The sequence below is a fragment of the Dendrobates tinctorius genome, unplaced genomic scaffold (assembly GCF_039654945.1).
Source record: "Dendrobates tinctorius isolate UK_male_01 unplaced genomic scaffold, ASM3965494v1 ptg000003l, whole genome shotgun sequence".
Classification (NCBI taxonomy): Eukaryota; Metazoa; Chordata; class Amphibia; order Anura; family Dendrobatidae; genus Dendrobates; species Dendrobates tinctorius.
Genome location: NW_027361671.1, coordinates 55,684,429 through 55,756,517, shown reverse-complemented (window position 1 = coordinate 55,756,517; position 72,089 = coordinate 55,684,429). Strand labels below are relative to the sequence as shown.

Sequence of the window (72,089 nt, the reverse complement as noted above, 5' to 3'; positions counted from 1 at the left end):
TGCCATACTATCACACACTGAACAGCCATATTACCACACCCTGAGCAGCCACAAGACCACACCCTGAGCTGCCATACTACCACACCCTGAGCCACCATATGACAACAAGGTGTACGGAGCACAGCTGCATGTGTACGAGGTGTACGGAGCAGAGATGTGTACAGAGTGGAGCTGTGTGTACACGGAGCGGATGCGTGTGTGTACGAGGTGTACGGAGCGGAGCCGTGTGTGTACGAGGTGTAAGGAGCGGAGCCGCGTGTGTACGAGGTGTACGGAGCAGAGATGTGTACGGAGCGGAGCCGTATGTGTGTAGGGAGCGGAGCCGTGTGTGTACGTGGAGCGGAGCCGTGTGTGTACGTGGAGCGGAACAGTGCATGTGCGAGGTGTACGGAGCGGAGCAGTGCGTCTGTGAGGTGTACAGAGCAGCGCATGTGCAAGGTGTACGGAGCAGAGCCGCACGTGTACGAGGTGTATGGAGCAGAGTCACACGTGTGTGTATGGAGCGGAGCCACGTGTGTGTGAGGTGTATGGAGCGGAACCGCGTGTGTACGGAGCAAAGCTGCATGTGTACAAGGTTTATGGAGTGGAGCCATTTGTGTACAAGGTTTACAGAGCGTGGCCACATGTGTACAAGGTGTACGGAGCAGAGCCGCATGTGTACGAGGTTTACGGAGTGGAGCCATGTGTTTACTGAGTGGAGCCGTGTGTGTGCGAGGTGTACAGAACGGAGCCGTGTGTGTACGAGACATGAAAAGCAGAACCGTGTGTGTATGATGTATGCGGAGCCATACGTGTACAAGGTGTATGGTGGGGAGCATTCATACCTCCCAGCGGGACAGTCCCGATTTTGAGAGAGATTCTGCACCACTGCCCCGGCTGGGAGCTTACTTTTCCCGCGGACACAGGAGTACACGGCGTAGCCCCAAGGAGCACTTTAAAATTCGCACGTGACATTCAACCGGAAGTGACGTGCTAGAAGCTGACTGGAAATGAGGTAATTTCGGGAGGAGATTGTGACGGAACCATTGAGGCACTTCAGGGAATGCTTCAGATCCATCACCGTGTCCTCCCCCAACAGCACGGACAGCAGGATCGCCTTGGACTCGGGCATGCCGGCCATGTGAGCGGATCATGATATGTCCTGCATCGGGAGGCTCAGGTGGGCACTACAGTGGGAGCTGGGCTGCTATAGTAACTTTATAGAATCGTTCTCTCTGTTTCTTTTCTTCTTCTTTCTTTCTCTGTTATTTTTTTCTTTCCCCTATTTCTTTCTCTCTCTGTTCTTTATTTCTTTTCCTCAGTACCAGTCAGTGTGCCCACAGTACCAGTCGAATAAGAGGGATAGGAAACTAGGTGGCACTGGTCACATTGAGCCTCTCATACTTTTTACTGGTGTATAATCATATGCCCTGAGCACCCCCATAAAGTGGGCCAGCGCCAGACAACAGGGTGCAAACAAATCACTATTACTATCAGTCCAAGTGGACAAATATATAGGTAAAGTTAACGATGTCCCTGTGCCAAGCACTGCGGAGGATCAGACTACACTGAGGAAACCAGAACAGCGGGGTTTGGGTAGAAGAATTATATGGGGCCCATTACACTGTATGAAGTAATATATGGTGCCCATTATGCTGTATGAAGTAATATATGGTGCCCATTATACTGTATGCAGTAATACATGGTGCCCATTATGCTGTATGAAGTAATATATGTTGCCCATTATACTGTATGCAGTAATATATGGTGCTCATAATACTGTATAAAGTAATATATGGGGTCCATTATCCTGTATGAAGTAATATATGGGGCCCATTATACTGTATGAAGAAATATATGGGGCCCATTATACTGTAAGAAGTAATATATGGGGCCCATTATGCTGCATAAAATAATATTTGGGGCCCATTATACTGTATACAGTAATATATGGGGCTCATTATACTGTATGAAGTAATATATGGTGCCCAGTATGCTGTATGAACTAATATATGGTGCCCATTATACTGTATACAGTAATATATGGTGCCCATTATACTGTACAAAGTAATATATAGGGGCCCGCTATGCTGTATGAAGTCATAGATGGGGCCCATTATGCTGTCTGCAGTAATATATGGGGCCCATTATACTGTATGCAGTAATATATGGTGCCCATTATGCTGTATGAAGTAATATGTAACATATGGTGCCCATTATACTGTATGAAGTAATATATGGGGCCCATTATACTGTATGAAGTAATATATGGGGCCCATTATACTTTAAGAAGTAATATATGGGACCCATTATGCCATATGAAATAATACTTGGGGCCCATTATACTGTATACAGTAATATATGGGGCTCATTATACTGTATGAAGTAATATATGGTGCCTATTATTCTGTATAAAGTAATATATGGTGCCTAATATGCTGTATGAAGTAATATATGGTGCCCATTATACTGTATGAAGTAATATATGGGGCCCATTATGCTGTATGAAGTAATATATGGGGCCCATTATACTGTATGAAGTAATATATGGGGCCCATTATACTGTATGAAGTAATATATGGGGCCCATTATGCTGTATGAAGTAATATATGGTGCCCTTTATGCTGTATTCAGTAATATATGGGGCCCATTATGCTGTATGCAGTAATATATGGTGCCTATTATTCTGTATGAAGTAATATATGGGGCCCATTATACTGTATGAAGTCATATATGGGGCCCATTATACTGTATGAAGTAATATATGGGGCCCATTATGCTGTAGGAAGTCATATATGGGGCCCATTATGCTGTATGCAGTAATATATGGTGCCCATTATACTGTATGAAGTAATATATGGTGCCTATTATGCTGTATGAAGTAAAATATGGGGCCCATTATACTGTATGAAGTAATATACTGGGCCCATTATACTGTATGAAGTCATATATGGGCCCCATTATACTGTATGAAGTAATATATTGGACCCATTGTACTGTATGAAATCATATATAGGACCCATTATACTGTATGAAGTAATATATTAAGCCCATTATACTGTATGAAGTCATATATGGGGCCCATTATACTGTATTAAGTAATATATGGTACCTATTATGCTGTATTAAGTAATATATGGTGCCTATTATGCTGTATGACGTAATATATGGGGCCCATTATACTGTATGAAGTAATATATTGGGCCCATTATACTGTATGAAGTAATATATTGGGCCCATTATACTGTATAAAGTCATATATGGGGCCCATTATACAGTATTAAGTAATATATGGTGCCTATTATGTTGTTATGAAGTAATATATGGGGCCCATTATACTGTACGAAGTAATATATGGGGCCCATTATACTGTATGAATATATTGGGCCCATTATACTGTATAAAGTCATATATGGGGCCCATTATACTGTAATAAGTAATATATGGTGCCTACTATGTTGTATGAAGTAATATATGGGGCCCATTATACTGTATGAAGTCATATATGGGGCCTATTATACTGTATCAAGTAATATATGGTGCCTATTATGCTGTATGAAGTAATATATGGGGCCCATTATACTGTATGAAGTCATATATGGGACCCATTATACTGTATGAAGTCATATATGGGACCCATTATACTGTATGAAGTAATATATTGGGACCATTATACTGTATGAAGTCATATATGGGGCCCATTATACTGTATGAAGTAATATATGGTGCCTATTATGTTGTATGAAGTAATATATGGTGCCTATTATGCTGTGTGAAGTAATATATGGGGCCCATTATATTGTATGAAGTAATTTATGGTGCCTATTATGCTGCATGAAGTAATATATGGGGCCCATTATACTGTATGAAGTAATATATTGGGCCCATTATACTGTATGAAGTCATATATGGGGCCCATTATACTGTATGAAGTAATATATTGGGCCCATTATACTGTATGAAGTCATATATGGGGCCCATTATACTGTACGAAGTAATATATGGGGCCCATTATACTGTATGAAGTAATATATTGGGCTCATTATACTGTATGAAGTCATATATGAGGCCCATTATACTGTATGAAGTAATATATGGTGCCTATTATGTTGTATGAAGTAATATATGGGGCCCATTATACTGTACGAAGTAATATATGGGGCCCATTATACTGTATGAAGTAATATATGGGGCCCATTATACTGTATGAAGTAATATATTGGGCCCATTATACTGTATGAAGTCATATATGGGGCCCATTACACTGTATTAAGCAATATATGGTGCCTATTATGCTGTATGAAGTAATATATGGGGCCCATTATACTGTATGAAGTAATATATTGGGCCCATTATACTGTATGAAGTCATATATGGGCCCCATTATACTGTATGAAGTAATATATTTGGTCCATTGTACTGTATGGTCATATATGGGACCCATTATACTGTATGAAGTAATATATTGGGCCCATTACACTGTATGAAGTCATATATGGGGCCCATTATACTGTATGAAGTAATATATGGTGCCTATTATGTTGTATGAAGTAATATATGGTGCCTATTATGCTGTGTGAAGTAATATATGGGGCTCATTATATTGTATGAAGTAATATATTGGGCCCATTTTATTGTATGAAGTAATATATTGGGCACATTATACTGTATGAAGTAATTTATGGTGTCTATTATGCTGCATAAAGTAATATATGGGGCCCATTATTCTTTATGAAGTAATATATTGGGCCCATTATACTGTATGAAGTCATATATGGGGCCCATTATACTGTATGAAGTAATATATTGGGCCCATTATATTGTATGAAGTCATATATGGGGCCCATTATACTGTACGAAGTAATATATGGGGCCCATTATACTGTATGAAGTAATATATGGGGCCCATTATACTGTATGAAGTAATATATTGGGCCCATTATACTGTATGAAGTCATATATGGGGCCCATTACATTGTATTAAGCAATATATGGTGCCTATTATGCTGTATGAAGTAATATATGGGGCCCATTATACTGTATGAAGTAATATATTGGGCCCATTATACTGTATGAAGTCATATATGGGCCCCATTATACTGTATGAAGTAATATATTGGGTCCATTGTACTGTATGGTCATATATGGGACCCATTATACTGTATGAAGTAATATATTGGGCCCATTACACTGTATGAAGTCATATATGGGGCCCATTATACTGTATGAAGTAATATATGGTGCCTATTATGTTGTATGAAGTAATATATGGTGCCTATTATGCTGTGTGAAGTAATATATGGGGCCCATTATATTGTATGAAGTAATATATTGGGCCCATTATACTGTATGAAGTAATATATGGGGCCCATTATACTGTATTAAGTAATTTATGGTGCCTATTATGCTGTATGAAGTCATATATGGGGCCCATTATACTGTATGAAGTAATATATTGGGCCCATTATACTGTATGAAGTAATATATGGGGCCCATTATACTGTATGAAGTAATATATTGGGCCCATTATACTGTATGAAGTCTTATATGGGGCCCATTATACTGTATGAAGTAATATATTGGGCCCATTATACTGTATGAAGTCATACATGGGGCCCATTATACTGTATTAAGTAATATATGGTGCCTATTATGTTGCATGAATATATGGGACCCATTATACTGTACGAAGTAATATATGGCACCCATTATACTGTATGAAGTAATATATGTGGCCCATTATACTGTATGAAGTTATATATGGGACCCATTATACTGTATGAAGTCATATATGGGACCCATTATACAGTATGAAGTCATATATGGGGCCCATTATACTGTATGAAGTAATATATGGTGCCTATTATGTTGTATGAAGTAATATATGGTGCCTATTATGCTGTGTGAAGTAATATATGGGGCCCATTATATGAAGTAATATATTGGGCCCATTATATTGTATGAAGTAATATATTGGGCCCATTATACAGTATGAAGTAATTTATGGTGTCTATTATGCTGCATGAAGTAATATATGGGGCCCATTATACTTTATGAAGTAATATATTGGGCCCATTATACTGTATGAAGTCATATATGGGGCCCATTGTACTGTATGAAGTAATATATTGGGCCCATTATACTGTATGAAGTCATATATGGGGCCCATTATACTGTACGAAGTAATATATGGGGCCCATTATACTGTATGAAGTAATATATTGGGCCCATTATACTGTATGAAGTCATATATGGGGCCCATTATACTGTATGAAGTAATATATGGTGCCTATTATGTTGTATGAAGTAATATATGGGGCCCATTATACTGTACGAAGTAATATATGGGGCCCATTATACTGTATGAGGTAATATATGTTGCCCATTATACTGTATGCAGTAATATATGGTGCTCATAATACTGTATAAAGTAATATATGGGGACCATTATACTGTATGAAGTAATATATGGGGCCCATTATACTGTATGAAGTAATATATGGGGCCCATTATACTGTAAGAAGTAATATATGGTGCCCATTATGCTGTATGAACTAATATATGGTGCCCATTATACTGTATACAGTAATATATGGTGCCCATTATACTGTACAAAGTAATATATAGGGGCCCGTTATGCTGTATGAAGTCATAGATGGGGCCCATTATGCTGTATGCAGTAATATATGGGGCCCATTATACTGTATGCAGTAATATATGGTGCCCATTATGCTGTATGAAGTAATATGTAACATATGGTGCCCATTATACTGTATGAAGTAATATATGGGGCCCATTATACTGTATGAAGTAATATATGGGGCCCATTATACTTTAAGAAGTAATATATGGGACCCATTATGCCGTATGAAATAATATTTGGGGCCCATTATACTGTATACAGTAATATATGGGGCTCATACTGTATGAAGTAATATATGGTGCCTATTATTCTGTATTAAGTAATATATGGTGCCTATTATGCTGTATGAAGTAATATATGGGGCCCATTATACTGTATGAAGTAATATATGGGGCCCATTATGCTGTATGAAGTAATATATGGGGCCCATTATACTGTATGAAGTAATATATGGGGCCCATTATACTGTATGCGGTAATATATGGGGCCCATTATACTGTATGAAGTAATATATGGGGCCCATTATGCTGTATGAAGTAATATATGGTGCCCTTTATGCTGTATGCAGTAATATATGGGGCCCATTATGCTGTATGAAGTAATATATGGTGCCTATTATTCTGTATGAAGTAATATATGGGGCCCATTATACTGTATGAAGTCATATATGGGGCCCATTATACTGTATGAAGTAATATATGGGGCCCATTATGCTGTAGGAAGTCATATATGGGGCCCATTGTGCTGTATGCAGTAATATATGGGGCCCATTATACTGTATGAAGTAATATATGGTGCCTATTATGCTGTATGAAGTAAAATATGGGGCCCATTATACTGTATGAAGTCATATATGGGGCCCATTATACTGTATGAAGTCATATATGGGGCCCATTATACTGTATTAAGCAATATATGGTGCCTATTATGCTGTATGAAGTAATATATTGGGCCCATTATACTGTATGAAGTAATATATTGGGCCCATTATACTGTATGAAGTCATATATGGGCCCCATTATACTGTATGAAGTAATATATTGGGCCCATTGTACTGTATGAAATCATATATGGGACCCATTATACTGTATGAAGTCATATTAAGCCCATTATACTGTATGAAGTCGTATATGGGGCCCATTATACTGTATTAAGTAATATATGGTACCTATTATGCTGTATTAAGTAATATATGGTGCCTATTATGCTGTATGAAGTAATATATGGGGCCCATTATACTGTATTAAGTAATATATTGGGCCTATTATACTGTATGAAGTAATATATTGGGCCCATTACACTGTATAAAGTCATATATGGGGCCCATTATACAGTATTAAGTAATATATGGTGCCTATTATGTTGTATGAAGTAATATATGTGGCCCATTATACTGTACGAAGTAATATATGGGGCCCATTATACTGTATGAAGTAAAATATTGGGCCCATTATACTGTATGAAGTCATATATGGGGCCCATTATACTGTATTAAGTAATATATGGTGCCTACTATGTTGTATGAAGTAATATATGGGGCCCATTATACTGTATGAAGTCATATATGGGGCCCATTATACTGTATGAAGTAATATATTGGGCCCATTATACTGTATGAAGTAATATATGGGGCCCATTATACAGTACGAAGTAATATATGGGGCCCATTATACTGTATGAAGTAATATATTGGGCCCATTATACTGTATGAAGTCATATATGGGGCCCATTATACTGTATGAAGTAATATATGGTGCCTATTATGCTGTATGAAGTAATATATGGGGCCCATTATACTGTATGAAGTAATATATTGGGTCCATTATACTGTATGAAGTCATATATGGGCCACATTATACTGTATGAAGTAATATATTGGGCCCATTGTACTGTATGGTCATATATGGGACCCAGTATACTGTATGAAGTCATATATGGGGCCCATTATACTGTATGAAGTCATATATGGTGCCTATTATGTTGCATGAAGTAATATATGGGACCCATTATACTGTACGAAGTAATATATTGGACCCATTATACTGTATGAAGTAATATATTGGGCCCATTATACTGTATGAAGTCATATATGGGGCCCATTATACTGTATGAAGTAATATATGGTGCCTATTATGTTGTATGAAGTAATATATGGGGCCCATTATACTGGACGAAGTCATATATGGGGCCCGTTATACTGTATTAATATATGGTGCCTATTATGTTGTATGAAGTAATATGTGGGGCCCATTATACTGTATGAAGTCATATATGGGGCCCATTATACTGTATAAAGTAATATATTGGGCCCATTATACTGTATGAAGTCATATATGGGGCCCATTATACTGTACAAAGTCATATATGGGGCCCATTATACTGTACGAAGTAATATATGGGGCCCATTATACTGTGCGAAGTAATATATGGGGCCCATTATACTGTACGAAGTCATATATGGGGCCCATTATACTGTATTAAGTAATATATGGTGCCTATTATGCTGTATGAAGTAATATATGGGGCCCATTATACTGTATGAAGTAATATATTAAGCCCATTATACTCTATGAAGTCATATATGGTACCCATTATACTGTATTAAGTAATATATGGTGCCTATTATGTTGTATAAAGTAATATATGGGGCCCATTATACTGTATGAAGCAATATATGGGGCCCATTATACTGTATGAAGTAATATTTGCGGCCCAATATACTGTATGCAGTAATATATGGGGCCCATAATACTGTATGGAGCATTATATGGGGCCCATTATACTGTATGAAGTAATATATGGGGCCCATTATACTGTATGAAATAATATTTGGAGCCCAATATACTGTATGCAGTAATATATGGGGCCCATAATACTGTATGGACATTATGTGGGGATAGGGGATGACTTTTTGTTTGTTGTGGATCAGACCGCTGGGACCTCTATGATCCTAGGAACTGTAGCTTTGAAGAGAACCATGTAAATGGAGCTGTGGTCAGTCATACGCACTGTGGTGCCATTCAAATCTGGCTCTTCAAATAACTCCTTCAAGAGAGAGTGATGAGGGCAGGGGTGGATTAAGGGTAGCCAGGGCCCCAGGCTGTTCAGACTCTGTGGGCCTCCCGGTCATGTGACGGGGTCGAGAAGTCACTAGTTTTCATGACGCATGCGGTGCATCAAGGGGCTGGAAGGGGTTAAATACTGAGGTAAAATAACCTCTGCAAATACGCAACGTGTGCACGAGGCCTCACAAATACTGAGGTAAAAAACACCAAATGCTCAGCGTGTCCACGAGGCCTTACAGATACTGAGTGAAAAACTCACCAAATACTCAGCGTGTGCATGAGGCCTTACAAATACTGAGGTAAAAACTCACCAAATACTCAGCGTGTGCACGAGGCCTTACAAATACTGGAAGGCTTCCACCCAACATCTAGTCCTGACTTACCTGCACCTAACATCGAAACCAGCTAATAGTCTGCAATCACCTGCTGACCTGGACCCATGACCTGTCAGACAAGTTACTTCACATGAGTCACACAGAGGCTTCTGCTTCATGAACTTCCCCAGATAGAAGTAGCAGCCTCCGATGTGCAGCCTGTGGCCGGATACACAGGAAGAGACGCTCCTCATCACAGGCTGTGCCCAACATGTCAGCAGAGGTGTTAACGCCACAGACAAGTCGCCGTCTCCTCACACACTGGACACGACGCTGCATCTGGCGACGAACAAGCGCACATTGCGCAATGTTAGTCATATCCCAGATATTCAGCATCTGGAGGACCAAGGGGGACCAAAAAAGACCCCAGGATTGGAACAGGAGCATGGAAAAGTGGACGGCGGTCGGAGGGGCAGGGTTTATATAGGGGACGGAGTAAGTAAATATATATATATGCGGGCAGCGCACACATGCACAATCCTCAGGTTGTATAACTTTCAACTGGTCAAAACATTTCTCTCAGTAGGCCAAGAAAGAAATGTGGCAGGAATAAAGTACACCTCATAGTAACTTATGTGTGAGGCAGAGGTGACAAGACCCGCCATCTCGTGCCCACCTTACTAGAGGTGCACACTGCAAACATATAAGTTGATGGAAACAGATGACTTCCACTATGATGATTGGTTACCGGCCGCCCGACCACACCCATTTCACAACTAGTCACACCCATGTCCATGCCCCAACCACACCCATTTAGCACTGCTGATCACACTGGTACTGAGGGCACAGTGGCTGGTACTGTGGGCTCACTGACTGGTACTGAGGAAAAGAAAGAACAGAGAGAGAGAAGAAAGAAAGGAGAGAGAAAGAAAGAACAGAGAGAAAGAAAGAATAAAGAAAGAGAGAAACAGAGAGAAAGGGAGAAAGAACAGAGAGAAAGAAAGAGGGGACAGAAAAAAGAACAGAGAGAGAAAAAAGAAAGGGGAAAGAAAGAACAGACAGTGAGAGAGAAAGAAAGAACAGAGAGGGAGAGAGAAAGAAAGAGGGGAAAGAATGAGCAAAGAGAGAAAGAAAGAAAGAAAGAGAAAGAAAGAGTTGAAAGAAAGAACAAAGAGGGAAAAAAGAAAGAAAGCGGAAATAAAGAACAGAGAGGGAGAGAGAAAGAAAGAGGGGAAAGAAAGAACAGAAAGTGAAAGAAAGAACAGAGAGAAAAAGAAAGACAAGGAAAGAGGGGAAAGAAAGAAAGATTCTTTAAAGATACTATACCAGCCCGGCTCACATTGTAGTGCCCACCTGAGCCTCCTGGAGCAGGACATATCGTGATCCACTCACATGGCCGACATCCCAGAGTCCAAGGTGATCCCGCTGTCCGCACTGTCGGAAGAGGACATAGGACATGGTGATGATCTGAAGCATTGCCTGAAGTGCCTCCATGGTTCCGTCACAATCTCCTCCGGTCAGCTTCCAGCACGTCACTTCCGATGGAATGTCACGTGTGAGTTTTCAAGTGCTCCTCGGGGCTCTGCCGTATACTCCTGTGTCCGAAGGAAAAGCTCCCGGTCGGGGCAGTCTCTCAAAATCTGGGACGGTTGGGAGGTATGAAAGCGCCACATCATACACCTTATACACGCATGGCTCCACACACCTCATACACACCACGGTTCCACTTTGTATGCCTCGTACACACGGCTTTGCTCCGTACACCTCACACACACACGGCTCCACTCAGTACACACATGACTCCACCCCGTAAACCTAGTACACATGCTGCTCTGCTCCGTACACCATATACACACGCGGCCATGCTCTGTACACATTGTACACACATGGCTCTGCTCCGTAAATCTTGTACACATGCGGCTTTGCTCCATACACCTCATACACACGCGGCTCAGCTCCGCAAAGACATGGCTCAGCTCTGTACACTTTGTACACACAGGGCTCCGTTCCGTACACCTCGTACACACGCGGCTCCGCTCCGTACACCACGTACACACACGCGGCTTCGCTCCATACACCTCGTACACACACGCGGCTTCGCTCCGTACACCTCGTACACACATGTGGCTTCGCTCTGTACACCTCGTACACACACGAAGCTTCGCTCCGTACTCCTCGCACGCACGCGGTTCCGCTCCGTACCTCTTACACGCGTAGCTCCGCTCCGTACACCTCGTACACATGCGGTTCCGCTCCCTAAACACATGGCTCAGCTCTGTACACACAGGGCTCCATTCCGTACACCTCGTACACACGTGGCTCCACTCCGTACACCTCATACACACACGCGGCTTCGCCTAGTACACACATGCGGTTTCGCTCCATACACCTCGTACACACATGCGGTTTCGCTCCGTACACCTCGTACACACATGCAGCTTCGCTCCGTACACCCACGCGGCTCCGCACTCTTCGCAGGCGTGCGGCTCCGTTTCGTACACATCTTACACACGTAGCTCCCCTCTGTACTCCTCGCACGCGCGCGGCTCCGTTCCGTACACATCTTACACACGTAGCTCCCCTCTGTACTCCTCGCACACACGCGGCTCAGCTCTGTGCACACAGGGCTCCATTCCGTACATCTCATACACACGCGGCTCTGCTCCGTACACCTCATACACACACGCGGCTTCGCTCCGTACACCTCGTACACACAGGCGGCTTCGCTCTGTACACACATGCGGCTTTGCTCCATACACCTCGTACACACACATGGCTCCGCTCCGTACACGCGTGGTTCTGCGCCGTACACCTCGCACGCGTGCAGCTCCGCACACCTCTCACACGCGCAGCTCCGCTCTGTACACCTCGTACATACGCGGCTCTGCTCCGTACACCCCGTACACACACGCGGCTTTGCTCCGTACACCTTCTACACACACGCGGCTTTGCTCCGTACACCTCGCACACGCGCGGCTCTGCTCCGTACACCTCGTACACACGCGGCTTCACTCAGTACACCTTGTACACACAGGAGACTTCGCTCCGCACACCTCGTACACACACGCAGCTTCGCTCCGTACACCTCGTACACTCACGCAGCTCCGCTCCGTACACCTTGTACACACATGCGGCTTCGCTCCGTACACCTCGTACACTCACGCAGCTCCGCTCCGTACACCTCGTACACACATGCGGCTTCGCTCCGTACACCTCGTACCCACACGCAGCTTTGCTCCGTACACCTCACACACACACACGCAGCTTTGCTCCGTACACCTCACACACGCGCTGCTCCACTCCGTACACCTCACACACACACACGCAGCTTTGCTCCGTACACCTCACACATGCGCTGCTCCACTCCGTACACCTCACACATTCGCGGCTCTGCTCCGTACACGTCGCACATGCTCAGCTCCGCTCCATACACCTTGCACATTCGTGGCTCTGTTACGTACACCTCGCACACATGCAGCTCTGCTCTGTACAGCTCGCACACACACGCAGCTACATTCACCCTGTAAACCCCTCCTGACCCGACACATAATTCCCTCATCCAGCACCATGAGGGTAGATGAGTCAGGTGTTACATGATCCACTGAAGGGCCCCTGATCATGTAACCCCCTGACTCCTTCCCTCCTGTGACCTCATCACAGGTCCTGTGCGCACAGAGCAGGGATTTATTAGTCAGGGGCTGGCGCTGCGGTGACTGGTGGGTCTGGGAGGGGGAGCGTGGCGCTATGGTGGCAGATTGTAATGGGGCAATTTTCCTTGGGCCGGTTGGGCCCCCCCACACCACTGGGCCCTGGGCTACCGCCCAGATTGACCTCATTATAATACGCCACTGGATGAGGGGGCGACAAAGTATAGCAAAAATTCACTGATCGGGGTGATGAGTGCTATAGTTTGTGGGCTGGTGGGATTTGCGTGGCTTTTTTTGCCCCAGTCCGGCCCTGTGGCAGGCCTACTATTGCCATTATTGACCCTTGTTCTGGATACTTACGTCTTGTTCTTGTATGTGCTTGTGGTGGCGCTGACATCCTTGTGTTTGGACACCTTTTTTTCTATTTATCTAAATCAAAATGTCCACTATTGTACTCAGTTTTACAGGATAGATATGAAAATTTACTTTGTGTGGGGGGGGGGGCGTCATTTTGCAGTTCGCCTCAGGCAGCAGAGAGGCTAGGTTCACCCCTGACTAGAAGTTTCTTACATTCCAGCATAATTGTGTCACTCAGTCTCCGTTACGTCACTCGCCATGGACCACGCCCACTCTGCCTCCGTCCCCCACACCATTGTCCTCTCCCTCCACCCAGACGCTCGACGACGTTGTTAGCTCAACCTAACTTACACACCAGAACGTCACGATGCATGTTACGCCCCGCCCCTTACTTGTGATTGGCTGAGCTTTGTCCTGTTGATGACTAACGAGCTCTAGCAGGTTAGGCGGAGTTCCTATCAGACGGAGGAGTAGTTCCCCGCCTGCCCCGTCACACCGGCAGCGGCGGCTTCTACAGGGCGGATAACGTCCCGGGAGGAGACCAGGGACAGACAGCTGTAACCATGGCCGCGGTAAACACTCCCTGTCCTCAGTCCATGTGGTGAAAGATGCGGAGCGGCGGCTGCGCTGCCCACTTCCGTTCGTTTACATAGTGACTATTTACGTGTGTGTCACCGCGAGTGAGTGCGGCTGCCTGATGCGACACTCGTGGACGTGACCTTCCGCATTGTGAGTGGCTTCCGGGGCCCCTGTGTCCTGTGCGCGCGTTGTACTGTGAGGGCAATGTCCGGCGCCGCCATTACCCCTGTAGGTGTGTGTGTATATAATATATATATATTAGTCCCCCATGCACTGGTGATTGTGGCTTCTTTAATTTCGCTCCCGCCTTGATTACTGTACAGGAGACACATAACCCATTGTGATATATGGGAGTTTCCGCCCTGCAGCATTTTGGGGGGACAGGTCCCTACTGTGGGTTGTTGCCTGTGTCCCCCCCAGTCTGTCCTTGATATTTTGGCAGGAGAGGGGTTTTCTGCCTTCTCCCACTTACATGCGGTCTGACCGCTGGGAGCGAGGTTTCACAGAAACTTTTCCATGTTTCCAAATGTGGTGCTTGCTTTCGGCTCCTTTCGTTGTCTATAATTCTGCTGGAAATATCCAGCGCAGGCGGTCTCTGCCGTCAGCAGTGGATAGGGGACTACTGACCACCTTGGGAATAACCCTTTAAATGACAGTATACAGTGACTTTATTGTTGGAATTATTGATCAAGACGTTCTCCTGCCATAGTCATATCCTGAACCATGAGCAGAAACTGATGATGGAAATCGCCCTCGCAGCCCGCGCCCCTCCGCTCTTGGTTACTTGTGCACTGCTATGACTTCACTTCTCAACACCCCAAACGGCTGCAGTAGTGACCCCCCTGTACTGACTGGCATCGGTATTGGATGTTGAAGTCCTGTGATTAAACGGGATTTCCTGATGATGGGGGGAGGGGGGCTGTGAGTTGGCTGCATGGTCACTTTAAAATGTAAATATGTTATACTTCTATTAGTAAATCCTTATAAGTATTCTGCTGGGGTTCCCTGAGTATTAGGCAAGTAATGTTCAGACTATCGCACTTAATAGCGCTGTTTTAGCCTCATTGTCATGTTTTTCATGTACATGTTCTGTGAATTTCACGAACAATTACCCCTTATAATTTATGGAGCCGTTCACATACACTTTTTTTTTTTTTTTTTTTTCCTTGGACTGTGTGTACATATAAATATCAGAGACTTGTCGTTTTTGGTCAGTCACCCATACAGGTCTGTGAAAATCACGGACAGCACGCAGATGCCATCCATGTTCTGTCTGTTCTTAATATTGTAATGGGCAGGAGGAGCTTTGCAAATAATGGTTTCTTTCTTGGCATGTGAGAATGTCACTGATGGTAAAACTGTAAGGAGATCTTAGCCAAAGTTTTTTTTTTTTTTTTTTTTTTCCCCCTACATATGCAAGAAAAAAAACAAGCAGTGAATGTGGCCTTAGGGTGGGTTCACATGTTATGTACTTGTCAAGGAATCTGCACTGACATTCCAGAACAAGTACAGGGCAGTATACCAAGCAGAACATCGACGTGTAGGGAAGTCCTGTCTGTATCATCTGAGGAACTGACATGTGGAATTGGGAAATGGTTCACGACTCTTTGGTAATGTTACCGACATGACATGTTTGTTCTAGCCTCTTTCTCGTATTGTCCATTTACACAAAGGTAGGAAAGTTCTTGTGCTTAGATCTTTAGGTCCAGTGTGTCCTCAGAATAGTCCACGTATTTTCCACCCATGCAATCTCGTGAAAGACAAAAGTTTCTGTAGAGCTGGAGACAATCTGTCAGGCTAACGTGAAATACTGAATACAGGAGCTGTAGAATCCAGTCTTTGGGTTTAAGGGGATTGTTATCCCAAAGCTCTGTCCAGCAGCTCTCTACTATGGGTGAAAGGTGTTGTGAGCTGAAATCCAATGAGATTTATATACCCAACCCTTATTGGTTGCTCTTGGCAGCCCCATGTATCTTGTTGCATTTATACCTTGGTCCAGTGGAACTGATACATCCGTGCATGTAATGGGACATGATCCTAGTCTCATGATACAACATTTCTTCCACTATAAATACTTACTGTATATACCTATCTCAAAGATCCAATTCTGTGGTGGATATAATATTAGCAGATACCTCCAATCAGAAATGTAGTATAATTTTCTCATTCGCTATCCTCATGTGCAGGCATTGCAGGACCTTAGATATCCATGGTTATGACTAGAGATGAGCGAATTGATTCGGATCCGAATATGATCAGACTTGAATATTGTCTTTGCAATATTCGTCGAACACAGCTGAACATCACTAGTCAATGGGAGTAAAACTTACAGAATATGTTTGGAACCGATCATAAGACAAACATTCGACGTGAATAGTGTCCAAATATGGCCCAAATATATGTCAAAACTGGATTCGGGGCCAAAATCCGAACAAATTCGCTCATCTCTAGTTATGACCACTGATAAGTGACAGTTAGTTGCTAGTGGTCGTAACCATGGCTACTTATTGAGGAAAGAGACCTAGCGTATGAGAAACTATACATTTCTAATTGGACGTATCTGCTAATATTATTATTACACCTACTACATATTGGCATAGGGTCTTGGAGCTGGGAATCCCCTTTAAACAGGAATATCTTTTTTTTTTTTTCTCATGCTATTGTTCGTTTTCTCATTATTGAGGGTTGATCTTTGACAATGGTATATTGAGAAGACTACACTCGTGGTCTCTATACTTTGAGGAACATGATGGTTGGCTGTTATACAACTACCTATAATGAATGTTGATGGCATTCCAATAAGCACACTAATTCATTATTGTTTTTTTCTTTTCAGCTTTATGCGACTGTGAGTCCCTATTTATGCTTCTCCTGAGACAGCAGGCAGGATCTTGTAAATTTTTCTTGTGTGCCTTATTCTGGAAAATTCTGGCTGTCATTGAGACAGAAGTTGGTCTCTTCTAACACAAACACGTCTTTTACATCAGAGCGACAATGGATCTCAAGACGGCGGTTTTTAATGCTGCTCGTGATGGCAAGCTTCGCCTTCTTTCCAAGCTGCTGGAAAGCAAGGCCAAAGACGAAGTCGTTTTGTTAATGTCAGAGAAAACTAATGGAGCTACACCCCTATTAATGGCAGCTCGATACGGCCACCTGGATATGGTGGATTACCTGCTGGATCAGTGCAGTGCCTCTGTGGAAATCGGGGGATCTGTCAATTTTGATGGCGAAACCATAGAAGGTGCACCACCTCTCTGGGCAGCCTCTGCAGCGGGTCACCTGAAAGTTGTCCAGTCACTTTTGGATCACGGCGCCTCTGTGAACAACACAACCCTTACTAATTCTACTCCTTTAAGAGCAGCCTGCTTTGACGGGCATCTGGAGATTGTGAAGTATTTGGTAGAGCACAAAGCTGACTTGGAAGTAGCCAACCGGCATGGTCACACTTGTCTGATGATCTCCTGCTACAAAGGTCATAAAGAGATAGCTCAATTCCTTCTTGAAAAAGGAGCGGATGTTAATAGGAAGAGTGTGAAAGGTAATTATTTCATTACACAGCTGTGTATGTAATCTATGCATTGCATAGGAGAATGTGTCTTATGTAAGTTCTTACATTTTGTTAGTTGGGTGAATGAATTGTTTGATTTATTCACAGCCGTATAGAATGTCTTTGCTCTCTTCTTACCAAGTTCCTATAATCTGCATGTCTCCTGCTGTCACATGTATGGCATCTGTTTATTTCCTCATATGTAGACTAAATGGTGGGTTTTTTTTTGGTTTTTTTTATTTTGATACCTATATTACTTTTCTTGTATTAGGAAAAGATACAACCTTACACATTCTCATGGCCTATAACTGATGAATTTATGAACAAGAAAATCACTTTGTACATATTAGAATAAAAACTTAGCCTAATATATGTACATATATTTAAGTTTTTTTTTTTTTTTTTTTTTTTTTGCATTTCAACCTTGTGTTCGCACCTTGATCCCAGGCTCCTACATAAGGGCCTTCCCTGGTGTATTATCCTGCAGGCACAGTCATCCATTGATTAGTTTCCATAATTACTGGGTTGGTGGAAGTGGTACTATGCTGGCACTTCTGAATCTAGAAGCTTGTCTGCTTATGTGCCGAGAATACTATTTTTCTGCTTGACATTTTAGTTAAATGAGAAAATTCAATATGGTTATATAATGCAAAACAATCACATCAGATTTATAACTGTCCTGTAAAGCTTACTAAGGGTATGTGCACACACTGCAGATTCACCTGCGGGTTTTTTTCTGCAGAACCGCAGGTAAAACCGCAAATAAAGTGACCTGCGGTTTTGCCCTGCGGTTTGACACCTGGACAATGGAATAGGTGGCAAACCGCAGCAGAATCCGCAGAAACAATTGACATGCTGCGGAAAAAAAACCCGCAGCTTTTCCGCAGGTAAAAAACCGCAGCGTGAGCACTGCGGTTTTGAAAACCCATAGGCTAACATGGTGAAGTACCATGTCTGCGGAACTGCTGCAGTTCTGCAGGGCCAAAACCGCAGCGTGTGCACATACCCTTACGATTTGTAGACAAAGGTGTAATTCCAGTATGAGGCCTCATCAGTCAGTATGGCAGAACAGGTCGCATAGCTGTGGTGTTTCAGATCGGCTTCTTCTCCGCCTGACAGATGGGAACTTGCAGACTCTTGTAGAACTAAAAGATTGGAGGCAATAGCTTTTTGTAGGCTGTGATAGTGTCTTTCTCTCCACAAACATTTTAAAGTTTTGGCCTTATGCTTGATGATAATCCCTGGATCAATTGAACTCTTTAATCGTTGAATATGTAAAGGCTTGTTCAGGTAAAAAAAACAATGGCATCTTTTATCTCGTCCACAGGTTGTGTGTGGGATTACAGCTTTAACCTACAGTATTTACTTCAATAGAGAAATTGCACTACCAGATACAACCTATAGACAGACATGGAGTTGTTTTTCAGAAGCAGCCATATTTTTTTTTCCAGTCGGATACAAATAAGTAATACAACCCTCAAAAAATTGTCTTAGGGTATGTGCACACTTTGCGGTTTCTGCTGCGTTTCCGCAGCGTTTTTGGCTCTGCAGAAACGCAGCAGATTCTGCTGCGTTGTACAGTACCTTTATTTCCTATGGAAATAAAAAAAAGCTGTGCACATGCTGCGTTTTTTTCCGCGCGGTTTTGCTGCGGTTTTCAAAAAGCAGCATGTCAATTGTTTGGTGCAGAAACGCTGCAGTTATACACCTCATCCATTATGAGGTGTAAAACCGCAGATAAACCGCAGCACTTTGTCCTGCTGATTTCCTGCGGTTTTCTCTACAAAATCCGCAGAGACAAAAAACTATGTGTGCACATACCCTTAGAGAATTTTCACACTTCTTATCCATTATCCATTATCTTTTTTTTTTTCTGTAAAAATTTCCATGTCAAATATTTTATTATAGTCAGTCAGCAGAGGAACGTTTGTGTAAATGTAGGCAGATCATCTCTTTCCACAATATCCCCATTGTACTGACAGCTGTGATTCACTGCTACAGTAACATCTTATGCAGAGAAAAATAATTGTGTATAACCATTTAAAAAAACTGATAAAGTCTGATTCTATTTAAAAAAAAAAAAAAAAGCAAATTAGTATTTGGTTATTGAAGGGGTTTTCCCACTAAATGTAACATTCATTTTAATCAATGGATCTTGGCATAATTTATACAACTGGATGTGTTTAAATGGTCCTTTCCTGAAATAATCTTATAAATGTGTACTGTGTAAAGGCCGTGTCTGATCATGCCATAACTCCTGAGCAGGGGAGGATGCAAAAGAGAGTATAGAGTCATTACAGCACAGGATCGCAGCTGATGCTTTTCATACCTGTTTTTAAAAAAATTATTGTGCCTTCAAAGATGGATATTTGCGATCCCCTGCTGTCCTCTCTGTATACGCTCTTTTGCTTCCTCCCCTGCTTAAGAGCTGTGGTCTCGTCAGACTATGTTCCTGTATGCTGAGATACACCCATTACACAGCACATGGTAAGGGCACATTTATATGATTCTCAGGACAGGAACAAATTTTTTTTTTTTTTTTTTGTATTTATTTTAAACATCCAATTGTGGAAATTATTATTCCAAGATCTAGTGATTAAAATGAATGAGCAAATCTCTATAAATATCAAATATTATGTAGTTTTTATTTTTTAGCCTTTGCCACAACAGCACCCACTGGAGGTATTGGATCCGCCCCATCTGGAACAGGAAACCCTACAGAAAAATAAAAGGGGGCGGTCTGCCTCTCCTCAGTTTTTGGTTTCCTGTTCCCAGGGGACCTCAGGATAATCCTAAAGAAAGAACATACCTGGGCCAGATACATGCCGCCTGCGCAGTGTCCTTGAGAACGGTAGGGGCTGCGGTCCGGAAACAGCGTCGGGGGAGACTCCGTTAGACGGCTCCTCCCTCGTCTGACAGCTGGAGGTGATGACCGGGTCCAGGAGGGGCCGCCCGGGCTCACCTAGGAGTGCGCCAGGGGGCACCAAGCGGGAGCCACCGCTGCGGACGGTGAGTGCGCCAGTGGCGCGAAGAAAAGGAGAAAAAAAAAAAAATGAAGTGGCGGCAGCGTGGGGAGAAGCGCGGACCGCATACAAAAGCGGCGGCGCGGTAGCCGGCCGGCGCAGAGGCTCCTATGCCCTGGAAGTAATGAGTGAACTTCCGGGGCAGGATGGCTGAGCAGCACGACGGCGCATGCGTGGGAACCCGGGGAGGAGAAACAAAAGAGAGGAGATCTATTTAAACAGGCGCCGCAGTTCAGCGGCAGGAAGCCATGTCGTCCCCAGCGGAAGTGCACGCTCCAGCAGGAGACTCTGCGGGGGGCAGCTCCTCCAGGGACCGCACTACCAGGACAGACACCGCCCGCGAGAGCGAGGTGGGAGAGTCAAGGCCTAGGACAGGATCTCAGCCATCCGATCCGGTAAAAAATGCTTCACTGGGTGAGTGTGCAAAATATATACTCTGCCTATTAAGCTGACCTCTCCTCTTCCAGGCGAAGAAAAAACAAAAATCCAAACAAGGAATGCGCTTTATGCGCGGAGCCTCTCCCTGACTCCTACCCCAAAAAGCTCTGTAAACAATGCACCCGAGAGATCAGACAAGGGTCGGCAGTATCGTCAAAGGACATCCGGGCCATAATTAGGGAGGAAATACAGGCTATTACCCGTGCTAGTACTCAATCAGAAACTAGGAGCAAAAGACAAGTGACCCTCAGCTCAGAATCAGAGCAAGAGCAGGGGGAGATCTGATTCCTCATTCAGGTCATCATCAGACATTGAGGGACGTTCATGTTTTCCCCTAGATAGTGTGGATAACTTAGTCAAGTCTGTGAGGAACACACTGGGGTGTGAGGAGACAAAGGGTGTCCAAAGGGTGTCCAAACCGCACAAGAAATAATGTTTGCGGGGTTGGCGGAAAAGAAAAGGAGAGCGTTTCCGGTAATACCGGCAGTTAAGGCCCTAATAAAAAGAGTGTGAAAAACACGATCAAAGAAGTTTTCTCCCATCGGCTTCAAAAAGGAAGTATCCATTTAGCGATGACGAGCTATTAAAATGGACCAAGGTGCCAAAGGTTGATGCTGTTGTAGCCTCCACCTCAAAGCAGTCTACTATTCCGGTAGAGGACGCAGGCTTATTGGCGGACCCGCTAGACCATAAAGCGGAGTCATCATTAAAAAGGTCTTGGGAGTCTACCACAGACATTTTTAAGCCAGCAGTAGCCAGCACATGCACCGCCAGATCTATGCATGTATGGTTGGATCAACAAATCGAGCAGAAGGTGTCTAGGGCTGCTATTCCATTAATTAGAGGGGCGGCAGCCTTCATGGCCCATGCATCGGCAGACACTCAGCGGCTGGCAGCGAGATCGGCTGGTCTTGTAAACAACGCCAGGAGGGCACTATGGATGAAGAGCTGGAAGGGAGACGCGCAATCGAAATCTAAGATTTGTGCAACCCCGTGCGCGGGGGAGTTCCTCTTTGGGAAAGCCCTAGATGATATACTCGCCAAAGCGAAAGAAAGGAAGAAGGCCTTCCCTGATTCTTCTATCCCTTTCTACAGGAGAACCTTTAAAAGGAGACAAGCGGATAGATCAAATAGATGGCCCGCAAAGTAAGAAAAGCAGTAGGGTAGCATGTTTAAGGGTTCAGCATTCCAAAAGGAAAATAAATACTGAACAATCAGTCCCCCCAGTAGGGGGTAGATTAAAATTTTTTTCTTCAAAATGGGAACAAATAACTTTGAGTCCATGGATTCTCAGTATCATTAAAGAGGGAATGAAAATAGAATTACTTCAAGTCCCTTATGATTTCTTTATCATAACCCGCCTTAACTCTATAGTTCAACAGGAGGCCCTCGAAGTAGAAATTCAGAGCCTACTATCCAAGGGGCTTTTAGTAGAGGTCCCAGAGGGACAGGAAGGTAGAGGGTTCTACTCTCCTTTTTTTTAATTTCCAAACCAGATGGTACTTTTAGGACAATTATAAATTTAAAGAAGCTTAATACGTTTATAAAAAATAAGTTTAAAATGGAATCAATCAGGTCTACCATAAAGCTTCTATTTCCGGATTGTATAATGGCGGGGATTGACTTGAAGGATGCTTACTATCATCTTCCTATTCATGATAGATACCAAAGGTACCTAAGAGTCACCGCGGTATTCGAAGGCAAGATCCGTCATTTCCAGTATACGGCCATGCCTTTTGGCCTATCTACGGCACCGAGAATCTTCACCAAAATGATGGCAGAGGTGATGGCCTATCTCCGTCAGAAAGACACTAATCGTACCTTACCTAGATGACTTCCTAATCATCGGGAACTCGGTCACCCAATGTGCTAGACGTGTGGCTGACGCGATCTCATCTTTGCAGGATCTAGGCTGGATCATCATCCAGAAGTCCAGACTCGTCCCGCATTCCATTCAGATGTTCTTAGGGTTCCAGTTAGACTCCACAACCCAGAGATGTCTACTCCCTCAGGTAAAGATTACATTCACAAAAGAGAAAGTGAAGGCAGCCATAAGAAGACCACGCATGTCTCTGAGAGGGGCAATGTCGCTATTGGGGTCGCTCAATTCTTGCACCCTGGCAGTCCGGTGGGCCCAGTATCATACCCGCACACTGCAGCATCAAATCCTCCAAGAGGATAGGCGACATGGCGGTCACCTCGAGAGCAAGATAACCTTGTCACAGGAAGTCTTGGCTTCTCTAGAATGGTGGCGAAATGACCATCTGTCCTCAGAAGTTCCATGGGTTATAGTACCATCCCGCATCCTAACCACCGACGCTAGCCCCCACGGCTGGGGAGCCCATTTGGGGAATAGCTTTTGTCAAGGAATGAGGAATAGAGAGGAAAGGGGCTACTTGTCTAATTTACAGGAATTAATGACGGTATATTATGCTCTACACCATTTTCTTCCACAGCTTCAACAGAAGCATGTCAGGATCTTGTCGGACAACACCACTACAGTGGCCTACATAAACAGACAGGGAGGTACTCGATCAGAGACTGTCTTCTGCGGCAAAAACCTTAAACTTAGCCGAAAATTATTTGTTGTCCATCTCGGCCCTTCATATCAGGGGGGAGAACAACCAAGAAGCAGATCTCTTAAGCCGACACACACTTCGGCAAGGGGAGTGGTGCCTCAATCGCCGAGTCTTCAAGGACATAGTAGCTCTATGGGGGCGACCTCAGGTGGACCTTTTTGCCACGAAAGAGAACAGACAGATAAAGGTGTTTGCTTCCCTGTCTGTCAGATCATCCAGACATACTGGATGCCCTCCAGGCTTCATGGAAATTCAACCTGGCATATGCCTTTTCTCCGATAATTCTCCTACCACAGGTCATTCGGAAAATCAGAGAGGACAGGGCGAGAGTAAATTTGATAGCACCATTCTGGCCCATGAGACCGTGGTTCTCATGGCTACGAATCATGTCGGTAACAGATCCTTCGGTCCTCCCTCCCTTCAATTCCCAACCTACTCTCCCAAGGCCCTTTTTTCCACCCCCAAGTGCACAGCTTACACTTGACGGGGTGGAATTTGAAAGGCAGCTACTAAGATCAAGAGGGTTTTCAGAAACACTAATTGCTACGCTACTACAAAGCAGGAAGCGGTCCACTACCCAGATTTGTACAAGGATATGGAAAAAATTCCTGCAGTTCCATACAGCGCCCCATACTACAGAAGTTCCGATAGTTCCTATCTTGGAATTCCTACAGAAAGGGAAGGACTTGGGCCTGGCAGTAAACACACTGAAAGTCCAAGTGTCCGCATTAGGGACACTGTACGGCCATAATATAGCATGAAATAAGTGGATCTCACGATTTATTACAGCTTGCGAATGGATAGCTCTGGTTCACATACCTGCAATCCCTGCATGGGACTTAAATCTGGTCTTAGACACCCTGATGGAATAACCCTTTGAGCCGATAGACACGATATTCCTGAAATACTTGTCACTCAAGACGGCCCTCTTAGTAGCACTAACGTCTGCTAGGAGAGTGAGTGATATCAAAGCGCTATCCATAGACCCACCCTTTTTTTCAGATATACCAGGATAGGTTAATATTAAAACCAGACCCCTCATACCTGCCCAAGGTATCAACATAGTTCCATAGATCCCAAGAGATACTTCTCCCGACCTTCTTTGGGAACCCCTCCACTCCGGAGGAGCAAAAATTCCACACCTTGGATGTTAGAAGAACTGTCCTAAAATAGAGATGTCCAGGAGCTGGAGGCAGTGTAGGGCTCTGTTCATTTCTTTTCAGGGCTGTAAAAAAGGGTACGGAGTCACGAAGAGCACCATTTCCCGATGGACAGGGATGCCACTCGCTTAGCCTACTCCGCGAAAAATGAAGATCCTCCGGAGAGCATCAGCGCACATTCCACCAGAGCAGTGGCAACTTCCTGGGCCGAGAGGGGAGACGTTTCAATTGAAACCATATGTAAGGCAGCAATTTGGTCAACCCCTACTACCTTCTATTATCACTATAGACTCGACCTTTCATCAACTTCTGACCTAAGCTTTGGCAGGACTGTCCTTGGCACGGTGGTCCCACCCGGGTGATGGTCTCTGGAATCTCTCCAGTGGGTGTTGTCGTGGCGAAGGGTAAAAAGCCGGATTACTTACCGGTAATGCTCTTTTAGTGAGTCCACGACAGCACCCGCTCACTTCCCTCCCTGCTAACATATCAATAGTAAAGGTGTATCTACTAAAGATGAAAAAGTAAAGGTTAAGAGATGCAAATACATTGCCTAACCCTTGGCGGTCCTCCTGGTACTCTGAAATACAAAACTGAGGAGGAGAGGCGGACCGTCCCCTTTTATCTTTCTGTAGGGTTTCCTGTTCCGGATGGGGCGGATCCGATACCTCCAGTGGGTGCTGTCGTGGACTCATTAAAAGAGCATTACCGGTAAGTAATCCTGCTTTTTTTACTGTAAACAATCTAAGAAAGGGGGGATGGCAAGAATTTAACCCCTTAATGTCCAATGACTGACACAGTCCGTCATTAGACATCCCCTGCTTTGATGAGGGCTCCGGCGCTGAGCCCGCATCAAAGCCGGGACATGTCAGCTGTTATGAACAGCTGACATGTGCCCGCAATAGGCGCAAGCGGAATCGCCGTCCTCCTGCGCCTATTAACTAGTTAAATCCCGCTGTCAAAGCTGACAGCGGGCATTTAAATAGCATTTCCGGCCGCCGGGCAGGTAATGACCTCATCGCCGACCCCCGTCATGTGATCGGGGGTCGGCGTCATGTTGCCTGGACAACCAGAGGTCTCTGAGACCTCTATGGTTGTTCCAGGCATATGGCTTTCAGCGCCACCCGGTGGTCGACGCTGAAAGCACAGGAGTAAATTTGCTACATATGGGCGATCTGCTCATCGCCCATATGTAGCAGAGCCGATCGGGTTGCGCATGCTTCTATTGAAGCATGCCAAAAGTGTAAAAAAAAAAAAAAAAAAAAAAAAAAAAAAATTTAAAAAGCCTAAAAGTTCAAATCACCCCCCTTTTTGCCCCAATCAAAGTAAAGCAGTAAAAAAAAAAAAAAAACTCACATACACATATTAGGTATCGCCGCATTCAGAATCGCCCGATCTATCAATAAAAAAAAAAGCATTAACCCGATCGCTAAACGGCGTAGCGAGAAAAAAATTCAAAACGCCAGAATTACGTTTTTTTGGTTGCCAAGACATTGCATTAAAATTCAATAATGGAGCGAAAAACGAATACGAAAAATCGAAAAAAGCTCTGGTCATTAAGGGGTTAAACCATAATAGAGAATTTCAATGAATAAAACCAAAGGCTGTATCTGCTCATGGGCGACTTTCTGGCGGTTTCCAGGCGCTGCAAGAGCTCCCCAGGACCTGAACATAATTCCCGGCATTGTAAAGATTACTGTGCACACGTTTTGTCTTATGTCACTTCTGAAACCCTAACATGGTTAATAGAATTTGCGGCAAAGGAGCAGCCTGCACTCTGTACTTGCAGTATAGCAAAAAAGACTATGGCTGCAGCACCACTGCAAGAATAGTGGCAAAACCGCTGGTGAAGCAGGTTTTACTTGGAAAGCTTGGAGGTGCCCCGGCGTCTAAAATGTCGTGCCAATAGCCAGATGGTGTGAAAGAAAACTTCATCTTGTAAGGTCAAAACAGGATCTTGTACACACAATGGGGATGTAAAAAATAAGGTATTTGTCTGCATTGCATGAGCAGTGCAAACATGTAAATAAAATCCTATGTTTTTCTACAGGAAAGATGTATATCTTTGTACCGTGTTAGCCAGTGGATAGAAAAATATTCAGGATTGAGAGTCCTCAGTAGTTGATACCTTTTAATGGCTAACTGAAAAGATGGTAACACATTGCAAGCTTTCAAGACTACTCGGGTCTCTTCATCAGGCTAGACTAATACAAAATCTGAAGTCACATATTTATGCACAATACAGCCTAGAAAAAATGCAATAGATAAGACAAGTGACGTGAAGCAGAACTATCAATATATTTGTTTTTCCCTCTCCCATATTGATAGTTCTGCTTCACGTCACTTGTCTTATCTATTGCATTTTTTCTAGGCTGTATTGTGCATAAATATGTGACTTCAGATTTTGTATTAGTCTAGCCTGATGAAGAGACCTGAGTAGTCTCGAAAGCTTGCAATGTGTTACCATCTTTTCAGTTAGCCATTAAAAGGTATCAACTACTGAGGACTCTCAATCCTGAATATTTTTCTATGTTTTTCTAGGCTTCCTTTATACTTTTTACATTTTATTTGTGCACCATGAAGCCAAGACAGCAGCAGACTACCATTAATTAAAATGCATCGGTGAAGGGCCATCCGTATTGTCATACAACACACACATTTCAGATTTGTGTATAATGATGCAAGACCTGATGCATATTAGACACCTTTCCGTACGGGTGTGCTGTGTATATCTTGTTTGCCAAAAGATCTCTAAACATTGTGTGGATTCAGCCTTAGAGAATACATAGAACCCGTCTGGGCAGGACTAGAAGTTTCTGTTTATTGCTACAAGCAGTTAGAGAACATAGACCTTAACACAATGACATCACTCGGATTAACGAGCATTTACACAGTGCCAGGACTGGTCCTGTGACAGTATTGAGAAATCTGCCCAGTGTGATCAGTCCTGCATTCCTATCCTGCATTGTTGGCTGTGGGATGTTTGCCCAACTCCACCCATAGTCCAGGGTGAAATAGTTAGAGCCTGTGAGAAGTGTCAGAACTCATCTGCTCCCTTAAACTATTACAAAGCAACCCCACTCTCTAATGCCCAAAGGTCAACTGAATAATGCATATGCACGTATTTGCAAAAACTGCTGCAAGAGTGGTTTCACGCACAGATTGTTTTAATCTTTGCAATATAAACCATCACCTTATCGCCTCTTCCCCCAAACTCCACTCTGAAAATGTTGGTTCAATTGCCTTTTTCATGCAAGAAGTGTAGATGGTTTGAAGAGCACGTCTAGCAAATGTTTGCGCTTCTCTGCTCCCCTCCCCCAGACAAGGACACCACTAATCATAAACTCTTCTTGTCTGATCATGGGGAAGGGGAGCAGAGAAGCTCACGATGGGGGTTTTCTGGGGGGGTTGGATTGAAAACTGATCTGCCTGTCCCTGTAATTGGTCCCCAGCTACTTGATCTTGATACCTTTTTTATTGTTTGCCTCCTGCAGCCATTTTGTTTTCATCTGTTTATATCCTGAACTTCCTGTCAGCTATTCCTCTGTGCCCCTAGACTACATTTCCCATGAAGCAGTGCAGTCTGACTTCTTTGGTAAAGCCATCTCTGTTCATGGCTCACGTTCTTCTGCTGTCATTGCCCACTCACTCACTCCACCTGCAAAGTCCTGGCCAGCTTCACCAAAATGAGCGGAGCATGGATCTGGAGTGGAGACCAGGGCTGTGCTGTTGGTAAGCCAAACCTCCGACTCCTCAATTTCCATGATGCCGACTCCACAGCCTTGATGGAGACACCTGCTCAGATAATGAAAATTTACGCCACTTTTCTGGTGAAATTTACACCACTAACGTAATCCAGTTTCTAACTGTAGTAATATTTCTGGAGGTGGCGCATTGCAATTCTGAAATGAAATAAAAAAAGAAAAAAATCCCTTTTAAAAGGAATCTGTCAGCAGGTTTTTTTTCTACCTCATCTGAGCGCAGCCTGATGTAGGAAAAGAAACCCTTCATTCAACAGTGTATAAAGCTGTATCACTAAGATAACTTGGTGCAGCCGTTTTGACACAATCGGAGCTTTTAGATTTAAAATGAAGCAGAGCGGAGAAAGAGAACCCCGCCCACACCAGGCTCTGTATAGACAGTGAGCTGCTTATCACAGTAGGGGGGTGTTCACCAGGGCTCAGGCCAGCTAGTCACAGCAATAAGCTACTGGTGCTAAAATGATCATTTTAAGCAAACAAAACCTGGAGGCATCATTGAAATCTGTAATTTAACCCCTACAGCATGAGGTCTTCAGATTACATAGCAAAAACCTGCAGACAAGATTCCCTTTAACATCTCAGCTAATCCACATCTGAATTGCAAACCTGAAACGTAATTTCTGCTACTGACTGAGCACCCATAGATGACACCTCCCATTGTAACTCACTGGAGTGAATCCATGGCAATAATGAATGCTGTGGGTTTTGTAAGCTGCATCGTGTTTATCATCACAGATTTTTTTCTGAGATGTTTGACTTGAGTTGTAAAATTTGCTGCAGAGTCATGAAAATGGCTTTAGGCAGGCAGATGACTCCAGAGATTTTTGCTCTTTTCGTTTTTCCACCCACTTTTGCCAAAAGCCAAAACTTTACTTTTTCTTTCACATATATTTGAGGGCTTGTTTATTTTTTTTTTTTTTGTGCCAGTAGACTTGTATTTTTGAATTTACAATGTAAATTCCATTTTGAAATGGTGAAAAATATGGAATTCCACTTCCATGGGTTTTTGTATTTTGTTTTTACAGTGTTCATTGTATTTTAAAAGTGACTTGGTAGCATGGCTCTCCAGGTCAGTGTGATTATGGCAATAGCAAACTTTGCAGCTTTTATTTTAAGTTGTGAAAAAATTTCATAAGTCTGGAACTAACATTTTGATTTGTGCCGCCATTTTCAACACCATAAATTTTTGTACCTTTTGGTCAGTGGAGCTGGTTTCTGCCTGGTGAGGTGACTTTTTTATTGATTCCCCTTTTTATTGTATTTTAGGGAGGTGTTGTGACTGAAGCAATTCTGGTGGGTTTTTTTTTTTTTTTTTTTGTAACACGCAGTTTCCCAATCCTCTTGGGTTTATATTTTGATGGATCTGAAAAAGTGATTAGAACTAAGATCTATATATCTTTTAGTCATTTCATAATTCATTGTTTTTTTTCTTATCCTGATCAGGTCACATACTGCGATACTACAGTATTGCAGTATATAATGTAAATTGCAGTCTGATTTTGAAGCTCTGTTACAAAGCAGTACCAAGGGAGTTTTAGCAGGCCCCCAACTGTTATAGTAACCCATCGATGCCTTGCAATTGTATCACAGGGAGGCAATGTGAGCAGATGTACGCACACCAGCTCTGTCATTTACAGTTAGGTCCATATATATTTGGACAGAGACAACATTTTTCTAATTTTGGTTCTAGACATTACTACAATGAATTTTAAACAAAATAATTCAGATGCAGTTGAAGTTCAGATTTTCAGCTTTCATTTGAGGGTATCCACATTAAAATTGGATGAAGGGTTTAGGAGTTTCAGCTCCTTAACATGTGCCACCCTGTTTTTAAAGGGACCAAAAGTAATTGGACAGATTAAATAATTGTAAATAAAATGTTCATTTCTAGTACTTGGTTGAAAACCCTTTGTTGGCAATGACTGCCTGAAGTCTTGAACTCATGGACATCACCAGATGCTGTGTTTCCTCCTTTTTGATGCTCTGCCAGGCCTTCACTGCGGTGGTTTTCAGTTGCTGTTTGTTTGTGGGCCTTTCTGTCTGAAGTTTAGTCTTTAACAAGTGAAATGCATGCTCAATTGGGTAGAGATCAGGTAACTGACTTGGCCTTTCAAGAATATTCCACTTCTTTGCTTTAACAAACTCCTGGGTTGCTTTGGCTTTGTTTTGGGTCATTGTCCATCTGTAGTATGAAACGACGACCAATCAGTTTGGCTGCATTTGGCTGGATCTGAGCACAGTATGGCTCTGAATACCTCAGAATTCATTCGGCTGCTTCTGTCCTGTGTCACATCATCAATAAACACTAGTGACCCAGTGCCACTGGCAGCCATGCATGCCCAAGCCATCACACTGCCTCCGCCGTGTTTTACATATGATGTGGTGTGCTTTGGATCATGAGCTGTACCACGCTGTCGCCATTCTTTTCTCTTTCCATCATTCTGGTAGAGGTTGATCTTGGTTTCATCTGTCCAAAGAATGTTCTTCCAGAACTGTGCTGGCTTTTTTAGATGTTTTTTTAGCACAGTCCAGTCTGAGTGGCTTGCACCGTGCAGTGAACCCTCTGTATTAACTTTCATGCTGTCTTCTCTTTATGGTAGATTTGGATATTGATACGCCTAACCTCCTGGAGTGTTGTTCACTTGGTTGGCTGTTGTGAAGGGGTTTCTCTTCAACATGGAGATTATTCTGCGATTATCCACCACTGTTGTCTTCCGTGGGCCAGGTTGCATTGATGAGTTCACCAGTGCTTTCTTTTTCTCAGGATGTACCAAACTGTAGATTTTGCCACTCCTAATGATGTAGCAATTTCTCGGATGGGTTTTTTCTGTTTTTGCAGCTTAAGGATGGCTTGTTTCACCTGCATGGAGAGCTCCTTTGACAGCATGTTTCCTTCACAGCAAAACCTTCCAAATGCAAGCACCACACCTCAAATCATCTCCAGGCCTTTTATCTGCTTAATTGAGTGACAGAATGAAGGGATTGCCCACACCTGTCCATGAAATAGCCTTGGAGTCAATTGTCCAATTACTTTTGGTCCCTTTAAAAACACGGTGGCACATGTTAAGGAGCTGAAACTCCTAAACCCTTCATCCAATTTTAATGTGGATACCCTCAAATGAAAGATGAAAGTCTGAACTTCAACTGCATCTGAATTGTTTTGTTTAAAATTCATTGTGGTAATGTCTAGAACCAAAATTAGAAAAATGTCTGTCCAAATATATATGGACCTAACTAAATGCTGCTGTTGGAGATTTACAGCAGCATTTAAATTGGAGAGATGAGGACCAATGTAGCTGGCAGCAGATGATTGTGGAGGGAGCTCAGCACCTGAGCCCCCTCCAGACAATGCTCCCCCTATTGCAGGACATACAGTACTGTTGCACCCAGATGTGTGAAGTATATTACAGGCGCACTCTACTCGCAAAATTTTGCCCGATGTTAAATTAACAGATCACCTCGACATCACAATTTGCTATGTTTTTCACAAAATGACACTTGGCAAAAAACTGTAATATCTCAATGTGCGAGTTCACCCTCAGGCCACTTGGCAGTATTTGTCTTCAGTATTTATAAGCCAAAACCATGAGAGGTCTGGAAACATGGAGGAGCTGTAAGTTCTTCCATTTTATGTTCCACTCCTCGTTTCCATTTAGAATCACTGACCAATGTCTGTGACCTTACTGGGCTTTTATTAGTCTTTCAGTAGCTGAGATACATCATGTATTCGGGCAGTGAAGTCATGAAACACAATTTTGAATTCTCAGTTGGGGCTTTTTGGGCTGTGTACTGCTGTGTTGCAGAGCTTTCCATGGCACAGAGGCACAGATTGGGAGACTCTGCAAGTGTGAAGGCAATCCAGCTGTGATCAGCCTTTTCTTTTTCTGAGTTTTGTTACCCGACATGGATGTCGTCTTTGCATGGTAATAGCTATCCTAAAATAACTACTGAAACGGCATCTACTGATTCTACAAGTTACTGATTTATGTCCGTGTGGAATATGGTGGCATCTGTAATGTATATAACTCCATCTTGACTATTTCTAAGCCGTGCAGTAGAATATACAGTATGTATATTTTTATTAGTACAGAGTTAGCCTCCACTGAGTTACACTGTACTACATAAGGGGTGTGTGTTAGTGAATGACACCGTCAATGGGGCTTTAGTTTCCCAAGAGTAGTCAGCACTTTTCCCATTTTATTATGCCCCTGTGGGTGTGATAACGTAATTCGTAGGAGCCGTCATCATCGCCATCTCCTGCACTGCACATGACCAGAAACATCTTCTGACCTTCCGGTCATGCGCAGTGCGCCTCTGAAGCCAGGAAGCATACACGTCACTTCATAGACGCAGTGATGCTGCCGAAATGAGCATTTGCAGGGGCTGGCAATGACAACAGCTCTTGCAAGCTTGTGATGACATGGAAAGAGGGCTGACTATTCTGGGGAAACTAACGCCCCATCGCATAATTAGCATATAAAACGGGGACAATATAAATGCTTTTTTAAACCTAACTTTTATTACAAACTTTATACATGGATGGTTAGGGAATGTACTGAGACATAAGTAAATGATGCTAGGTTGGAGGGGATGGGGGACCTGGCAGGTTCCCTTTTTAAGACTGATTTTGCGTATCTGAAATGAAAGGTTACTTCATCCAATATTTTGGAGTGTATATTTGTTCATAATTCATTTTTATTCTTAGAAATATGAATTAAAAGGGACATTGTACTTGAACTAGAAGTTGGACACCAATCTTTTAAAAATCTGAATTTTAGTATGAATACAAATGTCAATACCTTAAATTCATCTGTTTTTAGCTTTGTTGAATAGTGGGTTGGTAAGCGACTCTTAATCGGCCATCTTTCTATAGCTTAAAAAGGTGTTGCACGGTTATTTACATTTGTCTCTAAATCTCTTGGTATTATAGAGGTCTGTGTATTCCTGCTTTAACCGTATATACTTTTCAGCTTTAGAACTGATTTTAGCAGTATCACAAATTTTGTATCGGGGCTAGAAATAGGTATACTGTAGATTGACATTTTATATCAATCATACAGAAGTGGATGTCAGTAATGCCCAGAGTACTGTGTGTGTGTGTTTTTGAATTGGGGACTAGTGGATTTTCACTTAAGAATGTCAATTAGTGGGCAACTATTTTTCATAGACACTCATGTAAGCGGCAGGGGTTATGGACTGTAAAATTCTTGGCGAGATTATGATGTCCGTAGAGCGGGTGCTGTACATCGGGTTCTGGCTCTAGTGCAGCACATTCCTTCTCTGGGCGTGCCTGTGTGCTAGGAACACTGAAAGCTTGTACTGTGGTAAAAAAAAAATAAAAAGCAGACTAATCTACAGCATGAGGTGGTCAGGGATGGACACATTAATGTAGATGATTAGTATATACCGTGAGCCTTTTTAGACTATTTGTTTTGAAAGTAAATATTTAACTCAGTCTGAAAAGGCTTTCTTTATTTTTTTACATGCATTAACGTTGGGTTTGTTTTTCACTGATTGCCAGTATCGGTCATAGTATAAGAAGCGGCAGCTGCCTTAACTGCAGAGCCCTGTGATCCCCATTTATTAACTGGACCCTGGCAGTCACACAGGAGACCCAGCAAGACTGTATTATGTCACTAACCCCCCCCCCCCCCTTGAGGCTTCAGCCTCTAGGTAGCCTGACAGTGTGAGGGGACACTTTGTCACCAAATCGACAACCGTTGAACTACTTGCAGCCAGGAAAATAAAGGCCCTCTAGTCCTGCCTGAACGTGCACGCACACACGTTTCAGTTCCGATGATCTTGTCCCTGTCTGTGGCGGCTCTTAATAAATCGTCCACTTCTGACTCCAACTCGCCCCTTCGCCAAGACTGCGGCCTTTGTGTTGTCTCCGCTCCTACAGTGTGTGTGTACATGCAAGTCGTGAATTTGATTAAGGCACTCCTCGATTTGTGCAACCATTGTATGGGGAGGGGGTCAGAACTGTCGACTGACTCCTTGGCCATGCTATGGCTGTGAACCCTTTACTTTACATATGAAATAAGTTTTTATGTCCAACTAAAGAAGTAAAATCTATACTGCAGGTAAACGTTAAAACCCAAAAAAATAAAGGGAAGACTAAAACACCACATGCTAGATATCACTGAATGAAATATTTCAGTTGCAAGTCTTTATTACATGGTGTAATGCGTTGATAACAATAAAACACAAAATGATCAATGTAAATAAAAATTTCTAACCCATGGAGGTCTGGATTTGGAATTATATTCGAAATCAAATTGGGGAAAAAAAAATCAAATTACAGGTTGATCCAACTCCAGTAGAAATGCAGCAAGACAAGGAAATGATGCTCAAAGTAGTGTGCGGCCTTCATATACCTGTATGACCTGTCCCCAACACCTGGGTATGGTCCTGATAATGTGGAGGATGATCTTCTCCCAGACCTGGACTAAAGCATCATTCAACTCCTGGACAGGCTGTGGTGCAACGTGGTATTTATGGAATGAGACGTGATGTGCTCGATTTGGATTCAGGTCTGGTGAACGGGCAGGCCATTCCATAGCATCAATGTCTTCATCATGTGGGAACTGCTGACACACTTGAGCCACATGAGGCTTAGCATTGTCATGCATCAGAAGGAACCTGGGGCCCACTGCATATGGTCTGACAATGGGTCTGGTGATCTCATCCTGGTACCTAATGGCAGTCAGGGTACCTTTTGGTTACAACATGGAGGGCTGTGCGGCCCCCCAAAGAAATACCTCACCACACCATTACTGACCCACTGCCGAATCTGTCATGCTGGAGGATGTTTCAGGCAGCAGAGTGTTCTCCACAGTGTCTCCAGACTGCCAGGTCTGTCACAGGTGCTCATTGTGAACCTGGTCTCATCCGTGAAGAGCACAGGGTGCCAATGTTGAATCTGCCAATTGCCCTGCATGGTGATGTGCTGTAAGCTCAACACCCACTTGTTGATGTCTGGGCCTCATACCATCATGGAGTCTGTTTCTGACCATTTTAAAATACAAAAGCAGCTGTGGCCTGCTGGAGGTAATTTTGCACTTCTCCTGTTTCTCCTTGCACAAAGGAAGAAATGGCAGTCCTGCTGCTGGGTTGTTGCTCTCCTAAGTCCCCCTTGATGTCTCCTGGTGTTCTGGCCTGTCTCCTGATATCTTCTCTATGCTCTGTACACTGTGCTGAGAGACACAGCTTACCCTTCTTGCCACAGCTCTCATTGATCTATCCTGGATGAGCTACACTACCTGACAACTTCTTCTATGGGTTGTAGACACCACCTCATGCTACTGTACAGTAGCTCTTGGGGTGAGAGCAATGACAAAATGCAAAAGTGACCAAAATGGCCAAAAAAGGATGAACAGAGAAATGGTCTGTGGTTACCCCCTGCAGAACCACTACTTTTATAGAGGTTGTCTTGCTAATCTCTCATTTCTACCTGTTGTCTCTTCCATTTGCACAACAGCAGGAGAACTTGATTCGCAGTCTGTGTTGCTTTATAACTGGACAGGTTGATTTCACAGAAGTGTGATTTGTTTTGGCGTTACATTGTGTTCCCTTTATTTTTTTTGAGCAGTGTAGTTTTCGTTGTGTTTTGGTGTGATGGACTCCTTTTAAAGTCAGCACATCTTTACATTGATTTAACAAAAAACCAAAACGGGTACTGGTGCTCACTGCATCATTACTGTGGCCAAACAGTTCTGTGTATTTCCCGACTTGCCCATTACAGTTGATGGGCTTTCTCACAAGACTGCTCTGGCATGTCTGAGTTTTGTATGGATTTTGGATTAAACTTGCCCATTCTATTGAAGCACTAATGGAAATTGGTGCTTTTTGGCTTTAGAGCAGTGAGATGTTGTGGAGACTGCATCTAAAAGAAATGAAGGTCTGCAGTGCTCCTCAGGTGACGTAATGTGGGACAGATGGTGCTCTTCCAATGACCGCTCTTCTACATGTATCCTTGCTTAACTAGAAGCAATATGCAGAAATGCTTATAGTGTAAATAGAAGAACAGCGGATCTCTCCATGGTTTTCATGTTTGATTACAATTGTATACAACACGTTGCCTAAAAGTAGGGCAGGTGGGCTCCAGAGTCTGGAGCCATGGTAATTTCACATCCACTCACTCGAAATGTCATGATATAGGTGCTTTAATGCTCTACTACTTGTCATAGTTAGTAACCATAGTTATAGACACAATAGGGCTGCTTTACTGTTACCTATAAAAATGCTCGGCGTGAAGTTTTTAATGTCAACGATCCTGCACTCTTTAGTATAGCTGTTCTGCAACGAAGCGCAACAGTTGAATTAAATGGCTTGTACGGACAAAAATTAAGTTTGCCCATATAACTGAATATTTAACCCCTTAGAGAGCAAGTCCAACTTTTCAAATCTGGCATGCCACTTTGTGCCAATAACACTGGAATGTTTCTACAAATCTCAGTGATTTTGAGGGGGTGTTTTTTTTTTTTTTGGGGGGGGACCCATTATACTTTCAGTAGTAAATTTTAAGTCGCTATGTTTAGCGTTTTATCTAAAAAAACAAAACAAAACAAACAGTCATTTGGCAAAAAGTAAAAAAAAAAAAAAAAAAAAGTTGCAATTTTCAAACTTAGTATATACATTTTTAATCCAGGTAGCCACACCACACAAAAACTGGGAATATATATATATATATATATATATATATGTGTATATATATATGTATGTGTATATATATCTCAATCTCGTGTGTAAGCCGACCCCCCCCTAATTTTGCCACAAAAAAATGGTCCAAGAAAATGCTCCATAGATAACCCCCCCCCCCCCCCCATATGCTGGCCCAAGAAGATGCTCCATAAATACCCCCCCATAATATGCTGCTGCTCAAGGGTTAATGCTGCCCCATAAGATGCTCCATAAATACCCCTTATTTGCTGCTGCTGGCCAGGTATCTGTGTCCTGAGCCCCCGACAGTGGCGATATTTACCTGTCCTATCGCCATCCACCGCTGAGTCTCCCGGATCTCTGCAGTGACAGCAGAGGGCGCACACTGACTACGTTATCGTGCCCTCTGCCGTCACAGCAGGAGGACCCAGAGACACAGCGGTGCACGGCTTGGGATAGGTGAATATCACTCTGCCCCCGTCATACTCTCCCCTCCTGGCGCACGGCCTTCTCTGCAGCGGCAGCCCCTGCTTCTCCCTCTGCCATCTGCTTCCTGCATTCAGCTGGTCACGTGGTACCTCTCATTAAGCTCATAAATATGCGCATATTCATGAGTTTAATGAGCAGTACCACGTGACCACTGAATGCAGGAAGCACACGGCAGAGGGAGAAGCAGGGGGCTGCAGAGAAGTGCCAGGAGAGGAGAGTATGGTCTCTGACACCCCCGCCCACCCCCTCGGTACATGACTCGCGTACAAGCCAAGAGGGGGGACTTTCAGCCCAAAAAAACGGGCTGAAAAATCTCTGCTTATACACGAGTATGTGTGTGTATGTATGTATGTATGTATGTATGTATATATAATAATTTCCTCTCCCCTCCCCCCAAGAAAGCTTATCACACTTATTTTTTTAGGAACCTTTTCAGTTTTTAAAGTGACTTTCTAAAATGTACCATTTTAGAAACTACGCCATTTTCAGAGCAGTTCTATGATAAAACTCAGTATAACATTTGTAGAACATGGGAGAAAGGAAAAAGAATAGCAATTCAGAGAGTTCATAAGTATTCTATCCCTGACTAGGTTTGTGGGTAGCCCTGGGGTATTCAACCAAGGAATCCCATATCTTTTCAAAACTTGTTAATAGTTGCTTTAATGCTAGACTTCTGTTTAAGACCAGATTATATTATTTATCCTTCGTCTTAGTTCTCCCGTAGATGAAGGTTGTGTGTCTAACCAATTAAATGCAAGAAGTCTACATGCTTGAAATAAGATACGACAGATACCTATGACATCTGGGATCCACTCCTTTTTCAAATAATCCCAATATGCCTATATGGAGATCTATTAACCTCATTCCATACATCTTTTCTATCAAGGAAATGACCTAATTCCGAAATGGGCCTTTCTGTCTACATTCCCACGTCATATGCATCAAATGTACCTCGTCAATCCCACACCTAGGGCATTTTGCATCATGTTTTATATACTCTGTGAGTTAAATATAGTTGAGAGCCTCACATGGAGATAATTTGGGAACACTTTCTAGAATCGCTCTCCATTGCTCGATCGATATAGGGCCTACATTCGCCTCCCATTTAGCTATAACTGCTAGAGGGTGAATATCCAGTCGGGATGACAATAGGCACTTATGTATGGTAGAAATTAAATCCTTTTGTATGACTTTTAAAAGAAGTAATACAGGTGCTTCTCACAAATTAGAATATCATCAAAAGTTAATTTTTCAGTTCAATACAAAAAGTGGAACTCAGATATTTTATAGTAATTACAGTGATCTATTTCAAGTGTTTACTGTATTTTTCGCTTTGTAAGACGCACCCCCCCCCCCAAATTTGGGGGGGAAATGGGAGTGCGTTTTACAATGCGAATATACCGGTTTCTGCTTACCCGTACCGTGCGCTGCTGCCTGAGATGTCCGCTGCTTCTGCCCGGGGTGTCCGCGTCCACTGCCGCTGCTGCGGGGGGGCTCTGCCGACATTTCGTGAAAGGCCAGAGCCCCCCAGCAGTTCTGTGGTTTCCTCCTGTGCGGTGGACTCCAGTAACATGGCCGCTGGGAGGCAGCACAAGCCAGACGACAATCTCGGGAGATGAGATTTCAGTGCTGAGATCTCATCTCCCGAGATCTCCATCTACGCCTGCGTCGGCAGCCATTTTACTGGAGTCCACATTCACAGGTTGAAATTACAGAACTTCCAGGGGGCTCTTTCTTTCAAGAAATTTCGACAGAGCCCCCCCGCAGCGGCGGACATCCCGGGCGGCGGCAGTGGCAGCCTCGGACACCCTGTGCAGCAGACACCCCTGGCGGCAGCGCTAGACACCCCGCCGCTGGGGACTCTTGCAGCATCGGACACCTCATCTCACCCTGCAGCAGCACTCCACTCCTGCCTCCTCCAGCAGCGACCATGGGACCCCGCTTCACCCCAGCCACCACCCCTGGTAAGCAATAAGATGCATGGATTATAAGAAGCACCACCATTTTTTATTTTTTTTTTTTTTTAAATTTTCTTTTTTTTTTTTTCTCAAAATTTGGGGTGCGTCTTATAATCCGGAGCATCTTATAAAGCGAAAAATACGGTATTTCTGTTAATGTTGATGATTATGGCTTACAGCAGGGCTGTGGAGTCGGAGTCGTGGAGTCGGTGCTCATTTTGGTGGAGTCGGAGTTGGAGTCGGTATAAAATGGACCGACTCCGACTCCTAAAATATATAATAAATTGGGTACAGTAATTCAATGCAGGATGTGCTGAATATTTTTTCATAGGAGTTTGGGAAAGTTATGAAATGTCCTGTAAATGGCTGTTCTATTCCTGATCTAAGGCTACATTCACACACAGCGTTTTTCCTGCGTTTTTTGAGGATACGTCTTTCAGCTGCAAAAGCTGATCATCTTTTTAAAAAAACCGCATCACCTGAAAGGTTTTTGAGCTCATAGATAATGTTTTCAATAGCAAAAGCAGATTAGAAATCTGCTCTATCTATCCATTTATCCATATCTGTCTATCCATATCGTATCTGTACCAAAAAGAATGAAAACCGGGTAGTACACCAATATATATTCTGTTCTATCTAAATATCTTGATTATTGGATCATAAAAATGATTAAATGTCTGAGGTTCACATTGTACTACAATAAATTTTTCACTTAAATATAAGCAATATGTGTGGGAGTCGGAGTCGTGGAGTCGGAGGTGGAGTCGGTGTAAGGGAAATTGAGGAGTCGGAGTCGCAGGTTTGGCTTACCGACTCCACAGCCCTGGCTTACAGCCAATGAAACCCCAAAAGTCATTATCTCAGTAAACTAGAATACTTTGACACCAGCTTGAAAAATGATTTTAAAATCCGAAATGTTGGCCTACAAAAATGTATGTTCAGTAAATGTACTCAATATTTGTTCGGGGCTCATTTTGCATTAATTACTGCATCAATGTGGCATGGAGGCGATCAGCCCGTGGCACTGCTGAGGTGTTATGGAGGCCCAGGTTGCTTTGATAGCAGCCTTCAGCTTGTCTGCATTGTTGGGTCTGGTGTCTCTCATCTTCCTCTTGACAATACCTCATAGATTTTCTATGGGGTTAAGGTCAGATGAGTTTGCTGGCCAATCAAGCACAGTGATTCTGTTGTTTTTAAACCAGGTATTGGTACTTTTGGCAGTGTGGATAGGTGCCAAGTCCTGTTGAAGAATGAAATTTCAAAAATCCCCAAAATGCTTGTCGGTAGAGGGAAGCATGAAGTGCTCTAAATTTCCTGATAGACGGCTGCGCTGGCTTTGGTCTTGATAAAAACACAGTGCACCTACACCAGCAGATGACATGGCTCCCTAAACCATCACTGATTGTGGAAACTTCACAGTAGACCTCAAGCAGCTTGGATTGTGTGCCTCTCTACTCTTCTTCCAGACTCTGGGACCTTGATCTCCAAATTAAATGTAAAATTTACTTTCATCTGAAAACACCTTGGACCACTGAGCAACTGTCCAGTTCTTTTTCTCCTTGGCCCAGGTAAGATGCTTCTGGCGTTGTTTGTTGGTAATGAGTGGCTTGACACAAGGAATGCGACACTTGTAGCCCATGTCCTGGATGCATCTGTGTGTGGTGGCTCTAGAAGCAATGGCTCCAGCAGCAGTCCACTCCTTGTGAACCTTGCCCAAGTTTTTGAGTGGCTTTTTCTTTACAATCCTTTCAAGGCTACTGTTATCCCGGTTGCTTGTGCACCTTTTTCTACCACACTTTTTCCTTCCACTCAACTTTCCATTAATATGCTTGGATACAGCACTCTGAACAGCCAGCTTTTTCAGCAATAACGTATTGTGGCTTACCCTCCTTGTGGAGTGTGTCAATGACTGCCTTCTGGACATCTGTCAAGTCAGCAGTCTTCTCTATGATTGTGGAGCCTACTGAAACAGACTAAGGGACCTTTTTTAAACTTTTAGGAAGCCTTTACAGGTGTGTTTTTTTTTTTTTTTTTTTTTTTTTTTTTGTTCTAATTTACTGAGATCACTTTTGGGTTTTCATTGGCTATAAGCCGTAATCATCAACATTAACAGAAACAAACACTTGAAATCACTCTGTAATGAGTTTCACTCTTTGTATTGAACTGAAACTAACTTTTTGATAATTTTATACAGGTGCTTCACAAAATTAGACTGCAAAAGATCCATCAAACACGGTTGAGCTTGAAAGAGCATGTCTAATATGTAGGTACTGGTAAAAAGTGTTACCCGATGAATTTACGGTATATACTCGTGTATAAGCCGAGGTGTAAGCCGAAATTTTCAGCCCATTTTTTTGGTCTGAAAGTCCCCTCCTCGGCTTATACGCGAGTCATATACTGGGGGTGGGCGGGGGAGCGGGGTTGTCAGAGATCATACTCTCCTCTCCTGGCACTTCTCTGCAGCTTTTGCTTCTTACTCTGCCGTCTGCTTCCTGCATTCAGTGGTCACGTGGTACCGCTCATTAAACTCATGAATATGCGTGTATTTGAGTTTAATGAGCGGTACCACGTGACCATCTGAATGCAGGAAGGAGGTGGCAGAGGAAGAAGCAGAGAAGAGAGACTCGGGAGGGACAGAGGCTTTTTGCCTCCTGGAGCGCAGATGTTCCTGGAATAGTTTGAACTCCTTATACAGAACCCCAAAGTGCTAGAAAAGCAGTTTTCCCCCTCAAGTGACCCCATTTTGGAAATTATACCACTTTGGCAACTTATCTACAGATGTACTGCTGATTTTGACTCCATGGGTGGTTTCCAGAATCAAGCAGCAGTGGATGTTCCTAAGTGAAAATTGCAAACTGCCTTTGTAGTAACCAGTACATCATGGCCAGCTCATGCTTATGGAGGAACGCACTTGTAAATTAGGCGGGCTTTCATCGCTACAGAAATGAAAACGTGGATGTTATTTGTGGTTTAACGAAAAAAGTGGTTTGGTACCGTGTTAGCCAGTAGAGAAAAATATATAAAGTGCTCTCAGTGAGAGAAACAAAATAGGAATCTTGTGGGTATGATACCTTTTAATGGCTAACAAATAATAGTAAATGATGTTACAAAGCAAGCTTTTGAGACAACTTACGTCTCTTACGTCTGATAACTTACGTCTCTTCATCAGGCCGATATCAGACGTAAGAGACGTAAGTTGTCTCGAAAGCTTGCTTTGTAACATCATTTACTATTATTTGTTAGCCATTAAAAGGTATCATACCCACAAGATTCCGATTTTTTTTCTCACTGAGAGCACTTTATATATTTTGTGGTTTAGGCACATTGGGGCTTCAGAAGGGAGGGCGGCATTTTGATTTGGGAGCGCTGAATTTGTTTTGGAGGGTGAGGAGCCATTTCGCTTTTTCCAGAGTCTTTGTGCTACCAGTTACGTGGAAGACCCCTATATTTCCGTTAACCCCTTCCTGACCTGTGAGGCCACATAAGCGTCACGAAAGTCAGGTGACCGGGGTCACTGAAATGTCACCTAACCCGCAAGTACAGGGGGACCTATGCTTGACTACGATCACTTCCGGTGACCTTTTTGTCAAACCCCCCCCCCCCCCCGATCTGATTGGAGCTAGCGTCCATGTGACGCCATCCCTAAAAATCAGATGTGGAGGGGTGGAGTGAAGGAGTAAGCTATGGCTCTTCAGCTTCATCCCATCCATGGAAGCAGAAGAGCGAGGTGCCTGCTTGCTACCGTGCCACCACTGACCTGTGATCACCGCTGCCGCCATCCGGTACTCCCTTCTGCTCCCCCGCCGCCTGATTCCAGCCCCCCTGATCGCCCCCCCCCCCCCGCTGCTGCCGGCTCCATCTCTGTCAGCATCTCCTTAGCACCCTCCTGCCCCCCTGATCACTTTCCCTGCTGCTGCCGGCTCATCTGCATCTCCTCAGCCCCCCCGCGCCTGACAGCTCCTTCTGCCCCCGGTGATCACCCCCTGCCCCCCTGATCACTCCCCCTGCTGCTGCTGCCGGCTCCATCTCTGCCTCCATCTCCATCTGTATTTCCTCAGCCCCCTCCTGCCCCCTGGTGATCATGCCCCAGTGATAACCCTAATTACCTCCCCCCTGCTGCTTCCGCCACCTCCATCTGCTGCTGCATATCTTCAGCCCCCTCCTGCAGTAAAAAGTTTCACCTAACACTCGCACATACACACGCACACTTTAATTTTTTTTTTTTTTTTTTTTTTTTTTTTTTATACACACCACACACAATGTCCCGCTCATCCCAGTCACAAAGGGTGTGCTCAGCTGAGGAGGCATATGACATTATTGCTTCTGAAAATGATAGTGAGGGCGAGGACCCCACTTTTCTCTATTCCTCCCATTCTTCCTCCTCCAGCCAGGGCTGTGGAGTTAGTTTTGGTTGGAGTCGGAGTCTTTAGAAATGTACCGACTCCAGCTTTAAAAAAAAAAATGTATTAATATTTCATAATTGAACTTTCATATGAATTTTATAAATGTTACGCAAATATATATGTTCTATCAAACTATGAACAACAGTGATAAGCAGTTCTGCTGGAGATAGAGACATTTCTTACTTCTTGTGTGTCACTGTTCTCCACTGCCCTTATCTAATCTTATACTTGGTTAACCTCATGCTGCCCCAACCCCCCTACTTACAATGTATGAAACTGAAAGTGAAAATGTGTTGCAAATTCTTAGTAGTAAAGCTCCTCCTCTAGACTAGATCATACTAGGTGTGCGTCTTCCAAGCATCTCACAGCTGCCTGCTACTCAGAAGAGGAAGACTGTAAGAAGTATTATCCTTTCAACAAACTTTGCATCAGTTAACTGTGAATACATGAGGAATAATAACAGTATTACTGACCACTATATCAGTTGTACGACCTGGCAATAATTTTGTACAATTGTTTTTAGGAAAAACAATTGTCATTTGGATTGTGAATGCAGAATTAAAAACCTGAGTGTCAAAGAAGCATCACATTAAATCAGCTCTATTTGAACATTTCACCATCGCTCAAGATAGAAAACATTGTCTGTCAGTGTATGACAAATGATCCAGACGAAAACAAATGCTGTGAAGCCAAGATGAGTGCATATTCAGGCAAAGATAAAAATGCTCCTACCAGAGCTTCTAATCTAAAGAGACATGTACAGCGCTTTCATCCAGAAGTACTGAAAGCAGTGGATGAGAGAGACTGCATCCAAACCAATGAACCAGTGACCAGCTCTTCCAGCCAAACAAAGGAGCAGAGAACTTTGCAGCCATCAGTTGCAAGATATTTTGTCAGTGACAAAGTTACTGTGACAATGACAGTAGATACATTTAAAAAACAGATAATAGAGCTTGTTGTAAAGGATAGTGTGCCTATTTCATTATTTTCACGACCAGCTTTTATGTGTCTGAATGGGGAAATGGCCTGCAAGCTTGGTGTTTCTCTGGAGAGAGAGAGTATTAGAAAATTAGTAATCGAAGAAGCTTTTAAACAAAAGGAAGAACTTAAAAAAAACTCTCAAGGGATGCTTTCTGTTTCTTAAAATGGATGCCTGCACACGTCAGAGTGAACTATTTTGCCATCAATGTCCGATTTGTTTGTGACAAAAATGAAATAGTTACCAAGTCATTGGCAGTAAAAGACACCAAAGCTCATCACACCAGTGAGTTTCTCCAGGTCTTGGTGGAAAAGGTTCTGCAAGACTATGAACTTAAAAAAAGAGCAAGTTCTTTCTGTCATAACTGACAATGCTTCAAATATGATAAGTACTATTAAGCTAATGAATGAGAGTAATGATGGTGACCAGCAGCTAGAAGAACATTCTGGGTCCACAGACACAGAAATGTTTGAAATAGAGGAACACAGTATTGTAACTGAGGAGCAAACTGAAGTTGCTTCAGATGAACAGCAACATGATAGTTTAGATGATCTTGTTGAAACTGTGTCAATATGTTCTTTCATTCATCACATGCGCTGTTGTGCATACGTTACAGCTGGCTATAAGAGACAGTCTGCAAGAAGGACATGCTGCTGCACTGATTAGCAAGGTGAGAAAATTGGCTACTGTTGCCAGAACCCCTAAAGTTGACTCAATTTTGAAGAGACGTGCTGGAAAAGGGGCAATTATTGATCAAGCCACACGATGGGGCAGTACTTAATGATTCAGCGCTTGGTTGAACTGAAAACCTTTCTTGTAGACATGGCTAACCCTCAACTGACGCTAAATGAAAGTCAGTGGAATCAGGTGACTGAGCTGGAAAATTGCTAGAGCACCCATTTACAGTGACTAAAAAAATTACAAGCAGAGGACTTAACTCCAGGTATTTTCTTAAAGGAGTGGAAGAACCTGATGTTTCGCCTGTCCCAAAGAGGAGGGTTAATTGCAAGTGGCATTGCTATATCAATGAAACGGAGAGAGGAGCTACTATTACAAAATAACATTCTTTTGGCAGCTGTTTATGTAGACCCAATGCATCGGATTCTTCTAGATGATCAACAGCTAAGTAAAGGAAAAGAAGCTCTGCTTGAAATAGCAGTAAGGATGAAAGGGTTGCAGAACAGTCAGGAGGAACAAGAAGAATTTGGTCGTCCTGCCACATCTAAACCCTCATCATCAACTGATGAATTTAATTTCGAAAAATATTTGGATCACAAGGACCGTGCAAAGCGTTCCCGCATAGAAGAGTCATCCCCATCAAGGAACACAGCCAGTACATTTCAGCAGAATTTTTCATGTGCACTAAAAGAAATTGAGAAATTTGACCGTTCATCAAAAATAACAGTGCAACAAGCGATTCCTCTGTATCCTGACATTGTCAGAGATGTTGCCCGAGTGGTTACTGCTTTGCCACCAACACAAGTTAGTGTAGAGAGGTTGTTCTCTGCTCTCAAAATAATTAGATCAGATTTGAGGGCATCCATGAAGGAGGATCTGACAGAGGCAATACTTTTTCTGAGGACAAATTTATAGTTTTCTTCTTATTAACTGCATAAAAGTGTTTATTGCATATTTACTTACAGTTTATAAAAGTTTATAAAAGTTATTTGCTATATTCTAATTGTATTCTAATAAATGTAGTTTTTGCTCTAAGTGGTCTGATTACTTATATGATGGTGAGAAACTGAATAAGCACGATGTTTAATATTTTACAACAGTAAATTTGTTATGAATTGGCCATTTATGAAGGAGTCGGAGCCGGAGCCTGATAAAATCCAGGAGTCGGAGTCGCAACTGTGGCTTACCGACTCCACATCCCTGCCTCCAGCGACACAAATTTACCACCACCAAGATGTCGCAGGACGAGAAATTGTCTGGAGCCCAGGGAGGAAGAGCCAGGGGAGAAGATCCACAGCCAAGTGCGAGTAACCCCCAACCTAGTGCTAGTCACGCCCAACCTAGCACTAGTGCCCCCTCCTTGACCCTCGTCCCTGAAAATTTTGCTCCACATATTCCTGATTTCATTCCCCAATTTGGAATCCAGTTCGATACTGCCAACTTCAGGGAAATAGACTTTTTCAAAGTCTTTTTCTCGGGAATCAATTGTCAGTCTTATGTTGGAGCAAACAAACTTGTACGCCCTGCAGTTTTTTGCCCAAAACCCAAATTCATCATTTTCTACTTGTTGACTGTAGAAATGATGAAATATTGGGGACTGGACCTTCACATGGGGATTGTGAAGAAAACGGAAATTCTCCAATGCTGGAGTACTTATATTTTTCCTCTTCGCCACGACAGCACCCACTGAGAGAGGGGATCCGCCCCTAGGAACAGGAAACCTACAGAGAGATAAATGGGGTGGTCCCCCTCGCTCCCTCAGTTTGGTTTCCTGTTCCTAGGAAGGAACCCGCAGAAGAGGATACCTGGTCTGGTAGCCCCCCGCGTGCATAATATGAGCAGCGGGGGCCCCAGGACTGGAAGCAGCGTTGGGAGGAAGAGATGAGGTCCCCTAGCTGGTAATGCAGGTGAGGCCTCAGTGAGGAGTACCGAGGCTCACTTAATGGGGCAGGGGCAGCGCGCACCCCCCCCAATCCCCATAAGGGGGATATGTACGCATTACAACGCCGGTGTTCGTCCCCCGCCCCCGATACAACAAAGGGGGGGCTGGAGGCGTGAAGATACCTGGAGTCCGGGGGCAGCGGTCGCTGAGGGAGCGAGGAGAAGGTTGCCAGCGCTCTCAGACTGAGGCGACCCGGAAGTGCAGTATCAGCTTCCGGGGTCAGGGGAGGCAAGGAAGGCGCGCGGCAATACAGCTGCGCCTGCGCAGTGAAAAAAAAAGGGGGAGAAAGATGACCTGGTTTCGCTCCAACAGAGCCAGCCGAATGAGTCCCCACAGGGCAGCAGAAAGAGCGGAACTACAAGGAGGAGCAGCAGTACTAGGAGAAGTGGCCGCTCCAGAAGAGAGTCCAGCGAGCATTCCAGACAGAATGAGCCCACACAAAAGAAGCGGAAGGAGAAAGAACCGTCCCGCGCTTCGCCTCAGCCTGAATTGCGAACCCCGCAGCCAGTAGATTGCTGACGAGAAGCACGGGTGAGTGTTTTTAGTCAGACTTATAGCTAATGGCGTTCCCTTGATCTATACTTTAGGCCAAGAGAACGGAGAAGGCGAAAAATGGAGAGTGTGCCTTATGTTCTCAGTCCCTCCCAGATGGCCACCCTAAAAGATGATGCGAGTCTTGTATTGAGGAGACCCTACAGGAAGAATCCTCAGGGAGAAAAGAGGATATCCGTGCTATAATTAGAGAGGAGCTACGGGCCTTGGGCGGCTCCAGTAGTCTGGGAGGTCGTTCTAGAGGAATGGTTTCGCCAAGAGGAATGGCTTCACCGGCGTCAGGATCGCCGTCAGAAAATGGGGAACTAGACTCAGATAGATCCCAGGAATACTTTTCCTCTGAGGAGGAGGCACAGACTTGTTTCCCTACGGACAGTATTAATAACCTAGTTAAATCTGTCCGAAATACCATGGGGTTACCAGAGAGTAAGGACCCCAAGACTCCGCAGGACATGTTTGCAGGCATTTCCCGAAAAAAGGTCCGGGCATTCCCAGTAGTCCCAGCTATAAAGGAGCTGGTAAAAAGGGAGTGGGAGAAACAGGGTCAGAGAACCTTCCTCCCCTTAACGTCAAAACGCAAATATCCGTTTGACGATGAGGACTTGACATCTTGGTCGAGAGCCCCCAAAGTAGATGCGGCAGTGGCCTCAGATCCTCCCTGCCGGTGGAAGATTCAGGAACTTTGGCTGACTCGTTAGATCGTAAGACAGACACCTTTCTTAAACAATCCTGGGAGGCATGCACGGCAGCTTTTAAGCCCGCAATAGCAGCCACGTGCACAGCAAGATCAATGTTAGTGTGGCTGAATGACCTAGAGGACAAAATAAAGAGCGCAGTATCCCAACACAAACTCCTTTCCTCTATTCCCCTCATGAAGGGAGCAGCGGCTTTCCTTTCTGACTCCTCAGCGGACTCTCTCCGATTATCTGCTAGAGCAGCAGGGCTAACCAATTCGGGCCGGCAGGCCTTAAGGTTGAAGGGGTGGAGAGGAGATACGCAGACAAAGACTAAACTTTGCGCTATACCCTGCCAGCGTAAGTACCTATTTGGCACGGAATTGGACGAAATCTTAACAAAAGCGGGGGAGAGAAGGAAAGGGTTTCCTAACCCGTATATTTCCTTTAACAGGAGGGCCTACAGGAAGCCTCCGTTCGGGAAAAAGAGATTTCAAACCTCAGGACCGCTGGGGAAATAAGGATCCCAAACAGAGAGGCAGCCTTTTTGGGAAACGTCCCTTCAGAGGAGACAGGTTCCGCTAGTACCAGTATACCGGTAGGTGGCAGACTACTGAAGTTCAGCCACCAATGGGGGAAGATTACATCCAACCCCTGGGCCATTGATATCGTCTCATCGGGCCTAAAACTAGAATTTGTTCGGCACCCACAGAACTCCTTCCTATTGACTTCTATGAAGTCCCAAGCACAGCAGGAGGCACTGGAGATGGAGGTTGCAACGCTGTTAACTAAGCGTGCTCTGATAGAGGTCCCGGGGGACGAAAAGGGAGAGGGCTTTTATTCTCCCCTATTTTTGGTCCCTAAGCCAGACGGCTCTTTTAGGACTATAATAAATTTAAAAAAGCTTAACACATTCTTGAAGCTGAGGTCGTTTAAAATGGAATCAATAAATTCAGCAATAAAACTTGTTCCCCTGGTGTTATATGGCAGTCTTGGACCTAAAGGATGCCTATTACCATCTCCCCATATACCAGAGGCACCAGAGATTCCTGCGGGTAGCGGTCTGGTTCGAGGGTCGGATTCAACATTTCCAGTTTACGGCGATGCCGTTCGGACTATCTATGGCCCCTCGAGTGTTTACCAAATTGATGTTGGAGGTGATGTCATATATAAGGCTGAATGACACCTTAGTGGTCCCCTAATTGGACGACCTGCTCATAGTGGGAGATTCTGTTGCCCAATGTGAAAATAGAATAGCTGATATTGTCTCATCCTTACAGACACTAGGCTGGCTAATCAACTGGGAGAAGTCCAGGCTAAAACCAGTAACCTGTCAGAAGTTCCTAGGCCTGCAAGTAGATTCCGTAAGTCAGAAATGCTTTCTACCTGATGCTAAGGCGCAGACCATAGCTAATAAGATATGGATCATCACTGAAAAACCTGTAATATCATTGAGACAGGGTGTGTCCTTGCTGGAGTCCCTAGTATCATGCATTCCAGCGGTGCAATGGGCCCAATTCCACTCCAGAAGATTGCAGTGGGCTATTTTACAGGAGACAGACAGATTGCAGGGGCAGTTGGAAGGGAGGATATCCCTATCGCCCAAAGTCGTTAACTCCCTAGATTGGTGGTTGGATCCTACCAATTTATCAAGAGGAGTTCAATGGTGGGTTACTCCCTCTAGGGTACTCACCACGGATGCTAGCCCCTCGGGGTGGGGAGCCCACCTAGAGGAAGAGATGGTGCAAGGCCAATGGCTGGAGGAAGAAGCAGAAAGCTCTAATATGAAGGAACTAACAGCAGTCTACTATGCTATATCTCAATTTCTCCCGCAGTTAAAAGGCACCCACGTGAGGATCCAGTCAGACAATACCACCGCAGTGGCATATATAAACAGGCAAGGAGGTACGCGATCAAAGCCATTGATGTCTATTGCGGAGAAGATCTTTCAGATAGCCGAGGTGCATCTTCACTCCTTGTCTGCGCTCCACATAAGAGGAGTAGACAATTCTCGAGCAGACTACCTCAGCCAACAGACCCTATATCAGGGCGAATGGGTCCTCAGCCACCACATCTTCGAAATGATAGAGGCAAAATGGGGCAGGCCAGAGATAGACCTGTTCGCAACCAGAGCCAACAGACATGTAAAAAGGTTCGCTTCTCTCTACAGAGCGGACAACCCAGACATACTAGATGCCCTACAAGCACCCTGGACATTCCATCAAGCCTATGCCTTTCCTCCAATGGTTCTGTTACCAACAGTGATCAGGAAAATAAGACAAGAGAGGGCGAGGGTCATCCTGATAACACCGTTTTGGCCCAAGAGGCCGTGGTTTTCATGGCTGAGAGCCATGTCAATATCCAACCCATGGATTCTGCCGCTACACCGGGACCTTCTCTCGCAGGGTCCCTGCTACCATCCACAGGTCAAAGCCCTGCGCCTAACGGCCTGGAATTTGAGAGGGAACTATTGAAGCAGAAAGGCTTCTCAAAAAACCTGACTAATACCCTTCTGCAAAGTAGGAAAGAATCTACAACAAGAATATACTCTAAGGTGTGGAGAAAATTCCTGGCCTTTCACCCAGCAAAATTATCCGGTGAAGTGCCCATTACGGCCATTCTAGAATTCCTTCAGAAGGGTCGGGAATTGAGGCTATCAGTAAATACTCTAAAGGTCCATGTATCGGCCCTAGGAGCCTTGTTTAACTACAACGTGGCAGGTAATAGGTGGGTGACCCGGTTTATTTCAGCTTGTCAGCGGTCAGAGCCAGTTCATATTCCTCAGCTACCAGCATGGAACCTTAGTCTTGTGTTAGAAGCCTTCACTCAGCCCCCCTTTGAACCCATAAGTTCAATATCAATGAAATGCCTCTCATTAAAGACTGCTACACTAGTGGCCTTAGTATCAGCTAGAAGAGTAAGTGATCTTCACGCCCTGTCGGTTGACCCCCCGTTCCTGTCAGTAACACGGGACAGACTGATATTGAAAACAGACCCGTCCTACCTGCCAAAACGGGCAACTAAGTTTCATAGATCTCAGGAGATCTGCCTACCTTCTTTTTATGAGAACCCAACAACACAGGACGAGGTTAAATATCATACTTTAGATGTTAGAAGAGCTGTGCTAGCCTACTTAGATAGGACCAGTCCCTGGAGGCAGAGTAGGTCTCTTTTTGTCTCCTTCCAGGGTAACAAGAAGGGGGCTAGAGTTACAACGGGCGCGTTGTCCAGGTGGATCAGAGATGCGATCACAATGGCATATTCAGCAAAAGGAGAGGACCCTCCACAGGGTATTAAGGCGCACTCTACCAGAGCCTTGTCATCCTCCTGGGCCGAGAGGGCGAACGTCCCAATTGAGCAAATATGTAAGGCTGCAACCTGGTCTTCTCCATCTACCTTCTATAGTCACTATAGACTAGATTTGTCCTCTACAGAGGATCTGTCTTTTGGTAGATCTGTCCTTAACACGGTGTGCCCTCCCAGGTGATTATCTCTGGAAATCTCTCAGTGGGTGCTGTCGTGGCGAAGAGGAAAAACCGGATTACTTACCGGTAATACTCTTTTGTAGAGTCCACGACAGCACCTGCCCACTTCCCGCCCGTAAAAATTCACAGGTGTTTCTCCTTGGTGGTGGAGATTAGAATTAAGACTTAAAATGTAGAAAGCCACAGCAAGCATAGAATTGTGTGTGTATATATATATATATATATATATATATATATATATGTATGTATGTATAATATAAAATATGAATTGTGCTAACAAATTGACTAAAACATGTATGGCGGTTCCTCCGTTGTTCTCTGTAATACAAACTGAGGGAGCGAGGGGGACCGCCCCATTTATCTCTGTAGGTTTCCTGTTCCTAGGGGCGGATCCCCTCTCTCAGTGGGTGCTGTCGTGGACTCTACAAAAGAGTATTACCGGTAAGTAATCCAATTCTTTTTTTTTTTTTTTTTTTTTTTTAATCAAACTCCAATATTTGGTATGGTTATGATTCGCAAACGTTTTGAGGCGATTCAGAAGCTTCTCCATTTTAAGGACAATACTGACAGCCTTCCCTGCGTTTATCCAAACTTTGATACTGTTCAAAATTCGGCCGGTCATTGAACACTTCAGCAACAAGTTTGCTGACTTGTACATTCCCCAAAGGGAAATTTGTGTGGATGAATCCAAAGGGAGGCTTCAGTTCCGTCAGTACCTGCCCAGCAAAAGGGCAAGGTACGGGATAAAACTATAAGCTGTGTGAGAGTATCTCGGGGTACACACTCAGCTGTAGAGTTTACCATGGGAAGATTGATAAAGGTTACCATCTGTACATTGATAACTTTTAAACAAGAATCCCACTCTTTCAATCCCTCTCTGCCAGAGCTACCACAGCTTGCGGTACTGTGCATAGAAACCAGAGGGGTCTCCCTTTGTCGCTAATTGAGCTGCCTCTTCCAAAGGGTGAGAGCAGAGCCCAATGTAGCGGCAACATTCTCGTGGTCAAGTTCAAAGACGAGATGTCTTTTTCTTGAAAACAATCCATGGTCCCATCACCACGGCTGCCTCCGTTCGAGATACCCTAGCACAGGTTAACAAACCGGACTGTGCCCTGGGGTACAACAAACACATGGGGGGAGTTGATCTTTCTGATCAAGTCCTCCAGCCCTATAGTGCCATGTGGAATGCGAAGGTGTGGTATGAAAAACTGGCTGTGCACGTTGTACAAATGGCACTGTATAATGCATACGTGCTATCACGATGTGCAGGCCAGGCCAACAACAGTTTCCTTCAGTTCCAGGAGGCAGTGATAAAGGCCCTGATGTTTGGAGACGAGGAATGAGCCTGCCCCAGCACCCCTGGAACTCAAGTCTCCCGTATGGTACCAGGGCAACATTTTCCCCGTGAGGGGAGAGCAAAAAAAGGTACCTGGTATGCTATAAAAGGGGGACAAAAAGGGAATCTCCTTTCCAATGTGAAACGTGTCCTGACAAACCTGGACTGTTTGAATGTCTCATTCCAACCACACACACCAACCTGATGTACACTACACCACATCACACACCAACCTGACATACACTACACCAGGGTTTCCCAACTCCAGTCCTCAAGGCCCACCAACAGATCATGTTGTCAAGATTTCCTTAGTATTGCTCAGGTGGTAATTGCATCACCTGTGCAAAACAAAGGAAATCCTGAAAACATGAACTGTTGGTGGGCCTTGAGGACTGGAGTTGGGAAACCCTGCACTACATCACACACACCAACCTGACATACACTACATACTTTCCATAAGCGACATGGTGTCCGCTAACAATTGGAGCTAATTTTCCATTCAAAAAGTCAAATGGCGCGCCTTCCCTTCCGAGCTCTGCAGTTGCCCAAACAGTAGTTTATGACCACATATGAGGTATCGGTGTACTCAGGGAAAAATTGCCCAACAAATTTTAGGATCCATTTTATTCTGTTGCCTATGTGAAAATGAAAAAATTGAGGCTAAAAGAAAATTCTTGTGGAAAAAAAAGTACTTTTTCTTTTTTACGGATCAATTTGTGAATCACCTGGGGGTTCAAAGTGATCACTATGCATCTAGATAAGTTCCTTGGGGGGGGTCTAGTTTCCAAAATGGGGTCACTTGTGGGGGAGCTCCAATGTTGCAATGATGCAATGACTCTCCCACATCAAAAATCCCACAAATGGAGACAAATATAAAGACAAGGTGTCCTCCACACACTAAGTATACAAGATTAAATACTATGTAATATATAAATGATGAGGAGACCTGTACTCACAAACGTGGCTCTTCACAGCACCTTGCAAATAAATGCTATACCCATATATGGAAGCAGAGCAAATACCTGAACACCGCTAAAATAGCTAAATGGCTGTAAACTCGCTACATATTACCAAAAGGTGAAAGCCAGATCGGCCAAAGCTCATGAAATCATGAATGTGCATGAAAAAGATAAAGTGCCTGGTGCAGCTGTGGGATGAGATGGTGGGGGACTTTGTATCGGTCTCTTAATTCTACTGAACAGTTAGCTAGGATTCTCCTGCTTGGTTCTTATCTATTTTCAGCATAAAGGTACCGTTACACATAGCGACTCACCAGCGATCCCGACAACGATATCAACGTGTCAGGATCGCTGGTGAGTCACTATGTGATCGCTGGTAAGCTGTCACAGCTTCACCAGCGATCAGCACCAGCGACGCCAAGCGCCCGGCGTCGCTGTGTACTTTAGTTACCAGCGCGCTGATGCAGGGAGTTGGTAACTAAGGTACACATCGGGTTTCTAAGGGACATACGTCACTTAGAAACCCGATGTGTACCTTAGTTACCAGCTCCATGCATCAGCGCACTGGTTACTAAGGTACACAGAGGGTTTCTAGGCACCGCACGGTGCTTAGAAACCCTGCGTTTACCTTAGTTACCAGCTGATCGCTGGTCTCCCGCCTGTCACACGCAGCGATGCTTGAGGGCCAGCGGGAGACCAGCGATCAAAGAAATGTCCAGGGCTTTCCAAGAGCGATCAGCGATACCGGCAGGGGGGGCGGCCGCTGATCGCTGTCACACACAGCGATCTCCCTGGTGAGATCGCTGTTGCGTCACACAAAACTTGTGACTCAGCAGCGATCTCGCTAGCGAGATCGCTATGTGTGACGGGGCCCTTAGGCCCGGGATCACACTAGAGTATGGCTTCAGATTCGCTATGCTAATGACCCTGCTCTGCTGTGAATGGGAGCCGAGTGTCCTGCTACTGTGCCGAAACACATGTTGGGGAGGGTGGCTGTCCAGACCAGGTGCAGTGTAGCTTGTAAGTTATACCTTATACTTACCATACTCTTTGATGTCTAACGCTGTTTTCAGAAATTTTCCTGGTCCATGACATAAATTATGCATATACTGACACCTATTGGTGTTATTGGGTATTATTCCCTTTATTCATGTGATATATCTATGCAGTGACACATATGGTGTTCACTATTTTTGCACTAATATTGCACTTTAATACCTATGTATTTTTTGCACTTTATATACGCTTTATTTGTATAATTATGATGTACACCTATAGGGAATTGATATACAATTTTTACTAATTTGTATGCACCTTACTTATGAATATATATTATTTTGGTTTTTAAAAATTTTTTTTTTCACTGAGATATATATATTTGTTAGCACCATTTACTGCAATAATATGCCCTTATGAAATGGATAGTACTGCCCTCTTATGTATATTTTTATATTATAAAACACTGATGCTTTGCTACTTTTAAAATACCTCAAGTACCTTATTTATAGAATAATAAAGTATATTTTTACATTGAGGACTTATGGTCAATGTGTTCTTGTGTGTTGTGCTGTGTTCAGTGATTTGACTGTCCTAACAATTATAATTATAATATAGTCTGTGGGGTTATCAGCTGTAGATACCACTGGGTCTGCATATATCACTGTGTGATTGCTGCTGCTGATTTTCCCGTTTTCCTTGGTGTGGTGTTCCCTAGATTTGCAGTGGTATGATACTCCTTCCATTTCATTATGATCGCTTGCACAGTGCTCCTTGGGATGTTTAAAGTTTTGGAAATCATTTTGCATCCAAATCTGGCTTTAAACTTCTCCACAACAGTATCACGGACCTGCCTGTTGTGTTCCTTGGGCTTCATGATGCTCTCTGTGCTTAAAACAGAACCCTGAGACTATCACAGAGCAGGAGCATTTATATGGAGGCTTGATTACAGACAGGTGGATTATATTTATCAATAGTCATTTAGGACAACATTGGATCATTCAGAGATCCACAATGAACTTCTGGAGTGAGTTTGCTGCACTGAAAGTAAAGGGGCTGAATAATATTGCACACCCCACTTTTCAGTTTTTGTATTTCTAGAAAAATATAAAATAACCAATAAATTTCGTTCAACTTCACAATTGTGCCCCACTTCTTGATTGATTCTTCACCAAAAATTTACATTTGGTATCTTTTATGTTTGAAGCATGATATGTGGGAAAAGGTTGAAAAGTTCCAGGGGGCCGAATACTTCCACAAGGCACTGTTTATCCTTGAAAATGACTACAAGTTTGTGAGTGGTGGGTAAAATTGTTGAGCGTTTCATAGCAGAATAGTATGTGATAAAATTTGGTCTTTTGCTTCTCGTGGTTTTTCCTTCTCCATCTTTTGTTTCACATGTCCTATGACTCAGTTTAACTCGAGTTGCTTCTCTTTTCAGGTAATACCGCCTTGCATGATTGTGCTGAATCAGGAAGTTTGGAAATAATGAAAATGCTTCTGAAATATGGAGCTCGCATGGAAAAAGATGGGTATGGTATGACGCCACTGCTATCAGCCAGTGTGACCGGCCACACTAATATTGTTGATTTCCTTACTCAACACCCGCAGACAAGTAAAATTGAGCGCATCAATGCACTTGAACTCCTTGGAGCTACATTTGTTGACAAAAAGCGGGACCTTCTTGGTGCCTTAAAGTATTGGAAGAGAGCTATGGATATGAGATACAGTGACAGGACTAATGTCATCAGGAAGCCCATGCCACAGGCTTTAATAATGGCTTATGACTATGCCAAGGAGGTTAATACTGCGGAAGAATTAGACAACCTTATTGCTGACCCTGATGAGATGAGGATGCAGGCGCTGTTGATAAGGGAGCGAATCTTGGGTCCATCGCATCCAGATACATCCTATTACATCCGGTACCGTGGTGCAGTTTACGCAGACTCTGGAAACTTCAAACGTTGTATTAATTTATGGAAGTATGCCTTGGACATGCAGCAGAACAACCTGGATCCTTTAAGTCCTATGACTGCAAGTAGTTTATTGTCTTTTGCAGAGCTGTTTTCCTTCATGCTTCAGGACCGAGCAAAAGGCTTGTTTGACACTACAGTTACTTTTGATGACCTTATGGGTGTATTGTGCAAAAGCGTGTTAGAAATAGACAGGGCGGTCAGACTTGCAACAGCGCCGCCTGACCAAATCCAGTTGAACAAGGCCCTATCTATTATTTTGCACTTGATCTGTTTGCTGGAGAAGGTGCCGTGCAGCTCAGAGCAAGAGCACTTCAAAAAACAGAATATCTATCGATTCCTTAAGCTGCATCCCAAAGGAAAAAACAACTTTAGTCCGCTGCACCTGGCTGTAGACAAAAACACCACTTGTGTTGGCCGCTACCCTGTTTGCAAATTTCCCTCTCTTCAGGTGACCGCTATTTTGTTGGAGTGTGGCGCTGATGTTAACGTCAGAGACTCTGAAGAGAACAGTCCGTTGCACATCGCAGCGCTCAACAATCATCCAGATATCATGAATCTGCTCATAAAATCTGGGGCACACTTTGACTCTACAAACGCGCACAACCAAACTGCCTGTGACTTGCTGGATGAGAAGGAAATGGCCAAGAACTTGATCCAGCCCATCAATCACACCACCCTGCAATGTCTCGCTGCACGCGTGATTGTCAAACACAATCTACAGTACAGAAAAGAAATCCCTGAAAAGCTGGAAAGTTTTGTGTTGCTTCATAGATGATGTTTTTATGGGACTTCTAGGACAACTGAAGGGTGTGTGCTTGGACTGTCAGTTTCTTACAAAAGCACCGTTGATGGGAAACATCAGTAAGGCATCGGCTGGTATCAGCCCCATCTGAATGGGTCTAATCTCACTCCATCAGCATTGAAAGGATTGGTTGCCCATATTTTAAATATACAAAATCTATGAAAATTTGGTTTTCTGTCTCATCCTAAATTTGAAACATCTGCAACCTAACCTGTAAAATCTGTTCCATTTGGTATTTTTTCTTCCTGTTGGTGTTGGATGGGGGTAGGGGAGAGCAGCAATTTGATTTTTGATTTTTTTATTTTTTTTTCTTCATCCCTGCTCTTGCTGGTTTTGTGGATTTCTTTTCTTAATTACACGTTTAAGGTGTTTTTTATTTTTTGTTTTTGTTTTTTTTTCCCCTCCTGCTCTCATAATCTTCCAGTGTGTGGATGGGTATCTTTCTATGGACCATTTGCTAAGTTGTAAAAGCTTTATGAACATGTTAATGTTTGCAATTACCATAAGTGCTTTATCTCCTCTATGCACTGGCTTGGACATGACTGTTGTGTGTTAGCATACTTCTATGCAGCATTTTGCCAGCCCAATTTAAAATCCAATTTGTCAGTTTAAATTTAATTTTCTATTCTGCACTAAAGCAGCATGGCTATTTTTTTTTCTTTTTTGTTGGCGTTCTGCTATATTTCTGGTGGTAAAACGGCTTCTTTCAATATTGCCTGTTCTTTAACCTAACATTATAGGCGGAGAATATTCTGTCTTGCTAAGTCCATAGAATGAAACACGCTTGTGCAGAACGTCTTACTCTCTTGCTTTCACCTCCTATTTTGCTTTAAAGGGACTTTAAATGACCATTTTCTTCTGTTAAGCCATACCACTTGGCATGGAGACAGATTAGCAGCGAGACACACCGCAGGGAAGAAAAGAATGAATTAACCATGCATTAAAAAAAAATACTGTTGGATGGTAATGTTAAATATGAATTACTTTTAGGAATATCATCCCTTTTTTTGTGGGGTCCCTTTTAAATGATATTTGCAACAAATGCAGAGATTGTTTCCCATGTGGCATGCTGCATTTTCAGTGAGTACTAATACAAATGTAGTGTGAAGATAAAAGGGCGGCACGTTGGTTTGCCAGGGCTTCTCATGTATCTTGCATTAATGTCCTTACTGTTTTCCAGTAATCAGTCTAGGTAACTCGCACACCTTGGTACCATTTGTCAGTCGGCCTCCTTTTTTTTTTTTTTCTTCTTCTCCTCTTTCTTCTCTTTTTTTTTTTTTTTTTTTTTTTTTTGGGGAAGTGGGCAGCCGTAACCTGCATCATTTTCTTATGCAGCTGGTAAGGAAATTTAAATTCATCCACTATACTTTTTTTTTTTTTTTTTTTTTTTTATTTTATTTTATTTTCCCTTTCTCTTTCTATCCCCCCATCCCCTTTGGAAGGAAGGGCTTGATGTGGTTATAAGGAGTGTAGAGCGCACAAATAAGATTCAGGTGATTACGTTAACAGCACTTTATTGTTCTGTAATAACATTTATATTGGCCCTGCAATTGTCTTACAATAAAACTATTCAATGAAAAACATGTGAATTGCTTAAAGAAAATACTAAACTGACTTTGTAATTTTATGCGTTGATGGATTCTTCATTTAACATATGAATGCAACATTCTGATTTTTTTTTTTTTTTCCAATGCAGGAGGGTTATTGTATTTATTTTTTAATTTATTAGTTTTAGTGTATTTGCTGTATTTAGGCTCTAGACTCGTGTTCCCCTCTGCTGTGGTTTTCGTAAGGGGGTGTATACAGGGGGTTTGTTAGTGGCTGGGTGCCAGCGTCTAAATGAGTCTTCCCTGGCAATACTGCCTCAGGAAAATCCCAATGATAGTGTTTCCGGAGGCAGCTTTGCTATCATTCTTGCGGTAGCTTTTACTCCTATAGCCTCAGTATAGAGTGCACTTGGCTTCCCATCGGAAGCCACACCAAAGAACGAACATGTTACTACTTTTAACTGCTTTAGGATTTCTGAATGCTGAATCTGTTAAAAGAATGGACTTATTAAGGTGGAATATGTACACAGTAATGCCCTTTTGATATTACTGTGCGCCATGTTCATTTTATGGGGTGCTTTTGTTGCATTTTTTTCTTCAAGCGGATTGGAGGTGAAAGCTACCTGAAAGACTCCTTGTGCATATACCCTACGGTAGGTTTGTGCCAACAAGCAATTTACACTTCCTGTTGTTCATCTGGCTTTTCAGGTATAGAATGGGGATAAGACCTAAGTGCAGCAAATGATAAATCTTGGTGAAAGAGAACTTCTGTTCTTTAGTTATAGATCTCCCATTAGTACGCACTGTGCAGCTGCGGCCTGGGTCCCTTGCCTCCTGCTTGTGATAGTTTATTACTAGTGATGAGTGATCATGCTCTGGTGTTACCCGAGTATCTTGGGCATGCTTGAATAATGTTTGCGCCTCCACGGCTGAATTTTTTTTTTTTTGCAGCTGTTAGGCAATCCCCACATGTGTTGCGGTGATTGCCTAACAGCGGCAGGGACTCTAACATATTATTCGTGCATGCCCAAGATACTTGGATAATACCCGACCATGATTTGGTAACACGTTAGCAGGGCACGTTCGCTCATCACTATTACCCATCAGCAGAGAAGAGCAATGTGAAACAATATTGGGGACTTAATAATTATGCAATTAGTCATTGTAGGGACTTGTTGCCTTTTATGACTGTTCTCATTTAAAACAGAATTTGTATCTTCATCTGTATAGTGAACATACAGCACATCAAGGAGGGCAGAACGTGGTGGTGAGGTATCTAAGAGCTGCCTGGAGTAAAATGATCAGTGCTAAAGTGTTATCAAAACAGGAGCCAAATTTCTGTCTATAAGGAAAAACAAGCTCGGGATTGGTGATGGTGTTTGAAATGAATGCAACCAAGCTGGGATTAAAAAAAACATTAGGCTAAGAGCACACTACTCTAGTGGACTTTGCCAAACAACATGTATGCCGGTAAAGTATACCTTTGCCATAGACCCTTATTCACCAGGTAAAGGCCAAAAACGTGTCTATTTGGCCTTAATCTGTTAAGAATGTGTGCATATGCGCAATTTAGGGAGAAAGTTGTCAATCACTGGGAGAGCTGCATCTTTTAAATACCAGGATGCAGCCTGGGCTCTTAAAAGTCAGTTTGTCTATCAATTATGGTACTAGTTTTCTTGTAGTTTTTATAGACTGCAGGAATTGAGATCTGTCATAATGTAGTTCTGCCAATATAAGTTGAATGTAGAAATTTATGTAGATACTACTACAGCTAATAGATATTTATGGCATATGAAAAGGTTTACATCATGTTTGAACATTATACAGTACCTGTAGGTAACATACTAGACTGAACATGGTTAAAGTGGGCACATAGCGCTGAACTAATTGGCAGAATTGCAACTGGCAAGGAGGACAGGTGGGGAGTGGTTTGAATATGATGTAGGGGATAAGGTTCCAGATCCCACATGGAGTGAAAGCCATCATATTGAGGTGCTCAGTTCAGAGGAAGAGAAGGTAGCTTACTGGCCTAACGTCACAGCCAAAGAGGGAGCAGGGTGGAAAAGCACAGCCGTACGTTCGTAGCCAGTATGTTGGCTGCTGCTGCCGACCGTGCCAAGGAAATGAGCACACCCAAGCCAGCTCAAACGAGCTCCCTGGAGTGGGATTTCCTCAATGTCCTAAAAAGACACGGGTGGTTTGCATGCTGTGCTGTCAGCTGAAGCGAGGCATAAATGTGCTGAATCTGAGTACCACCTGCATGATCAGACATCTGAAATCTAAGCACGAGCTGCACATGTTTAAAAGCATGACAGATCAAAGCCTTCTGCAGTCTCTGCCTCTTTCTCCACCCTCCCCCTGCACCACTCACAATGAACAGGACCACCCACCTCCCCACAAAGAGAAGATATGGCACTACCACCATCAACCGTGTCACCGAGGATCTCCACACCGTCCCATGAAACTGTTCCAACTTTCCATCCGCAAGCCCTGAAGAGACTAAATTTGCCCCTACCATCCATGAGCCATGCTCCTCAACTACAGCATTTAAAAAAAAAAAAAAAAAATGCTTCCATTCAGGCCGGTGGAGACGGACAAATTAAAAAAATCTGATGGCGGTGACTGTCCCACAGTACAATGTTGCCAGCTTGTACTACTCCAGTAGCGTGGCCACAGTGTGGAAAATTTAATGAGTACGCCACAACATGCAGCACCACCAGGTGCCACTGATGTCAGCACTCATGATAAAGCTCGCACGGAGCCAGCGCTGACGTCAGTAAGGGCACTAGAGTACGTCAACTATAAATTCTGCTTACCGTATTGACGGCGCTGTAGCTGAATTCTCAGGTTCCGCTCATTGTTCTCCTGGATTCACGGTTGAGCAAGTCGCATGTTACTGCTCAGCCATGAAATCCAGATATATTAAGAGTTACAGCGCATTGTGGGATATAAAATAATTCCTATAGTACAGGTGAGTAATATGGTGTTTAATTTTTGAAAATAAATGGATAAAATAAATTTTATTTCAAATAAAGGACACTGTTCTGGCTGTGTCTTCTTTAATAACCCCATAATCATATAGTAATAATCGGGGTGTCTTATAGACGCCTCTCCATTGCTCTCCTGTGGGTTTGATGTTCCCAGACAATACAAAGCTGACCTCAAACCCACAAATATCCCACTTACCACCGCACCAGGGTAAGTGGAAGAGCTGAGCAAAGTGTCAGAATTGACGCATCTAATAGATGCATCTTTTCTGGGCAGCTGCGAGCTGCTATTTTTAGGTTGGAGAGGGACCATATCCATAGCCCCTTCCCAGTCTGAGCATACCAGCACCCAGTGTCTGCTTTTAGCTTGGCTGGTTGTCAGAAAGTGTTATGAGTCCATGGTGTTGTTTTTTTTTTTTTTTGTATTTAAATATTTAAACAGTGTGGGAACCCATCTCTTTTTGATAAATATGGGTCTCCACTATTTCTCCCCCCCTTTTTTTTTTTTTTTTTTTTTCTTTATTACGCAGGAGCCGACTGATGAATACTCATCAGCCGACTCTCATCAGCGAGACCAGGCATGCGATGATGAGTCACACACAACCATTAAAAAAACGGTCCCATTTTAACGGTCCGAAATCGCACAAAGGTATCGTAACCATTGATCCGTTTTTGATGCGATTTTTCTTAATTGATGCGATTTTAATCGCATGTAAGGATCCGTTTGACATCCGTCTGGCGAGATTTTCTGGCAGGGTAGCTAAATGGACATATAATGGAGCCCAATGACAGGTTTCCCCACACAAAGAATGAATAGATCTAGATATATATATATATATATTATAATATATATATATATATATATGTGTGTGTGTGTCATAGAGACACATTAATATATATATTACAAATTCATACAGTTCATCATAGCAGAATAGCCGCAGAAACATTTGCTGGCTTTTGTATAATTATTCTCCTGCCCGACATGAAATGACACATGGTTTACATATAGTTAACCATTTCATTTCATGTTTTTTTTGTTATGTCTATCACTATTAATTAGATGAGGGTTTGTGGTTAAAATTTTGGACTTGGGGTTAATTTAAGGGGTTAATTCGTTGTATTAAATTGCAGGGACTCCTGCTGATGTCACTGAGGCTGCAGGGAGTCCCCGTAATTTCATACAACGAATTAACCCCTTAAATTAACCCCTACAAGTCCAAAACTTTAACCACAAACCCTCATCTAATTAATTGTGATAGACATAACAAAAAAAACATGAAATGGTTAACTATATGTAAACCATGTGTCATTTCATGTCGGGCAGGAGAATAATTATACAAAAGCTGGCAAATGTTTCTGCGGCTAGTCTGCTATGATGAACTGTATGAATTTGTAATATATATTAATGTGTCTCTATGACATGTATAAAAAAAAATATATATATATATATATATATATATATATATATATATATATATATATATATATATATATATAATGTGTGTGTGTCTAGATCTATTCATTCTTTATTTAACCGGTCTCTGTGATTTTACTGTATTGGAAGAATTGCCGGCTTTTGCTAAAGGACACCGGGTGCGATCTTATGGCAAGTCACACATTGGGTCCGTTTTTAGTTCCATTTTTTTTTCGCCCCCATAGACTTGTATTGTCGAATCCGATCCGAAAATCGGTGACAATCGCAGCATGCTGCGATTGTCTCGGTCCGAGGATCGGATCCGATCAAAATTCGCATGATGGGAGCTGCCCCATAGAATAACATTGGGACGAATGTAATGCGTTTTTTTTTTTTTTAATCGCATTGCATTCGTCCGATTTAATCGCCAGTGTGACACCGGCCTAATACCCTCATCAGCCCGACACCTGTGACTGGCGGTAACCTTTTTACCGCCGGTCACAGCTGCTGGCTCACATGCTGTCATCTGTATGACCAAAGCCGATGTTTCTTGCTCTGTCACACAGGTAACCGCATGGGAAACATTGGATGTTCTAGCAGCTGAACCCGAACAGTAACATGGACTTCAGGGAGAAGTTTTGGGTCCGCGCACGGACATTAGGTGTTCAGTAAGGACCCCGAACTTTATCGTTCAAGTTCACCCATCTCTAAGGCAATAAAAACATCTAATCTACCCCAAAATAACAATGTTGGCTCAGGGTGCAAAAAACAAAGCCTCACATGGCTCCATTACCAGAAAATTGAAAATTTTTTGGACAATCGTGACATAAGCTAAACTTTTTTTTTTTTCCCGTTTAAAAAAAAAAAAAAAAAAAAGAAAAAATCACGACAAACAAGCAGAATTTTTCACACTTTGTTTTGTTACTGCTGTAATCATACTGCCAGGTCATTTTTACCATAGCATGAATGTTGTAAATAAATAGTGGAAAAAGCTCAATGCTGCATTTTTTAATTTTGGTGCTTTTCCAATATATTACATTTTGAATGAATTGTGTCCTGCAAAAGTATAACTCGTCCCGCAAAAAACAAGCCCTCATGCCACAATGATCGATGGAAAAATAAATGTTACGTCTCTTGAAAGAAGGGGAAGAAGAAAACAAAAATAATGTTGATACTTTTTAGGTGTTTAGGTGATTTACAGTATAAAAATGGCTCCTATAGATAGTGGTACACGGTCCTACAAATAAGTGGGTGTTATTCTGGCAAACTTTAACCAAGAGGATGTTGAAAGACAAAACAAACGACTTATTGGTGCAAGAAATTCTATTCTGCCATAGACTGATCGTCATCATACACCAGATGATGATAATTGAGCTTCAATGTAAAAAGTTTTGCAAAACTTCAGTTCCAATGCTATTGAACTTTTAAAGGCTATGCGAGTAGAAAATAATCCATTCAAAGGACATATCCATGGCGCGCTAAAGGGACTCTGCCAGCACGTATTTGTTGTATAATCTGAGGGCAACATGAGGCAGGGGCTTAGACACTGATTTAAGTGATGTGTCACTTATTAGGCTGTGTGCTGTTTCAATACAATGAGTTGTTTTATCATCAGTAGATTATCACTATCTAGACTAGGTCTTGCCAAACGGATTGTGTCACAACTGCTTCACCCAGTAAATGAGTATTATACATTGTTGAAATCAGGGTTTCATTCCCTACATTATACTGCAATCAGATCAAGTCACATAAACCTAGTGACGGATTCCCTTTAACGAAGACCTTTCATGACTTTTATACCTTTCTTATGCTACCGAATTGTAACCGTAAAAATCAGATGCCACGCTGATGGCCCATATGGTGTGCATTTTTTCCGTTTTCTGCTTTCATCCATTTTTGGAGTAAAATCACTGCATGCTGCATTTTTTTTTTTTTTATTGTTTTTACTCATGCCAGATACAGCTGAGAAAAAATACTCCAATCTGCACTGCCTCACTGAATAACTTTGGTCTGAGTGCTATCCATTTTTTTTTTTTTCACCAGATTACCCCCGTCTAATTTATATGGTTGTATGAGCTAGTCCTTAAACTACTTCTAGCCCCTATTTTTCCCCATTTTATTGTTCCGAGATATGAGATTAGTTTTTATATAAGTTTTCTCTTCACACACATGTAGTAAGATTGTTTTCAGGAGCAAAACCACACTCACAGAGTGCTTCCATGTTTCAGTTGCCATGACTTTTATACATGCCTTTGCTCACCTGCTGTGAACACTTAGGCTATGTGCACACGGTGCAGATTTTGCTGTGGGTCCGCAGCAGAATCTGCTGCGTTATACAGTACCATGTTACTCTATGTAAAATGGAAACCACTGTGCACATGCTGCGGAATTTTCCGCGGTTTCAAATCTGCAGCAAGAAATGACATGTCACTTTTCTGCGGATTCCGCTGCGGTTTACCATCTCCATTGTAGAGGTGATAAACCGCAGGGCAAAGCCGCAGTCTAATCCGCAGGTAAACCGCAGGTCTTTTGAGCGGAACTTTACCTGCGGATTTTACAAAATCCGTGGGGAGAAATCCTCAGCACCTAAAAACTACGTGTGCACACACCCTTATTTCCAAAGGAACTGACTATGGTGAGTAAAGCCAAATGTTCCTGCTATACAGTACCCTCCATACACACAGTATGATGGTCCTACTGTATCCCCCCATCAAAGTATGATGCCCCCACAGTGATACCCAAAACAGTATGAGCGCAGAGACAAAGCCCTCCATATAGAATATTGGCCCCCACACAGTATGATGGCCCGCTCCCAACCCTCCACACAGTATGATCCCAACACCACCTTCCTCATTGTATAATCAACCACATACTTTGTAGTGGCCCTCAAGTAGCCCTCCCTCTATTATAATGGACTCACATATTCCTAGAAACAGTATAATTGCCCCAGGTAGCCCTGCACTGCAAACTGTATAGTGACCTCCTACCTATATAGTATAATGGACTCCACATTGCCTTCCAAATATTATAAAGGCCCTCACACAGCCCTGAAAACAATTTAATGTCCCTGCAAAGGGCCAGGGAATCACAGATAGGGAGAAGACCCTGAGTACAGTCCGGCCCCTGTGCACCAAAATCAAATTAGCAGAAACCTTCAAATGGTTATTAAAGATGAACAACAAAGCAGATTTCTTCATCCAATGTGTCAATGTAATCAGTGGGCCATACTCCAGGGGTGCAAGTCATAAATCCATTGGCACTGCTCCCTTCCGCTCCGGACATCGCTGGATATCTCATTTTAACCACTTTAGGCCTATTAAAGCAGACTTGAGTGGATGTAGCCGGATAACATCTTCAAGACTGGTCCATTTTTTTAATTTTTTTTTTTTTAGATTTTTTTTTTTTTTTTTTTTCCTTCCTTTTTCCAAGGCATAACTTTTTTATTTTTCCTTTGACACAGCACTTGTTTTTTTTCACGAAGAGTTGTATTTTTTGAAAGGTGTTAATCATTTTACTATACAATTAACTGGAAAACAGGAAAAAATTAAAAGTGGAATGACATTGAAAAACTTCAGTTACATTTTTATTGCAGTTTGTTTTACGACATTCTTTGGTAAAAAAAAACAAAAAAAAACCTGGAAGTATGATTCCATAGGTCAGCATGATTATGACTGTACCAAATATATTTCAGAAGTTTGGAAAAAAAATACAAAGTTCAACTAATTGCTCCTGTTACAGAAAATATCTTGTTATTCCCTTTTGGAAAATCAGAACGAAAATAAACCCTTCAATGATTCCTTGGTCCATGGAACGTTTTTTTCCTCAAGGCACAATTTCTTTTTATCTGTAAGCAGACAGATTGCATGTGGCAGCCTTGGTCCAGAGAGTCTGATATTATTTAAGGCTCTCCGATAAGGTGATAGGCATAATAGAAAGCCACGTCTAAGGCCGGTATCACTCTAAACTTAATTCTCCATTGTCTATGTCCGTGTAAATCGGACCGCACTCTGATGATATTTTAATGCAGTCTGATGTTTTACACTCCTGCCTAAACTTGAATGGCTCCAATTTGCGAACCACTTGCAACATGCTGTGGTTTTAATTTTTTTTTTTTTTTTCATGCCAGATCAAGAGAAAAAAAAATCTGCCCTGCCCCATAGAATAATATTGGTCCTAGTGCTATATGATAAATCATCGGATAGCACTCGTCTGATGTATACGCTCATGAGCAAGCCTTAAAGGGAATCTGTGACCCCATTTTAGCCCTATCAGCTGCCGGCACCGCCATCAGGGGCTTATCTACAGCATTCTGTAATGCTGTAGATATAGAGGAAATAATCTGGCACTCCCAAATGCAGAAAAGTAGAAGATTCTTTTTATTCACAGCTTAGTAATCCACATGATGTACATTCAATATATGCGTAATGTTTCGGTCACTATATTGGACCTTCTTCAGACAATGAAACAATCCTGTTAAAGCTCAAGGCTGACCCAGTGACCACCAGCTTTCATATTGATGCTTTTGAGCAGGTATGCAAATTGCCTCTTCAGAGAGAAAGAGTTGAATTCTATAGTGCCACCTGTTGGAAGTAGCGATCCTACAAGTCATAATCAACCCTTTAACGAGTCTTGCACGTCTTGAGCAGGTAGTTCTTCTAAGAAGGGTGTTTCCATAAGGCCGGCGGCACACTTGCGAGAAACTTGCACGAGTCTCACACCTCAATACCCGGCGCACTCGGGACCGGAGTGTGCGGCTGCATGTATTTTTATGCAGCTGAATGCTCCGGTCTGAGTGCCGGCGGCAGTGTCGGGTATTGAGATGCGAGACTCGTGTGAGTTTCTCGCAAGTGTGACCCCGGCCTTAGGATAGATGTTGGGTTGTGACTTTATACTTTATTCTCAATATCCAAGATATTATTTTCCAGATAAATGATATGATTCTCTGTAAGTAGTAGAAGTTAGTAGAAGTAAGTAGTCAAGAAACAGTGTAAAACCATTCACAATTATTTTTTTTATTCTAAAATGAAATCAGAATGCTCCCAGAAAACCAGAGTAGATCATAGTATAGTGAACACATCAATATAATTCAATTTTGAAAATCAAAACCATATGGTCAACGTCCTGCCCAACCCAGGGTTTTGCCCTTTCAACTTCCTCAATGGGAATGTGAGCTTAGCATAACTTCTAATTAATTGCATCTGCACTAACCCATCCCCCTTAACAAGCACATATTAAAATAATTATTCTATATGTTTTAACCGGATAAAAAAAAGTCAGATCTTCTTTCAAATAATAGTTCATAACTCCAAAACAATTATTCTTTAGAAAGGAAAGAAACCTCCTTCATTATTGCTTCTCACAAAACTGACCCAACTACAGGTGGCACATTCAATTAACCTATTTCCCATGGAGATGTGATAGACGTCTATATAAGTGTCTGTTCATATGAGACAGATCCTGCAGCTGAAAAATACTGCTTCAACTCAGCAAAATAGTGTGACTACAGATAAATTGAAGCAACACCCTGGCATTGCTGATATTTATTCACAATCATGCGGCTACAATTTTGTCGTTTGAATGCTGCTCTTATGTGAACGTGGCTCGAAAAACAATAGTGTACAGCGAGGAAGCTCTAAGGGCCCCGTCACACATAGCGATCTCGCTAGTGAGATCGCTGCTGAGTCACAAGTTTTGTGACACAACAGCGATCTCACCAGCGAGATCACTGTGTGTGACAGCGATCAGCGACCGGCCCCCCTGCCGGTATCGCTGATCGCTGTAGGAAACCGCTGGACATTTCTTTTGTTGCTGGTCTCCCGCTGGCTAGCACGCATTGCTGCGTGTGACAGGCGGGAGACCAGCGATCTGCTGGTAACTAACGTACACATCGGGTATCCAAGGGACGTGCGTCCCTTAGATACCCGATGTGTACGTTAGTTACCAGCGCGCTGATGCAGGGAGCTGGTAACTAACGTACACATTGGGGACCTAAGGGATGCACGTCCCTTGGATAACCAATGTGTACGTTAGTTACCAGGTCCCTGCATCAGCGCGCTGGTAACTAACAAACACAGCGACGCCGCGCTGATCGCTGGTGAAGCTGTCTGTGTGACAGCTCACCAGCTATCCTGACACGTTGATATCGTCGGGATCGCTGGTGAGTCGCTATGTGTGACTCCAGCCTAACGGTCCCAAGAAAGAAAATTATAGAAGCATGAGAGGAAAGACCATATATAACCAAACTATGAAATTTTTAGTTCCTTTCTATATACATAAAAAGGAACCAGGGAAACCTTGCTGGGAGGAAACATCACCACAACGAAAACATTCCAAATGGACCAAAGAATACCGGCAACTAGTTTAAAAATTAGAAAGATACCTTTGCTGAATACTATCATGACCTCTATAACATTAATGGTAATGATTCTCACTTAAGGCTGTGTTCACACACAGCATATTTTTCCCACGGATTTACCAAAAAATCAGCTCAAAAAATGCTTAAAGCTTTTCCCATTCATTGTAATGCATTTCGCACTTTGTGCATGTTGATGCGTTTTTTTCCTGCGGAAAAAACGCTTCGCGGTTAAAAAAACGCAGCATGTTCATTAATTTCATGGAAAACTCCGCATTTCTAGCTATTCTCTGTGTTTGGGGACGTGATGAAAAAATTGCGTCAAAAACGTGCAAAAATTGCGGAAAAAAAACGAAAGTTTTCTGGGAAGGAGTCCGGTTTTTATGCAGAAATTTTCTGCATACATGTGCACATAGCCTTAAACCCAATAAAGACACCATAGAATCATTTCTCTCAACCATTGATCTCCCCCAAATTAGCAAGCAAAACTTAGAAGAGCTTATGTCTCCCTTTACGGAAAAAGAAATACTAGACACAATCAAACAACTTAAATCATATAAATCCCCTGGCCCTGATGGTCTAATTAATGAGTACTATAAAACTTTTGACCAGATCCTCACCCCCCATCTTACTCAAATACTTAATCATGCATCTGTTACAGGTTCCATCCCTTCGGAGATGCTTGGGGCCACCATAACCCTGATTCCTAAGCCTAATGCAGATTTGGAAAGTGTGAAAAACTATAGGCCAATTTCTCTAATAAATACAGATGTCAAAATTTATGCTAAAGCCATTGCAGATAGACTTAAA

The 72,089-nt window shown here is 43.1% G+C and overlaps 1 protein-coding gene across 2 annotated transcripts; it reads left to right on the top strand.

Annotated features, from left to right (window-relative positions):
* Nucleotides 1-14,418: 14,418 nt before the first annotated feature.
* FEM1C (fem-1 homolog C) lies at nt 14,419-60,606 on the top strand. Of its 2 annotated transcripts, none has more exons than XM_073552726.1 (3): nt 14,419-14,577; nt 17,421-18,122; nt 57,643-60,606. In XM_073552726.1, the coding sequence occupies exons 2-3, from the start codon at nt 17,579-17,581 to the stop codon at nt 58,950-58,952; spliced, it is 1,854 nt and encodes a 617-aa protein (XP_073408827.1). In that variant the 5' UTR covers nt 14,419-14,577; nt 17,421-17,578; the 3' UTR covers nt 58,953-60,606. The 2 variants fall into 2 exon arrangements, with proteins under 2 accessions (XP_073408827.1, XP_073408885.1); XM_073552784.1 differs by lacking the exon at nt 14,419-14,577 and adding an exon at nt 14,584-14,734.
* The last annotated feature ends 11,483 nt before the right edge of the window (nt 60,607-72,089 follow it).

Bases quoted from the DNA above. Each gene is read 5' to 3' on its own strand.
- FEM1C (XM_073552726.1), top strand. From the start codon at position 17,579: ATGGATCTCAAGACGGCGGTTTTTAATGCTGCTCGTGATGGCAAGCTT. The intron at 18,123-57,642 runs GTAATTATTTCA...TTCTCTTTTCAG, and splicing joins TAATAGGAAGAGTGTGAAAG to GTAATACCGCCTTGCATGAT.